Raw genomic sequence first — 72089 nt, 5'->3', positions numbered from 1 at the left:
GACTGGCTTTTAACTTGCCTGATGGCATGCTAAGAATAAAAATTAAGCTCTTTAAAATGCAATTGTCGACATGGCCCTTTGACAAGTCCCCTTTAGGGGGAAGGGCCATATCGACATGCCACTAGACATATGTGGCATGTCTATATAGCCCTTTCCCCTAAAGGGGACCCCTCAAGGGCCATATCGACATGAAAGGGGACCTCTCAAGGGCAAATGATGTGAAATATATGAACAAAAAACTCTATCACTGTGGGACTCCAGTCTCCAACACATGACCCAGCCAATTAACGTTTAGGTGCTTGCACAAGGAAATACATTTTCCTTGGTGTAGGAGTAACTAAAACCAACACTAAAATAATTCCATAGAACCAACATGGTGGTCATTTCAATCCAACGCCATCACTTTGTCACCACCATGGTCGTGAATCTAGATCTTCATGGATTTGAGAGTTTCTAGATCTGCATGGTGCTATTTTGAGAGTCTAGACCAGTGTGGAAAAGATGATAGATGGTGACATGCAGGTAGATCACAGGTGGCACACTACGAGTAGATGAAAATACAGGCTATGATTAGTTTGATGCACAAATCTGCATCATAGAGACTGCACGAGGGCAAAATCGCTCACCTAGTGATGTGTGCTATTAACTAGAAAAGAAATCAAGGCATGAGGCTTGACGATAGGCATGGTGATGCTCGAGGGCCATAGAGGAAAAGGGAACGTGATGAGAGAAGCATTAACATGGATGGGGAAAAGGGATTAAGAGGGGTGGGAAGGAAGAGGGGGACTATGGCACAAGGGAGAAGGGAGAAGGGGAAGAGGAGCATGTACATGATGGGAGGTGGAATGTAGAGATGGAGGCATCAAGGGAAGAGAGTCATGCTTTATTTGAAAGGAAGGATGGGGAGGGAAATCAAAGTACTAGCTAGGTGGCTTTACAAGAATGAGCGTGTCCCATCAAGGAATAGCCCCCTCATTTTATAGCCAAGAGAGAGGGTCTCTCCCAATAAATGCATCCTCCCACATTCTCCCACATGCATGGTGTGTGTGGAGGAATCTCCCATGTGGGCTAGGTGGGTATGCACTCTCGATTGTGCGCGACAACCCTTTGCCTCATTTTTCCACATAAATCAAACCCCATATCCCAAGTCTAAGATACTCCCTTCATCTCTCCCCAATTTTATAATACATTCAAACATCTAGGAGGACAAGTGGAGGGTTGGCACAAGGAGTCTTGCCACCTCATCCTACTTTCCCCATTATTTAACTTGCACTCTTGGACTATCTACAACCCCCCCACATGGGCCTATCCTACATGGAGGGAATAATCCAATATAATATCCATCTCCACCTATTTTATATTACTTCTCCCATGGTCCTTGGGCCATGCCTCACTAAATGCAGGCATGGGACCGCCTAAGTGGAGGGGTAGCACATGGAGGAACCATGCCACCTTAACATTTTATAATATTACTACCATGGATTATGTACAACACACCTTATGGATCCTCTTACGTGGAAGGGTGGCACATGGTCATGCCCTGCCACCTCAACCCTAGGCCCTATGCACATCATATTTTGTTATACTATTGCCACACATACAAGCACACACACATATTTATGCCTTTTACCTCGGTCAAATTTATCCATAACAGTTCCCCCCCCCAGGCAGGGAATGCACATCATTTCCATGCCTGCGACCATCACAAACAAAGAAGGACTTGAGAAGCCATATGGCTCATGTAGCTCCTGTACTTGTACAGACCCATTGCTACATTCCTTGATAACTTTGTATGGACCAGTCCACAATGGAAGGAACTTTTTATCCATTTGATGATCCAATCTATTATCAAAGCATAGCACAACATCCCCCTCAGCAAAGTGTCTTTCCCATTCCTTGCAAATCTTAGCATCCAAGCGGGCCTTTTGTCAATCCTTTTGGATCTCTGTTTGATGTAGTGCAAGGCATCGGGTTTCATCTAACTTCTCAAGTTGTACCAATCTGGCCTCTACATGTTCATCTTCTATCATCCTCTATTCTTGTGCCAACAATCTCAAGGCCAGAATCTCTATCTCTAGTGGTAAAATTGCCTCAGTACCGTACACCAACTCAAAAGGAGTGTGACTTATAGATGTATTATGGGTGATGTTGTAAGCCCACACGGCTTCAGTGACCTTCTGATCCTAGTGGCTCCTGTTCCCTGTGGCCATTTTTCCCATGGATTTACAAAGGAGGCCATTGGTTCGCTCCGTTTATCCCATGGATGCTGCATAATAGATGCTAGAAGTGCGATGATAAATACCCATGCAATCCATGAGCAACTCCACTGTTTCATTTAAGAATGGACTCCCATGGTCAGATACTATTTCCATGGGTGTCCCAAACCTTGTGCAGATACATTCAAATATGAAATTTGAAACTGCCTTACCATTTGTAGCGGGGAGGGCAATAGCTTCAGCCCAATTAGTGACATACTGCGTGGCTACCAAAAGATACTTCTTTTTGCAGGCAATCATGGGCAAGGGCCCAACAAAATCTATTCCCCACTTTTGAAATGGATGGATGGACATCACTGTATGATGTTGCCCAGGATGCAAATCCTTCCTACCAAATAATTCGCATGGTTCACAAGTTTTGCAATACATAGTGACATCCTTAAACAAGGTTGGCCAATAGTACCCAGCATGTAAAATCTTCTTAGCTGTATATATAGTCATCAGCATAGTGGCCTCCCTAAAATCCATCATGATAATGCTTCAATACCTTAGGCACTTCATCTACATCAATGGCCCATCTTAATACCCCATCCATGCCTTGACAGTACAACACCCCATCAAAGAGAGTTTAGCGCCTACTATCTCGACATATCTTCTTTCTCTCATAGCTAGTCCTTTCTGGAGGAAAGGAGAAAGTGGTCAAAAATCTATAGATACCACCATACCATGGATCCCCAACTTCTATGGCCGCTACAAGGGTTACATCGAGGCACTCCTCTAAATCAATCAAAGCATTCTTCAATTGGAACACCCCCTTTTACAATTTTGAAAGAAAAATCATATTCTTATAAAACTGCCAACCATTTGCCCAACTGGCCCATGGGATTTAGTGATTGAAGAACCTGCTTTGCAAGACCATTGCTAGAGATTATAATGAAGGACTTTCCAGCCACATAATGCTTAAATTTCTCAATGTAGAACACCAAAGACAAGGCATGCTTGTCAGCCTCAGAGTAGCGTCGTTCAGTTTTGAGCAATTGTCGAGAAGCAAATCGAATGGGATACATGAACCGATCCTCCCCTTGCTAGAGAAGAATACTTGCCAGAGTGTGCTCACCAAACCCAGGATTGATATAGAAAGTCTTTGACCAATCAAGATTGCATAGAATGGGTTGTGAAGCCGGAGCACTCTTGATTTGTACAAACCCATGATCACAATCCTCATCCCAAGAGAAATCAACCCCATCTTTTAATAGCATAGTCATGGGTCATGTCAAAGCAGCATATTGATCAATGAAGTAGTGATAGTATCCTACTAACATAACATTTGGTTGTTGGTAGGGGGAGCTTGAGGATAGCTTCTACCTTCTCGGGGTCAGGCTTTGATGGCCTCGAATGAGACAATATGTCCCAATAACCTCCCTTGAGTGGCTCCAATGGTGCATTTATTAGGGTTGAGACTGCCATTTGCATCATTGACCCTTTCAAAGGCCAACCTAACCTTCATGACATGCTCCTTACATGCCAAGAATATACAGAAATCATCTAAAAACACCTCCAAGAAAACCCCCAAATAAGGAGCAAACACCATCTGGATAAATCTTTGAAAGGTAACAGGAGCATTGCTAAGGCCAAATGGCATTACTTTGAATGCAAACATCCCCCAGGGTGTGGCAAATGTGGTTTTAAGCACATCTTCTTCAGAAATTCTGATTTGATAAAACCCGAAGTAACCATCACAAAAAGTATACATCTCATGATCACTTACCTTCTCAAGAATGAGGTCTTGAAAGGGCAGAGGATGATGGTCCCTCTTGGTGGCTGCATTGAGTTTCTTATAATCAATGCAGACCCGCCACTTGTTGTTTTTCTTTGGGGTGACTATCACTAGTGAAACCCATTCAGTATTGTGAATCGGAACAATAAACCTAGCCTACAAGCTTCTGCAACTCTGAGCGCAAAGCATCGGTCTGTAGGGGCCCTAATCTCTGATACTTCTGAGCCACTGGCTTTGCATCAGGCTTCAGTTCTATCTTGTGTTCTATGGCAATCACATGGAGAAGGTGGTGGTAGCTAGTTGCGAAGAGGTCAGGGAAATCTTTGAACATTTCTAGGAATGCGTCTTTCTCACTCAGAGTGAGGTCTGGGGAAAGCATAGATTCAAGCTATTGATGACTAGCTATTACCTTTTCCATGGGTGGCGGGGTCGGAGACACCCTCATCATTGTACCTTCTTCTTCTGAGAACTCCTCCCCCCGTCTGAATCTTCCATTGATTCAGACACCGAGGATGAGAGAGTATCACTATCTTGCTCCTCTTCTTCTTCTGGTTCCATGGCACCTGGTTGCATCGGGATCTTCTCCTTAGAAGCACCAAAATACATGTGTCTTGTCTTCCAATAGTTGACTACATCACTCTTTCTCAACCACGGTCTCCCCAGTATGGCTGGGTAACTCTTGCCCATATCTTCAATGTCCACTACATAGAAATTGACGGTGGTCAACCCATTGACAGTGATGGGCAAATCCTTAATGACTCCTAGGGTGGCGAGTCATCGACCATCTGCTACCTTGATTTGAGTGGAGGAACGCCTTGTGCATTTCAAATTCAACTTCTTTATGATACGGGGCACCATGATATTACATGCAACTCCCCCATCAACACACACACTTTTGATACGGCAATTATCTATGATGACATCTACTGTGTGCAGGTGTCGATCAATTTCTTTAGAGATAGAAGAAATCTCTCGTACCTTTCCCTTTTTCTTGCTCCTCCTAGTTGAGAGCCCCTACTATAGCTCATGTCTCACCTTAGGGCTTAATGCTATTAGTTGAGGAAGCGTGATGCTCAAAGACCGATGAGCAAGGTCCTGAACGACCGAATAGTCTTCTTGCCCTGAGCCGATAGGGAAATCCGAGGGTGACCACTTACTCCTGCAAGATCTTTTAGTCTTCTCTGTTGATGGGTCTGCCATCTCAGAATCTGAGGGCTCTGAGAAGGACACCTTCTTCCTGGGGTAGCCCAATCCATGATTTGGAGAGGGGTTTGAAGTGGTATGACTTCCCTTCCTGAGGTTAAGGACCTCTATGTCAGAATCCTTGGTGCCTGATTCACTAAGAAGATTCACCCTTGGAATATTGGGACATTCGGTGTGATAATGACCCTTCTAGTGGCACTTGTAGCACACAACATTGGCACGTTCTCTTGGAGGGCGATTGGTTTGATTTCTGATGCCCACCATCTCAAGTCGAAGATCATTCAGGGCCTTGGCTAGGTCATTGACTCCAGGTCCTTTAGCAGGAGGGGCCGGGGGAGTAGGAAGGAGGGGGGCTCGTGGGTGAGGCTAGGGAAATCTTCGAGGCGAGGGGTGAGAATATACACCTTGTTGAGGTAAGCATCTAAGGGAGGACCATACATTTCAGGTGGAGGCGGTGGATACATCCCTGATGGGGGGTGAAGGCATGCCCTTGAGTTGGACCCCCAGGTTGTTGTTGCAAGAATTGAGGGAGTTGCAGAGGGACAACCGTCTTCTTTGAAGTGGGGTCAGGAAGCAGGGTTAGGCTGAACTTTATTAAACTTTTGAGCAATCTCATGTGCTAGTACCATGGTTTCTAGATTCTCCCATTTAAGCTTGAGGTGGAATTCATCACTTGCTCCTACTACAAGGTAGCCAGGACATGCTGAGTCATTCCAGCTCGAAATCCAGCATTGTCCTCCTGTGTGGCAATTGAATGGTCCAAGAGTACGACCGCTCGATCCACATATCGACACGCCATCTCACCTTTTGACTGCTTTAGGTTTGCCACCTGCAAGTACACATTCTCCGGCTCCTCTTCTTTGCTAAAATACTTGATCATAGCTGCTGTCAACCTTGGCCAACTTTGGCGAATGTCTTCGGCCTGCTTCTTGTACCACACTTGAGCCAAAACCTCTAGAAATGTGGGAAGAACCAACAACCATCTATCTTCAATAAGAAAGTTGAGAGAAACACAAGTGGTTTGAAGGCCACAAGATATTCATTTGGATTTTCTTCAACCTGACCACAGAACACGAGAATGTCAACCATGCTTGGAAAATGGAAAAGAGAGGTGAAATGAGGCTTATTTATTGGCAAACAATGGAAAGAGGTAGCTTGAATTGAAAATCTAGTGAAGATACATCCACAGAGCACACATAGGCAGGGTAGGGTGTGATTGGTATATTGTGAAATGCTATACAGAAAGAATCTTCAGCATCGAATAGCTCATAGGCAATCTGAGAGTGCTCTCAATGGAAGTAAGAACGAAAGAGGGAGAGAGAGAAACAGAGAACCACACACATTTTGGTGGGTGCAGAACCACCCTAATCTTCTTTTTCATTCATTTATATATGTGTTTGAGTATTGTACATAACCGGGGTAAAGGCATAGTGACCTTTAACCCCCACAACCTCCCACTTAAAGGACAATGTGCCTTTAAGGGAGAACAACCAATGAGCATACTATCCAATGCCCATCAATACACGACAATACTCAAACCGCTGACTTGGTAGACTCTTCGTCAGCATATCTTGCAGGGTTATCATCTGTATGAACCTTGACAAGCTCTATGCGCTTGTCCTCAAGTACCTCCCTGATGAAATGGTACCTGACCTCAATGTGTTTGGTTTTTGCATGAAAGACCGGATTCCGTGCTAGCTGAATAGCACTCATGGAATCACTATGCAATGTCGGTACACCTGTATGAATCCCCAAATCTCCCACTAGCCAATCAGGCCATATAGCCTCCTTGCAACCCTCTGTGGCTGCAACATACTCAGCCTCTGTGGTAGACAAAGCAACGCACTTTTGTGTGCGAGACATCCACGACACTGCACCACCTGCAAAGCTGAACACATAACCAAAAGTGGATCTCCTACTATCCACATGCCCTACATAGTTTGAATCTATGTACCCAAGTACACGCATGTCTCCTTTACCAAAGCAGATGCACATCTCCTTGGTACCCTTCATGTACCTCATGATGCACTTAACTGCCTCCCAATGCCTCTTTCCTGGATTAGCCATATACCAGCTAACAACTCCCACTGCAAATGCAATGTCTGGTCTAGTAGCTATCATAGCATACATAAGACTCCCAACCGCTGATGCATAAGGAACCTTGGCCATCATGGCCCTCTCCTCTTCTGATTTGGGACTATCTGTATGACTCAGTTTCACATATGGAGGCAATGGAGTACTCACTGCCTTTCCCTCCTCCATATTGAAATGCTACGATACTTTTGTAACATACTCCTTTTGTGAAAGCCAAAGGAGTTTCCTACTCCGATCACGCGTGATGCGCATACCAAGAATATGACCTGCAAGTCCCAAATCCTTCATATCAAAGGCCTCATGCAACTTGGCCTTTAATGCATCTAGCTCATAAGTATTCTTGCTAGCCAATAGCATATCATCCACATATAGTGCCAAGATTATCAGGCTATTATCCTTAGCCCTTTTAGTGTAGAGGTAGTGATCAATTTCACTCCTTCTAAAACCCTGGGACCGAATGAAAGCATCAAACTTCTGATACCATTCTCTAGGCGCTTGCTTAAGACCATAGAGACTCTTCTTTAGCTTGCAAACTAAATGCACTTTGTCCTTTTCTTCAAAGCCTTCTGGTTGTACCATGTAAATTTCCTCATGCAAATCCCCATGCAAGAAAGCTGTCTTGACATCCATCTGCATAAGCTCCATATCCTTTGATGCCACTAGTCCAAGCATGCATCTAAGTGTGGTCATCTTCACAACTGGAGAGAATATCTCATCAAAGTCCACACCCTTCTCTTGCTTGAACCCTTTAGCAACCAAACGGGCCTTGTACCTAGGCATATCATCACCTGTGACCTTCATTTTGTAGACCCATTTACATGGCAATGCTTTCTTTCCATGTGGCAAAGAAACCAAGTCCCAAGTCTTATTCTTCATAAGTGAACTCATCTCTGATTGTATATAGCATACTCCCACTTGCATTGATCCTCACGCATCATAGCCTCTCTATAGCAAGAAGGCTCCCCGCAATCAGTAAGCATCACATAGTCTACCCCTGGAACAAACCTATCAGGTGGTCTAGACACTCTAGATAATCTTCTCAAGGGCATTTCAGCTTGCTGTCCCACTTCCATATCAACCACATTTGGCTCATCATTTCCACCAATAGATGATCCATCATCTACCCTTGATTGTATACCTATGGGAGTACTTGGTGGTACCATTTCTTGCACATTTGGTGCATGGACAGCTTGCTGTCTATCAACATATGTGGGTGGATTCACATCCTGGAAAGTGATTCTCCTCATTTCCACATCCCTTATGGGTGCCTTATGCATCTTCTTCTCATTGAAGACCACATCATGGCTGTGTATGATCTTCTTTGCTTCTGGATCCCAGAGACAATAGCCCATCTCTCCACTTTCACCATAACCCAGAAAGATGCATTTCCTAGACTTAGGATCTAGCTTCTTTCGAAGCTCTTTTGGCACATGTGCATATGCCTCACACCCAAATATATGCAAATGAGAGTAAGAGGGCTTCTTGCCACTCCATGCCTCTTCAGGAATACCACCATTCAAACTCTTACTAGGTGATCTATTGATCACATGCACTGCAGTCTTCATTGCCTCATCCCATAAACCACCAGAAAGACTTGCATTGGAAAGCATGCATTGTAACCTTTCTTGAATGGTACGGTTCATCTTTTCTGCAACACTCGATTTTGCTCTGGAGTACGAGGGGATGTGATCTCCCTCTTAATCCCATGTGTATCATAGAAATGCTGAAAGTCAAGAGAGAGATACTCTCCACCATTGTCAGTCCATAGGCATTTAAGCATTCTACCTGACTGATTCTCAACCAAGGCCAGCCATTTCTAAAATACCTGGAACACATCACTCTTCCGAGCTATAGCATAAGCCCACACTTTCCTAGTTGCATCATCAATGAATGTCACATAGTATTCAGCTCCGCCTAATGACCGTGTAGGCATGGGACCACATACATCTGAATGCACCAAATCAAGCTTTTCAAACTCTTTCTTTCCCTTTCTTTTATGGGCTGATTTAGCCTGCTTCCCATAGAGACAGTGCTCACAAAATTCAAAATCAGAGAAACTCAAATGCGGTACATAACCTAAACGGCATAAGAGTTTCATTCCATTCTGGCTCATGTGCCCCAACCTGCAATGCCACAAAGAAGTGCTTGGCTGCTCGGTTATTGCAACAACATGATCAAATACCCCTGATACATGTAAGGGATATAAAGTCCCACACTTGGCACCCCTGGCCAAAAGCATAGAGCCCTTCTGAATTTTCCAACTCTGAAAGCCAAAAGTGGTGTGAAAACCAGCATCATCTAGCTGACCCACTGAAATAAGACTCTTGGTCAGCTTAGGCACATGTCTCACACGTTTCAAAACAAATGCAGACCCATTTGTAAAAGAAAACTTTATGTCACCTGCTCCCACTATGTCACATGCATAGTCATTTCCAAGATGCACGCAACCTATCTTTCCACTATCATAAGTGGAGAACCATTCCCTATAGGGAGTAACATGGAATGAAGCACCAGAATCCAAAATCCAATCCTGGGAATATGCATCATCTGAAGTGGTAAGCAACTCTTAGATAAACTAGACATGAAGAGAACGTCATTGTCACTATCATGTGTGACTGCATTGATCTCCTCGATCTTCACTTTTCCTTTGTCCTCCCTTGGACTCTCTTCCTTTTGATTTGCACCCCAATTTGCATTCTTTTTCTTATCCTTTTGCTCTCTTTTCAGCTTGTAGCAATCCTTTTTCATATGGCCCTTCTTGCCACAATGGTAACACTCAATGTTCCATGCCCTGGATTTGCTACGATACTTCCCTCTTTCTTGGGACTTCCCCCTGAACTGTGATCTGCCCCTTTGCACATTTAAGGCTGCATCCTACTTGTTGCCATCCATAGACTTCCGTCTAATCTCCTCGGCCAACAAGCTACCCACAACATCATCGAATTTTAGTACTCCACCAGGTGCAGAGTTACTTACAGCTGTACGGAAGGTATCCCATGAGGATGGCAATGAACATAAGAGAAATATTGCCTTAGTCTCTGCATCAAAATTCATTTTCTGAGCCTAAAGCTGGCTGAAAATAATATTGAATTCATTTAAGTGAGAAGCAATGGAGACCCCTTCATTTGTAGCTTAAACAACCTCTTCATGAGGTAAACTTTATTAGAGGCAGTTTCCTTTTCATAAGTGGCACATAGTTTCTTCCACAAATCTTCCATAGTCTACTCATTTACTACTGTGAAATAAACTGACTCTGCAAGATGAAGTCTAATAGTAGACTTTGCTAATGCATCCAACTCATTCCAATCATCCTCAGACATATTTGCAGGCTTAGCTTCAATCCCTGCCAAGGGTTTAATCTGCTTCTTTTGAATAAGCACATCCCTTATCTGTTCTTTCCACAAAGAAAAGTTTGTCCCATCAAACTTTTTAATGTTGAAAAACTCATGGAAGAGGACGCCATAATGCAAATAAAACAAAATCCCAAATGCTAGTGCATACAAGAGAGAATCACACCAAATACCAGGTGCACCCAAATGTGTATGCCACAATAGAGTGAAATATCACCGAAACTCATGTCTCAAAGCATCTGACTCATGTGCATATACTATGCATCCATATGAGCAAATCTGGCCCAAAAGAAAATGCCAACTGCAATGGCAATCCAAAATGCCAATAAGTGCCAAATGACTCAAGCATAAACACCGTCCACTGGCATATGTATTAATAATATCTCATCCAAGAGAGCATAGCACTATCAGTGCATCACCTGCAATGTGTCAAAGCTGTCCCTCAGCATAAAATAGCATCCATGTGCAAAGCGTCCATAAAAATAGCATCCCACAAGGTAATTTGGGCCTATCAGTGCATCCAATAAGGACCGCAATGCATCCAAATGGCCTATAAATCATCCACTGCAACCAAATGCACACCATGAATGAGTGCACACTGCTCAAACTAACCAGAGTGATCTGCATAAGGTATGCTCAAAAAATCATGGTCCCACGGTAATGACCGCTACTGAAAATAGAACCTGAGATGCCTCAAAACATGGGCGCCATTGCATAATCGGACTCAGCAAGAAAATTTGCAAATATCTCTCTTCTGCCAAAACTCCAAAATCCCAATCGATGAGTGAGAAATGGGAGTCAACACTTATCCACTGCCATGTGGCATAAATCTAGGGTTTCAAAACCTTAGAATGAAAAATGCATAACAGAGAGACGAAATCGAATACACAGAGATCTATAACTCTGAAAATACTCCACCGAATCATGCAAGAACTGACAGGTAGGGGTTTTTGGGCGTCCGGAACGCAATGGGACAGACAATTTTGGAAACCATGGTCTCAATCACTGGGTCCAACACACGGACTGAAAAACGTTTTTGGAAACAGAGTTGTTTGTAAACTCCACCGGAGTGCGAATGATGAGCAACATAGAAGTTTTAAGACCTCCTGAGTCCACTGGAACTAACAGATCTGCAAATGGTTGCTCCAAACTTGAGTTCCAACACCCGGGCAAAAAATGCAAAAACTGACACAGTGGGACAGAAATCCAATGGAATGATCTCAGATTCAAGAATGAAGGTGTTTCCAAGCTCCTGATGTGAAGTGGATACCAAAAGCAAGCAATAGTTGCCTCTACAAGTCAATAGGGAGTCTCTGTCATCGAATCGAACAGGGAAAAGCTCAAAAAACGACTTTTTCTTTGAAAACTCTTAACAGGCTCTCAAAACCACTTCGCAAAGCCAAAGTGACTTTTCCAAAGGTTCCTCCAAGGTCTCTGCACACTCGGATGCAAGTAAAGTCACCCACAAAGCTTCCCACAGAGCTTCTCCTTCCTCCCACAGAGCTGCTGAGCTTCCAAGCATTCACGCACGCTCAACTAGATCACCCGGGCTTAGATACCAGTTGAGAGTGCTCTCAACAGAAGCAAGAACGAAAGAGGGAGAGAGAGAAATAGAGAGCCACACACATTTTAGTGGGTGCAGAACCACCCTAATCTTCTTTTTCATTCATTTATATATGTGTTTGAGTATTGTACATAACCGAGGTAAAGGCATAGTGACCTTTAACCCCCACACAATCTTAAAAGAACCAATCCTTATTGGTCGAGGCATGATATTGCATCCATCTTTATAGGCAAGAGTTAGAGACATGGCGTTGCATGAGGTTGTTCATCAAGGCAAACAAGAACGCCATGACAAATGTCAACAGTTGGAGAGCTTGCACATCACCTTCAGCTTCTTCCAGTTCTTGTAGTCGCCATGCTATTTCTTCAAGGGGTGTGCGATTTGGCATCCTTCTTTTAAGCAATGTCCTTAAGGACCTTTCTGATGATGTTCCGAATTCAGTAAACTTGTATCAAATATGCACAACACTTAGTTTCATGATGACCATGAACTTTGCATTCTTTACAAATAATCACCCTCATTTGTGGCTTGCGGCTTTGTTGGGGCGGTGCTTCCCCTCATTTCATGCGTGATTGAAGTACAAGCTTCACGTGCTAAGAAATCAGCAACTAAATTTTGAGCTCGAGGGATATGCTGAATTTTTACCTCTTCAAATTGTTTGCAAAGTTCCAATGCTTGTTGATGTCATGGAACCAAGCCTTCGCTCCACACCTTCCACCTTTCACTAACTTGTTCACACATGAGTTGGGAATCTCCTCGCACCTCAAGTTGCTTGATGTGATGTTCTTGCCCCTTTTGTAGCCCAAAAATGAGTGCCGAGTACTCAGCTTGGTTGCAAGTACTTGCATGTGCAGATTTGCTATAACAATACACCTCACCCCCTAGTGAAGTGAGCTTCACACCCACACCAACAGCCTTGGTCGAAGGTTTGTATGCTCTGTCAAATTGAAGGATCCAAGATGTCATTACACCAAAACTAAAATCCAGACATCCCAGGTTTCTCGATAGTCCAAGATAGGTAGAAGGAGAGGGTGGGGAGATTTCAATACTTGAGCAAGACGTTCAGCACCAAACAAACTCACTATCCTTTGTTGTTAGTTTATCTTTTGACCAAAAAGAATTACAACATGAAGCTCAAAATGTGGCACAAAGGGTTGATTAGGTACAAATGGATTCCTCGATTAAAACATCACCAACCTTTGTAGTGAGGTCGAGAAGAAATCATTCAAGACGAGCTTATCCACAGGAATTAACAAGTAGATGCGCCAAATCTCATCCCAAGGTGGATCATCCCACCCTTGGAAAAATGTCGGAGCCCTAGAAACCTTTGTAGTGAGGTCGAGAAGAAATCATTCAAGACGAGCTTATATCCACAGGAATTAACAAGTAGATGCGCCAAATCTCATCCCAAGGTGGATCATCCCACCCTTGGAAGAATGTCACCCTTTTGATTACCTCTGATGTTGCAAGTAGCTCAATCACCGCACAATGAGTAGAGTTGGAATAAAAGCCCTCCCAGTGTATCACCAGTTCTTCACCTTGAACCATCCACGATGTATCATCCCACCCGTCGTCTCCTCAAACAATGCATTGTACAATCAGTTGTTGAAGATCGACATGAAGATCAAGAAAGAGATCTTGCCAATCGGTAGCCAAAATGAGCAGAGGACCAAGCACCAAATCCTTGAACCCGTCGAGAAGTGACATCCTTGAACCTGTCCAGAAGTGACATAAATATCCACTCTCCTCCTGTGGTGTGCGTACTTGAAAAAATTTAGAATCTACAATCTAGTATGAGATATGAATAGAGCACATGAAGTACTTTTGCTTTTTACAGCAAGAGGAAACTCCCCATGGTTAGAGAGTTACAATTCTTGAGATTTCAACATACAAGAATTTCAACATATAAGCAATATCATTACATTTTCATCACTTCCTATTTGTTGGCCCATTGGTAAGTCTTCCTTTTATGAATGGGGAGGTCTTGGGTTCAATTCCCACTCCTTAATAAAAGGAGAGGAGAGGAGAAGAGAAGAGAAAGAGAAGAAGAAGACAAAGAGTATAGGTGGCCACGAGGTTTGTTACATAATTTTTTTGAAAACATGCAGATCGCCAAGACGCGCGGCATGCATAGGAATCTAGAAGATGCACCCATGACCAGAAGATGCGCTGGAACCCAGAAGAGAGGAACTGCAAGCAGAAGACACACAGACTAGAGGTGCAAAAATAGAGAAGTTTTGCAATAGCGGGGACGGAGAACCACGAGCAGATGTCACAGATTAGAAGCGTATAAACAGAGAATCACAGGCAGAAGATGCCACAGAACCACACACAGCTGTAGGGGTAACAGCTATCGATGGACGGGTTGTATACCACTAGCCATGGAGACTTTGAATCCCAACAGCCACACCAATTCTATTAACTAGAAAAGAAATCAAGGCATGAGGCTTGACGCTAGGCATGGCGACACTCGAGGGCCATAGAGGAAAAGGGAATGTGAGGGGAGAAGCATTGACATGGGTGGGGAAAAGGGATTAAGAGGGGTGGGAAGGAAGAGGGGAACTATGGCACAAGGGAGAAGGGAGAAGGGGAAGAGGAGCATGTACATGATGGGAGGTGGAATGTAGAGATGGAGACATCAAGGGAAGAAAGTCATGCTTTATTTGAAAGGAAGGATGGGGGGGGAAATTAAAGTACTAGCTAGGTGGCTTTACAAGAATCAGCATGTCCCATCAAGGAATAGCCCCCTCATTTTATAGCCAAGAGAGGGGGTCTCTCCCAATAAATGCATCCTCCCACATGCATGGTGTGTGTGGAGGAATCTCCCATGTGGGCTAGGTGGGTATGCACTCTCAATTGTGCGTGACAACCCTTTGCCTCATTTTTCCACATAAATCAAACCCCTATCCCAAGTCTAAGATACTCCCTTCGTCTCTCACCAATTTTATAATACATTCAAACATCTAGGAGGACAAGTGGAGGGTTGGCACAAGGAGTCTTGCCACCTCATCCTACTTTCCCCATTATTTAACTTGCACTCTTGGACTATCTACACCCCCCCCCCACATGGGCCTATCCTACATGGAGGGAATAATCCAATATAATATTCATCTCCACCTATTTTATATTACTTCTCCCATGGTCCTTGGGCCATGTCTTACTAAATGCAAGCATGGGACTGCCTAGGTGGAGGGGTGGCACATGGAGGAACCATGCCACCTTAACATTTTATAATATTACTACCATGGATTATGTACAACACACCTTATGGGTCCTCTTACGTGGAAGGGTGGCACATGGTCATGCCCTACCACCTCAACCCTGGGCACTATGCACACCATATTTTGTTATACTTTTGTCACACATACAAGCACACACACATATTTATGCCTTTTACCTTGGTCAAATTTATCTATAACAGTGCCAAGCTCTTGGTGTTTAAAATAGCAAGTTTTGACATATTTCATCTCATTATTATGCTAATGCAACAATCATTACGCTAAGAAAAATTTCAATGAGGGTGCAAATCTGCCCCAAATTCAAAATCTTACCCACCAATGCATTGCGTCACAGCCCCAAAATTGCCCTTGAAATAGTTTTGCCATTGGCTACACCCAATCATGCATTGACCCTAAAATTTTGTAAATTAGATATAATATTTGCATATACAAAATCCATATATTAGTGCAACTTATGGTATACAACATATAGTGCATGATATAGAATGCATGCAACAAAAAAATGATAAAAACCACTTCCCACTTCGAGAAAATCCATTGGACTTGACTTCAAAACTAATCCCATTGCCTTGTGGGCACATGGACTAGGAACCATTCCCTTGGAAAAGCCCTAGGTGGGGCTTAGGAGAAGAGAGGAAACTTACATCTCAAGTCGAAAGCAATGAAAAAAGATCTAGTGGGGTCCTTACGTAGACACAACAACAACCACTACTAGTAATTGCGACTATATTGTTGGAAGTAAAGGTACCATTATCGCCAATAAAGGTACCATTATCACTAGTAAAGGTAATGATACCACTAGTAGTATATTTACCCACCACTTTTAAACATTAGCAAGACGATCTTTATTGGTGTAATAACTAGTCTACTAGTTGGTAAAGCATTATTTTCCCACCATGTGTAAATTTACCACTTATTGGTAGTATTAGCAAAACTACTAATGGTAAATTGTCAGTTTCTCATATTTTTAACCGGTGGAAAGGTTTTCCATGATTGGATGTGTGATTTCATGAAAAATATGTTCACAGATGTAAATCACAAAAATGTGCTCATGATTATGTAAATATGTAACCCCTAGGTTTCATCTATGAGATAGAGCCCCAATGTCATTGTGCCTAAATGCAACAACAAGAAGCTACCAATATGTGTTAATATAAAGAATGTGAATGCTATGTATATATATTATTGCATCATACAGCTTCTTCGATGGATTTATTAGATACAACCAAATGCAAATTGCCCCTAAAGATCAATAAATATTGGTATTTTCCATAGAGTGGTGAATCTTTGCCTATAGAGTCATGCAATTTGGACTATGCAATGCCCTTGTCACATTCTAAGGAATCATGTTCACTGCTTTCAAGTCATTGCTAACTAAGTTCAACAAATTTTTATAGGTTTTCTTGGATTACTTGTGCATCCATTCCAACAAGCACGACCACCTACAATGCCTAAAAATAGATCTATGCAAATATAGGAGTTTGGCCCAAGCATGGCATCTCCCTGAATTCAACAAAATGTCATCTCCTGGTCACCCACAAAGTTTGTTCAAGACACATTGTCTCTCAACATGGAATTGTAACTTACATGACAAAGTCAAAATCATCATGGAATTGCCATCTCTACTAAATGGCAAAGGCATGAAAATCTTTATGGGAGATGCCAACTACTATAGAAGATTCATCATTATACCATGATTGCCCACCCTCTTTACAAGTGGTGGAATTGTTATGGGTAGAAGACTGTGACCAAGCCTTTGAGCTTCTAAAGTGGAACAACCCAGTCATAGCATGCATTGTAATAGCTCCCAATTGGGATATTGAGTTTCATGTCCATACTAATGCCTCAAGTATGCAATTGGGAGAGTACTTTACCAACCTGGTCAACACAAGAACTACACAGCCTACTTTCCCAGTTGATAACTCAGTGATCCAGAAGTCAACTATACCACCATGGAAAGGCAAAACCTTAATATGTTTATAATGCTAATGGTAAAAAATTTAACACTTTTTATTGGCAATTGATTTTCTCTTCTATACTGACCATCTTATGAACCATCCATATATGATAGAAAGAAAAATTAGATGGCTCCTCTTGCTTCAAGAATTGAACTTCAAAATAGTGATCTGCCAAGGTTCTTGACACTACATCACCAATAACTTGTCCCATGTTAGGATTAGAGAAGAACACAGTAGAGTCCATGATGAATTGCTTAATGCCACATTGTTCCAAATAGAGGTTGTACCAAATTATTGTATTGAAATCATTGGATATTTAATGAAAAGAAGACCTCCACCAAGTTGTGACCAATGGATGCCAAAAAACTCATAATAAAAGCTAGCTAGAGAAAAGATCCTATGCAAATGTGTCATACCACATGAAATTCCATTTAGCATCTATGCAACACTTTTTCGAAGAAGCCACTACTGTAAAAAATACTTTAGCTAGCTATTGGTGGACAACATTATGGAAAACCGCTTATGAATTTATCAAACAATGTGATGTATGCCAATGAATTGCCCAACACAAAGACTTCAAGCCCCTAACAACACTAATGGAACCCCATCCTTTGAAAAATGGGGAGTTAACTTTATGGGCCCCACACACCCTATTGCTAAAGGAACACAAGCCCAGTACATACTTGTAGTCACGAATTATTCATCAAATTATTCACCGAATGGGCCAAGACAAAAGTAGTATGCAAAGCCAACGCCCAAAGTACTACCAAACTTGTAGTCCTCAATCATTCACCAAATGGGTAAAGGCTGAATTATTCACCAAATGGGTAGAGGCAAAGGTAGTATGCAAAGACAATGCCCAAAGTACTGCCAAGTTCTTTTATGAAAATGTGATCATAAGGTATGGATTCCCCGTGGAGATAGTCTCAAACAGAGCATGTATCTCATCAATGTAGTGGTCTAATAATGTCTCTTATGATTCATGGTCCTACATAAAAAGTATTGCCTTGGTTTTTGCATACAGTTAACTAGATGTTAATCGTTAAGTGCAGAAAACCATAATGTGTAGTTTGTATTATGAATTGATGTGTTTCGGGGTTCAGCATAAGATATCATAACAAATGACAATGCATTTGTTTACTCACCAAAATTCTAAAACAACATTATAATGATTTTCAACAAAATATAATGAAACCAATCCATGTGTATCCCTTGCAAAATCTATTTGCAAGATACTAGTTTCCTTGCTTTTGTGAGACTCTTCCTTACTATGCTTTTAATTGTACTATTTGGTGATGAAACCTAGCACAAATAATTCAAAATATCCACATGTAGATGTGTTCATATGAACAACCCTATTCTTTAGATAAAATGTAGTATATTTTTATGTGCACTCATATAGGTGAAAAAGTTCCTCGTGTACCATAGGCTAGCAATTCATTCTATCAATGTGCCATTTGTAGTATGCTATGCATGCCCATTCCCATGGTTATCATTAAGGTAACAAAGGCTTTTTGAATTTCTTCATGGGAACCCACTATGGTTTATGGTACTTGGTCTAGCCTTTCTTTGATGGGTTATCAACTTCCTTGGATTTTTGAATCCTTAACAGTACTACATTTAGCACATGCCTAAGATTAGAGTTATCTTTGGTGTTTCAAATCTAGCTATATGAGTGAAGGTTGCTTCTCTTTCTCCATTTAATTATCTTTGAGTTGTTTGTGTGGATCTCTCGCTTGAGGCCTCGCCTTCCACTATTGTAGATAGGCCTATAGTTTACATGTGAAGTGTGGGTCCCCACATGGATTCTTAAAATCCTTTTCTTTAGCTATTGGTGGTCCAAAATTCATTCATTGGATGCTTTGGTTCTTTGGAAAGAACATAGCCTTCTTGTGAGACATGAAGGTATGATGCATAAGGTGCATTGCCACAAATATCTTTCCATGCGTTGATCCTTTGAAATAGGGAAGTTTACGTTCGGCTATATGGCTGACTACATCAAATGGTTGAGGTGTATCAAGAATAAACTTTTCCTCTGTGATGCAATAACCTCCCACAATAGATTTTCTAGAGGTGTACTTGAGATTAGAGGTTAAGAACAAAATAACCTCTCTCTTTAGTGGGCCTTAGATAGCCTTTACTTGTCATCTCGTGTTGTTGTGTATGTTGAGGCTCAATCTTCCATCCCACTCAAACAAGAATCTCTACCGTGTAAGAGTGTAGGAATGTGACCAAGATTGAATTCACCCTCGTTAGCTTCAATCATGGTGGTGATAAGAGCCATGTTTAATCTTATCCCTATCAAAGGAGATTTTTTTAAAAATCAATCTCATGCACTTGAAACAACTCAATCATGGTACCCTTTAGATGGTAAAGACACATGCTTTCAATATGGAAGACATGATGTGGTATGCGATATGCCCATAATGGTTAGAACTCTTTTGAGAGCCATCAAACTAAGCTTAAATTCCAAGAAAATTTGTCAAATAGTAGTGTAAGCAAAGAGATAGCAAACCAATCTGCATGCAAAGAGGAGATTTAAGTAGCAAGGGGAGCTCAACATGGTAGAAGTTGCACAGTAAGACACAAAGGGAGGATTTAGCTACTTTTATGCTATCAAGATCCACCTCAATCTCACATTGCAAAATTTTGGCATGAATACTCTTTAAACCTATGGTGAAAATTTTGTGCCTATGTTGGTGCTATGTTGGAGCCTTATTGGTGCCTCATTCGGAGTGCACTTCATAGTCCATTATAAAATCTCAAAATATTTGAATCATGGAGATGCCTCCTTATATTAATGATTTGCCGTTGATATAACTGCTTTCCTTTTAAGAGACATTATGGCTTGAAGCACTCATTGAGAAAATAATGTTGGGTCAAAGGATCAATAGTCATGACATGGATCTAATGAATCTATACTAAGTTCAGGGTACCACCATATAGGCATTATGTAATGATATGTCACAACTGTTGAGTTGATTCTATCAATACTATATCGTGTGATCTACGTGATATCAGCTGAATGACCATGACATTGACCTATAGAGAATGTGTCTTTGGATCTAGGTACCCTTTTAATAATATCAAACACCTCAACTAGTTTTGAAACCATTGGAATGGCATACATTCTACACCTATGTGAGGCCCTAGCTCAATGCACTCTATTTTTATTCTATGTTTTATTGTTTGCACATTTTTGGTATTTTTGTCATCTAATTATTGACATTGGCCATTTTTCAATGGTAAATATGTATGGGAAAACGATTCACTTTGGGAAAGTCTATATGAGAGAGTTGTAGGCTTTCTAGTAGGTCACAGTTTTGATATATTGTAATTTACATGTTCCATCATTTGGAATCAAGATTGACATCAAGATCAAGATCAAGGCCGAGGTTCCAAGTGTAGATTTTGAGTTTGTGGAGACTGTGATTGAGGCTCCAATTGTGTGGTTGTGATTGTGATTATGATTGAAGTACCGAAAGTAGAGCATGGGGGTGGCACGGCAGTACATCTCTCTTCCTAAGGGCTATTTTTCTAGGGTTTAAGAAAACAAAAACTTGCTAAATCAAGGTGATGGCTTTATTTTTGGAATGTAGGCTTGATTTGAGGAAAGCAAGATTCACACTTCAAAAAAGTAAATTTTCTGAGATTAATAGCTCACTCTCTACACAAAAATCTGAAGAAGCATCACATGAATGGATTTTAAGGTGAATTGAGAAAGACTAAAAAACAAGATTGAGATCAAGATCGAGACCGAGGTTCCAAGAGCATATTTTTGAGTTCATGATTGAGATTGAGATTGAGATTACGATTGAGATTGAGGTTCATTTTCTACCTCCAACTATGATTGAAATTGTGGTTGTGATTGAGATACCAAAAGCAGAGCATGGGGTGGCAAGGTAGTGCATCGCTCTTCCTACAGGAAGTATTTCCTTTGTAAAGGAGTCTTTTTTTAATTAAAAAGTATTCTTTTATGTGAAAACCGACTTCTATAACTGGGTGCCTCACAACCTAGAGCAAGAACAATGCATTAGAAATTCCCGCTATACTTTTCATGCAATTTATCCAACAAAGGGTGTATATTTTGCATAGCACACATGTGTGTGTCTTCCTTCTCCCCATCTGTGAGTGAGTGTGGTATTATAGAAGTATAGGGGGATTGAAATTTATACATTACAATACACGTTGTAGTATTTTATCATAACATTAGAACGGCATGAAAAATGACTAGGATTGGATTGCGCTCATTAATACATATTATGTCTTATTATACTTAATCACATATGATGCCAGGTAATCTATGGCATGGGTCCTTTTTGTGGATGAATAGGCCTTGCCACCATTAGTGGGTAGGTTGACAGGCTTCCAATGTTGCCTTGCCCTATAGTAATCTATGTTTGTTGAAGCCTTGCTTAAAATATAATAACAAGAGCAGAATTTCAAAGAGCGATAGAATTTCAAAGCTTTTGAGATTATCAAACCAAGATGATTGGGGAAAATCATAGGCATGATATTCATTTTCTATGCATCTAAAAGCACATGGGGGATACTTGAGTATTTGCTGGTGCTTTTTGGTTGGCATTGGGAAAAAGCAAGAAGGATAGTACTATTTTTGTATATTATTGGATTGGATGTAGGAAATGGGATCATGGGTGAGAAACTTTCTCTGAGATGAGGGTGATGAACTGGAAAGCAAGGTGCATGGGCATGAAAACATGATCTACAACAATTGCATAAATGACAATGCACATGCTCCACAACTACAAGCATGTTATAGCATAGTCTCGTAATAGATATGATATATAGCCTCTAGACTAGGATTATATATCATGAACTTGGGGTGTTGCTAATCAATGATTGCTTGCTTGAAGCTTGAAGAATGCAAAAAAGAAGATTTGTCCATAGTTTGTTGCTTGAATCAAGAAAGTGCTCTTTACAAAGGACAAAAGGAAGCCCTATAAAATTTCTATGCTAGTGGTTAGTATGTTCTTTAACATATAAACCATCAAAAGGGAGCTCCATAAAACTTCTATGCCAGTGGTTAGACGTATAAACTATCAAGTCATCTTGTTTCAAATCTTATGAACTATGTTAAGGTTATCTCGTTTGTGTAATGTTCAAAAACAAAGAAATCGTGTAAACTTCCATGTATGAAGTAGTTTATTATTAAACCATCTAGACTTCAAGGTATAATGCAACTTACTATTATAGCTCTGTAGACTTCAAGGTATAATGCGGCTTATCATAATAGCTTTGTTTATTATAAGTTGAGTGAAAAAATATGCAAAATAAAGAAACCATGTAGACTTCACGGTGTAACATAGCTTATTATAAGTGCTCCTTACAATATCTATCTAGGTCTTAATGCAGACAATCATTGTATTATAACTTCCTTGATATTTGGGCTTCCTCAAAGATTATATTGTTGGTAATCATTGTTCTATAGCTATAGCATTTGAAAACTTGTTTTTGGTTTATGTTATTGAACAATCTCGATTTTCACATAAGTTCAACTCTTTCCTACTAATAATATCATGCTATTAGTTTTGTAGGGTAGTTCAAACTTTGGAAATGCTTACCTTGCTTTGCAAAAGCATTAATTCCTAAGTGATGATTCCTCTCAATATCCATGCTATAAGGTTATGTACATTTCCTTATTAATAAAAGGTTGAGAAAACATGGTAGTTTATCCATATCTTACTTTTTTTGGGTTTGACAAAGGATAAGTTGTGCTTACTTTTGGGCTAGTAAGTGGTCAAAAGCAACACTTGTTGATTGGAAATTTCAACCAATGTAATCTTGATCTGAGTTGTTCTATTACTCATGTTGGTAATCAAAACTTGACTACATACAAAACTTATAGTCAAGTTTTGTATGTAGTCAAGTTTTGATTACCAACATGAGTAATAGAACAACTCAGATCAAGATTACATTGGTTGAAATTTCCAATCAACAAGTGTTGCTTTTGACCACTTACTAGCCCAAAAGTAAGCACAACTTATCCTTTGTCAAACATACAAACATATAATCTATTTAATTTCTCCATGTTTGTGAGTGTGTGTATGTTTGTGAGGTGCGTACATGTGTGCATGCGTGCACATACACACACAGAGACTTGTTGAGGCTTTGTCTTACAATTAAGTTTGCAACATCTATGGAGAAAAAATGCACAAATAGTGTTATAGACAAAGTTGATTGACTATTGTCCACCACCACCACCTTAGGAAACTACCAAATTGGGAAATGGGAGAATCTTGAAGTCATATGAGCCCACTTGGTGCTTATGATTTGGCTATGGGTGCAACTAGTGACTCCCCACCTCAATCAATGCAATCTCTATGGATGGGGAGGCCTCTTTTTGATGTAGCGATGCTTTTAAGATTCCATTTTGTTTTATTGGTGTGAATAATTTTGATGTCAAGGCTAGGTTAAAGCCTTCTCAAGTGGTCTTGCAATCCTAAAGGAGAAAGAGTTAGTACTATATGGAGCCAGTGGGTGCTCTAACTAGTGGATGTCATTGTAGGCATGCTCATATAGTATTGTAGCTACCACTTGGAGGCTCGTATGCCTTGAATTGACTCTCTAACAAATACTACTATGTAAAGGTTTAGCAAGACACCTAAGCATGAGTAAGAGTTGGATTGGATAGGAGAAAAATTATAGCTACCACTTGGAGGCTCGTATGCCTTGAATTGACTCTCTAACAAATACTACTATGTAAAGGCTTACCAAGACACCTAAGCATGAGTAAGAGTTGGATTGGATAGGAGAAAAATTATGAGTTGGAGTTAACTCACATCTAGAAGCAGATTGATGAGCTATTGGACTCCTGGTCTAATGGTGGCCACTTTGACTGCCTTGATGCCAATGTGAGAGTGAGCCTTTTGTCCATATAGGCATTGCACATTTTGGCTTTGCATCAACAAGGTCCGATAATCAAAGTCGCTAGATGTGCAAGTTCTTAGAGGCTATGATTCAATGTGAGTACATTGGTAATTAGTGTGCCTCATTTTCGAGGAAGAGCATTGCCACATACATGTGAGTGATCATTGATGAGTGGTTGTGCCAGTAGTTGGGAGTGCACCAACCTTGGGTAGCATGCCGTAAAGGGCCTCCCCTTGCAATGCTAACACCACGAACATAGGTCATTTGAACTCATTAGAAGGAAACCGCCCAACTAGTGGTAGCATAGGGCTGTCCTCTTAGAGCATCTCCCCATGTCGTTCCCATACAGCCATCAAAGTGAGTTGCTTGCTTGGTGGAGTAGAGACCATCCCATGCTCAAGAGCAAAGAATTAGGCAAGGGGTGCACTACCCTCCTAGAGGGCTTGGTTGAAGTTAAGCTAGTGGCTTCCAGCTAGGTTCTTTGCCCCCCCATAATTCAGCGGATGTTGTCGTTGGTTGCAACTTCTCCAGGTTGGTTGTTGGAGTACCAAAGCTCTCTCAAGATATAGAACAAAACCGGGGAAAAGATTGCCCCGAAGTACAATAGGTGATGTTGTGAAGCGTTTGCGGATGGACACACATGTGGATGCTCCATCCTTTAGTCTCACAAACAATGGAGGATGCGGGGATGCACATTGCCCCCCCCCCCCTACACACACACACACACACACACACACACACACACACTCGCACACATACATAGACGGGGCCAGCTGCCCGTGCATGGCCCCGTCTCGTTATGTTGCCGTGTGCAAACTGCCAAAGTCTCCAAATGGTTTGGCTCCTCCTAATCGATACGTGGGGGCAACCTTCCCTTCCGCCTGTGCCACACCAACGAACGCCCTGTATACACAAGTTCTGTACTAGAGCTTTGCACGGGCATGAGATGTGCGAGGGAATGTAGGCCACAAAGAGGAGGGCCTCAGAGCTTGGAAGGAAGATGGTGCCATTGCGCGCCACATGGCACCCTTCGCTATTAGAAATATAGAGATAGAGATAGAGAAGAGAAGAGAAGAGAAGAGAAGAGAGGAGGTAGAGAAGAGAAGAGATAGAGAAGTGCGACGGCCACGTGGACTGAAGGGACGGGTGCTGACGTGGAGAGGTGATGAATGAGTAGGAGGGAGGTGTTGACTTTATTGAAGGGAGGGAGGGAGGCGGGCAAATAGTGCTTCTTCTTCTTCTTCTTCTTCTTCGTCTTTTGGCTACTCTTGTTGTTGGTGCTGTCTGGTTTTGATTCATCTCATCCATCGCAAGCAGACAAGAAAGCTTCCAATCGAAGCTATGATCTCACCTCGGATCTGCTTCTTCTTCCTCCTCCTCGATCCCCTTCTCGACTTCATCGTCACAGAAAGCAAAATTTCTTGAGCAGATCTCCCCTCTCCCCATTCCCAGCTTCTCTCCACAGGACGCAATCGCATTGCCATCCGCTCCACCTTCATTGAATGTCCTGCGCTTCTCATCGGGCTTCCTTCTCTCACTTATGGCTTCTGGAGATCTGTCCTTCCAGCCGCCTCCTTTTGTTGCGCACTTCAACAAAGATTGCCTCGGCCACAATGCAAATGCAGGTCTTGTCGAGAACAGGGCCTCTGCAATGCCCCTTCCGCAGCTCGAAATTCACCCCCGACAATGGATTCCCGACGAGCGTGACGCCTTCATCTCTTGGCTCCGAGGCGAATTCGCAGCTGCCAACGCCATTATCGACGCAATGTGCCATCACCTGCGCGTGATTGGAGATCCGGGGGAGTACGATTTCGTCCTCACCTGCATTCAGCAGCGTCGTTACAATTGGACCCTTGTCCTGCATATGCAGCAGTTTTTCTCTGTGGCTGAGGTGGTCTATGCTCTTCAGCAAGTGGCCTGGCGCAAACAGCAGGCACGAACTGCGGATCCGCCTCGCGTTCAGCAAAGTCGTCGAATTGTAGAGGACTCCAAGGATCCTGCGGATTTGAAAAGTGAAGCTTCTTCCTCGTATCCTCAGTCACCGGATGACACAGTAACAAGCACGAATTTGCCTCGTGGTATCGGAAATGCTTCGTCCCGAACTGAAAAGATTCCAGGCGGCGAGGGAGTTCCTACAGCTGATGTTCGGTCTCCCGAAGGGATGCGATCGTCAAGATCTGACCGTGACTCCTATAATAAGGAAACTCCAGATCTGGTTTCTTCCAATTCAGTAGTGCAAAGCATTCCAGAGCTGCCGGCAGAACAGGACGATCCGACACAGCCCGAGAAGGAATGCTCTAATGCTATGCTAAATTCCTACGGTATCTTTCGAATGCCCGATGCAATAAATTATAAGATTCCGAGTACGCGAAAACGGATCTGCTTGATCGTTTATTGGGAACCGTAGGTAGGGAAACCCCGATTTGTTTATCGACAAACTATAGTATTACGCACATTGGAGAGCAGTGTCCTTTATTTTAGGCATCGAGCAATTCCAGAAGGGAACACATCGCTTCATTCTGCATGCGTATGGCACATTCCATAAGACTACCGCTATATCATCCCTTGGATGGAAATAATTTACTAAACTTTAACCGAATTTCGTTCAAATAAACTGAAAAGCTCGAATGCCAAGATCTGAACTTGCGAGTCTGATTAAATGTGATTCGAAAACGCAAACGAAGCTAGCCGATTACAAACCGAACATATCCAGTAGTTGTAGAACAGTTCTGGCAGATTGTGAATTTACATGGTGTTTTCGGCTTCCTGTATAAAAGCTGAAGCCACCACTACGGTTAATGTCTATGAAATTCAATGTTTATTATCCACTAAGGAGAATCTGCATAGCTTCTAATAGAAGTAACACAGAGGAGCCAAATCAGGGTTGGTTGCCAACTAGCTATCCCAGGTCTGGCTAAAAAAATCCAGCAGTGCTTCCAAATTAAGTAATTGTTTGTAAGAATGTGGGGGTGTGATAATCCCAAGCCCTTAAGGCTCAGCCTTGTTATTTAGAACATCCAGAAACCCAATGCAGGCACAAGAACGTTAGCCTGTATATGAGGACAGTGATGTTTTAAGGCAAAAATAGATTTTTGTGAACACGTCAGCAAGCATGAAAACTTCTTGTACTTATATTCATCTAGATGTCTTTTCATACCAGCAAAAGTAATATCTGAGAGCTTTAGGAAGAACTTTGACATCCTAGCGCTACTGAAGAATGAGTAACTGATTGAATTGCCAGGGACTCCAAGTGGAAAGAGCCAGCCTCATCAGTCTGTGGACGGTCATAAACTGATCTCTTGAAGCTCTATCAATTTTTATCGTCCAATGGTCTGTATCCCAAGTGACCATTGTCCGTCTTCTTAGCATCTCTATCTAAGCTGGCTTGCCCTTTTGCCAAGTACCAATCAACTAGTGCGGCAACTAACCCATCCGAACCAGAGTGTGGGACTGACCCTCATGATGAGTGTGGCTTTTGACCAACAGTTGATATTGCCAGGATATATAGGTCGACTCCCTGCTTGTATGCCCCCAAATGAGGAGAGCATGGGGGAGTGACCCGTAGAATGATAGGCGGAATGCTAAGGGAAAGAGAGGCTGGCATGTGGGCAGCACACAGGCTGCCACATGAGCAGTATACATAATCTTCTTAGGAAATTCTATCCTTCTTGAACTTGATTGGCTTCCCCGAGAAGGCTGAACTGTACAGGTGGGACAGCTATGGGGCTGCCCATGGGCCTGTAGGGAGACTGCAAAGCTCAGCAAACAGCCCTTCAAATGGGCATATGGGCTGGGTACAGCCCTATGTGGGCTTTTATAGGTCCCAAGAGAGGCTGGTACTGGTTGCCTACCACAGCCCGGCCTGTGGCCCAGTCAGCTCAAAGGGTTGGTCATAAGCACGGCCAGTCGGCACCATATCAGCCCTATATAAACCCCCAGTGTGCGTGTTGGGGGGGGGGGGGTTGCGAAGTATTCTGGTTGCAGACTGCAACCAGGCCCACAGAGTGCCTCTCCTAATATGAGGCACTGGTCCTCCAAGCCGCTGCTACTTAGGTGGCTCAGTCCTTTAGAGGGTGGTTGTGTAGTGTGCAAACCTATGTGCTTGATCACTACCATGTTCCTCTTTTGAAATCCATCACTAGCACCTTTAAAGTTCACCACTCTTGCAAAGCTTTAACGAAAAGTGAAGGCTTCTAGAGTCTCGGCATGGGTTTGACCTCTAATAAATAATGGGAATACTCTCACCTGGCTCATTTTGATTGTGAGATAGGTCTAGCAATATACGAGTCCATGTTGGGAAGAAGACTTGTGATTGTGTCCAGAGCATAACATGTGCTGACGACAAACTGGTGTAGAAGACTGGTGACGACAAACTGAGGTGGGAAGAAGACTTGTGATTGCCTCCAGAACATAACATGTGTTGACGACAAACTGGTTTAGAAAAATTCAAAGTCCAAGTTGTAGATTGTACAAGCCTTGAAACAGCATTTTGGAGCCGCCCAAATTTTGTTTTGCGTCTCCAATAGCTTGCCCTTGCGCTATATAATCCAATTTTGAAGTCTTGACTCATTATCTCAACTGTTGAGGGTATTATCCAAATTATCATGGTCCTACACTCAATATCAGCCTTTGTTTTTTGATGGCAATTCATTTTAATTGTCTCAAGGCTTCCCCAAGATTGTGTCCTCTTGACTTTCACAAATTTCACATAGAAATTGAAGGCAGAGAGACGTTAGAAAACAGAGACGGAGGCTGCTTGCTGTAGCCAACACTCCTGCAGCAGAAGAATGTATGCAAATGTAACCCAGAAAGCGCACAATGCTAAAATCAAATCTCGCTCCTTTCTGTTGTGCGACATATGAGAGAGAGATTGATTCAGACACAGATCTTGAACGATGCACAGTAAAGCAGACCAGCAAAGCAGAACAGAAAAAGCATGTATTGTAGATTGCTCCATATACAAAAGGTGTGTTCAGTGTGCCACCATCTAGCTGATAAGGTACTGCCTAGATGTTGACCCCTGGCACCTTCACAATAATTCTGCTGGTATTGCAATAATTCTTTTTATCTTAAATGGTGTGTTGCCCTATCAGCTAGATTTAGATTTAGATGCTCGTTTGGGAGAGACTAAAATGAAATTGTTTAGACTTCACAAGCAGTTGTAGCTTGAATGAAGAGATTTGGACTATTTTCTATTAGCCTTCTCCTTTAGTGCTAGCCTTTGTCATGGCTGAGTTTGCCCTTCACCTCCGGAGTGCCGACAGAAACTCAGTACGAAGACTTTGTATAAATGGATGCTCAAGTATGTGTGGGTGTGTGGATTTGTATGTGTGAGAGCATACTTTTATACTATGGTCTACACCCACTGTTGGGCACTGATGACGTCAGTGGGGATGTCATAGTAGCTAGTCCCTGCTATGCGTGATGGAGTTTATGGTTTTTAATCTTATGAGTGACTCTCGTGAGATTGAAACTGCACTATGTTGTGTTTTTAGAAGATGAGTTTGGGAATGTTCCTGTATTCATCTAGGTATATAGATCTGGACCCCTGGCCCCTTCAGAACTGCCTTCTACCTCCTCCTGGCACCTTTGAACGTCTGTTGGCCTGCATGGTCTTATGGAGCTTCAGTGGGCTGCTTGGATGCTGCGGAAATTAGCCTCCTTGCTGCTCTGCAAAGCAGCCAATTGTGAGTCAGTGTACACCTCCTTGACCTATGTCTGCTCTGGATGCGGCCAAGTGTTAGGCATGAGGTGAGCTTTATTCCTGGCCTCTCTGCTACTCTGGTATGCACCCAACTCTGAGCCTCTCTATGAATGAATTACTCTTCCCTTTCATGGGGCCTGTTTATAGGGCATATAGCCCTTTGACCTGGTCGATCTGCTGCAGACTAGCCGACCAATCTGTCAGCCAGAGTGGGCCCACCCAATCTGACCCTCCTATTTGAGGCATTGCTACAGGTGCCTCTTGCTGGGATCTGCCTCAGCCCATCTGCAAATGCAAGTACTGAAATTGGAATGTATGCACGAGGCATGCACTTTACCCAATGCAAGTACTGAAGTTTGTATATACGCACAAAAAATGTACATGCCGTTGGATCCACCCGTTTGATTGCTTGCATTGAAAAACCCACAACATCCAGATGTAACTCTATACTGCTATCTTCAGTGTCCATACACTCCTTTGACTTGATCCTGTAAACACACCTCCCTCATATAAAGTGGTGTTTGCCTTATTCTCAGGACAATCTGAGCAACCAATGCTGTCCTCCACCTTCCCAAAGGCTTCTTGTCCCGTTGGTTCATTAGACCATTCTCAATGTGAGACATTTGAACAGCTCCACATACCTGATCTCAGCAACACTCGGAGTCATCACCAAGAAAAGTTCTCCTCTTGTTAGCACACTTGCCACTCACTGGTTGTGAGTCCTTTGACTTGTGTTGGACTCCTTTTGATCAGTCTTCTCCTTCACTGCAGTCCCTTGCATAATGTCCAGGCCGGTCACAATAAAACATTTCTTGTTTTCTTGCTTCCTCCACTAGAAGAGTCCTACTCATCCGATTGTCTTCTTTCTTCTTGTTGGGCTTGCTGTTGCTAGGCTTGCCCTTCCCTGTGAAATGAAGGCTTTGTCTCTGCCACTATCCCCATCATGGATCCTTGCCCCAGCCTCCTCGTGTACCAACAAGCCCCCAGCTTCTCAAAAGTGAGCGGCCTTGAGAGTTCCAAAGGCGTAATGCTGGTTACAAAGGTTCTAAAGCTCTTTGGCAACATGTTGAGCATGAGTATTGACCACACAATGACCAATTGGTCTGAGTTGATCTCTCAATACCTTCACTTTTGTAAGGTAGTCACTTATGGTATGTCACTCCTCCATCCTCATGGTGAACAGTTGATTCTCGAAGTTGAGGATCCTTGAAGTATTGTTTGCTTCATATAGGTCCTTAAGATGTCCCTGGCTTTCTTCAAAGTGTCTACCAATTGAATGTGCAAAAGTACTTCCTCTCCTGGTCAACTTATTGTAATATATTAGTGTTGGAAATGAGGATAGAATCACTCACACCTCACACTCCCGATCTAGCTCAAACAACACTCAAAGAGACGGAGAGAGGGATAGCAAAAAACTCAGATATATTCCTCCACAATAGTGGGCAGACAAAAGCTCAAGAGATGACTGTACACAACAGCCAACAGATGCTGTCCAAGATCCTGAGTCTACTCCTCTCCCTGCGCGCTTGCCTGTGCAATCTGTGCAGGTGATAAGAAATGAGGGGTGGAGAGGGCCTTTTATAGGCCCATTGCTGGGCTGTAAAAACCGACCAGCAGGGGGTCGGCCCCCTGCTGCAGCACGGACCTTCTGGGCCCCACCACCTACCAGGCTCATCGGCCTTTTGGAGGCTGAACTGGACGGCTTGGGCCAGGCCTATATATAGGCCCATGTGCCTAGCACATGGGCTGCTGACGCAGTCCGCAAGCCCTGCCTATTGCTGCTCCAGGAGTCGCCTGGGATGCTGCACCATTCCCTCTTGTTGCACGGGTTCCAGCCAGGTAGGTGCTCTGCCCTCTTCTTCCCCTACCCGCCTATAGTGTCCTGCCCCCTTGTCCCCTCAAATCGGGGGCTCACAGGTGGGGCATTGACTTTTCTAACAATTAGACTACAATTACAAGGAGTCTGCTGGTTCTCTAGATTACAAGGAGTTTTCTATTGAGCCGGTCAAGTAATTGTAGTTCATCAGAGTAGACATGAATTATGTTGGACTTTGGGCTGCTCTCAAAGAAGGCCTTTGTGGTATCATTTTGAGGATTCCAATTTGTGACCACCATCCAATTATGTTAAAACTTGAGGTAGCACCATCTTGGCATTCATCAATGGTCCATGTTGTGGACTTCATGTTGCAGGATCCTAATTTCAAAGCATCTGATATACACTTTGGCACAGGATCTGTTGTTCGATGATCTGGCTACCTTGCCTAATGTATCAAGGTTGTGAGAAAGAGGCCACCTTAGCAGAAAATCAGGCAGAAAAAGCCTTGCTACAGCCCTGCCCACCAGCACAAAGGCTGGCTCGGGAGAGGAGAACAAGGGGCAGAAAGGCCGTAGCAGCCTGAACAGCAGCTACTTGGCCAAAAGAACCCCCATGTGCTGTTCGGAACCGACCCAGGGGGGGGGGGGCAGAAGGAGCCGAGGTTGCAGTAGAGAAAGGGGACTGAGGAGCAGAAAGTTTGGGGGAGGGGACATGAGAGAGAGGCACGACCGCATGTGGGAGAGGTGGTGCAAAAGAGGGGAGGTGGAGGGGGGGCTGGAGGCGCAGGAGGGAGAGGCAAGCGGGCTGGAGGAGATAGTGAAGGTGAAAGGGGGAGGTGACGGGAGGGAGGATCGAAGGGAGAGGTGGGGGGCTAGCGGGAGTAGCAGCAGGGAATGCTCTCCATGCTCATTGGTCTCTCCATGACTACTCTTGCTGATACTGTTAAAGAGAGGGACTAGGAGTGAGTTTGATTAGGGATTAGTGTCTCTTGGAGGGGCATCTGGATCCTTTTGTAGTTTGAGGACATATAGCATAGTTCAAAGATGAGCCAGATTTAGCATCAAATATGCAGACCCACAGAGTATGGCCTTATGGCTGAATTATAGATTGAGATTTCACTCCCTCGATTGTTTTCTCCTTTTTGATATCAGCTCCATTCCTTTATGGACATCTCGTCAACTATTCTCCTATGCATCCAAGATCCACACTGGCTCCCATTTCATGATCGTCATGTGACATGCATATTGCCCTTCTATAATTTATGCTGTCAGGCTTGTCATTTAGATATTGATCTTGCAGGACTACAGTAGATGTTACATACAATGTCATTCCAGTTGATCCTTCTTCTTGGTTTGCTTCTATTTTGTCAAGAGCATTTGCATCTTGATCAGGCTTTGTTTACAAGGGGGTTATACAATTTCTCTTTTACTGTAATTTTAGACTCTACAACATTATGAGTTTATGGAGCTAGATCCTCTGCAATGCGTACAGCATTATTGTTCTTGGATGCTTTGGTACGTTGTGGGTCATTGAATCATCCAGGGACCAGCTTGTGCAGATTTCTCTGCTGGCTTGGATTGGATGCTTTGGGTTGTGGGATTTCCCTTTCTTGGTTTTGTTCAGACTTGTTGTTAGAGTGGAGTTGGCCTTGTTAGTGGATGCTGTGGTAAGTTGTAGGCCATTGAATCATCTAAGGACCGCTTTTGCAGATTTCTCAGCTTGGCTCGGATTGGAGACTTGGACCTTAGGACTCCCCCTGTCTTGGTTTTGTTTGGACTTGTTGCTAGAGTGTAGTTGGCCTTCAGCAGATTTTAGTGAAAAATTGTAGTGTTGTTCCAATCGACCACCAAGACTGTTTACAACATACTTGAAGATTTGTTAAAAGCATCAATTTCGGAACATCCTCCCATCACTCAGGAGAGATGCTGTGTTAACTAAGGAAGATCCTCTTTTTTTTGGGGGCATATTTTGTATCGTTTGAAGCAATACATTGTTATAGTGGGCACGAAGACATTCAATGCATTACCACTACTATTCAAATCCTGAAAGCGCAAAGCATTGCTTCTGGGCTCGCCCTCAGCCCAGGCATATCTAGTTTATGATATGCCATTGATCTAGTTGGACCGATCATTGCTACTTGGGTTTGAGTTTAGGGATTTAGATAGCTGTTATTACTTTCTCATTGGTTGTTCCTTGATATCATTGAAGATTAGGACCCATGATTCTTGGCTGTCCAATGTATCAGTCTCTAATGATTGGATTGAGATCACCTCCCCCATGATGTGTGGTTTTGAGACAAGCCATTAAGGCTTGCTCATCCGTTTGTTTGTTTCCTTAGAGTTATATATTCTCAATTCTGAAGTAACAATGTGTTTGTGCATTCAATACTGCGTCCAAGGTATCAGCTGGAACGGAAGTGATTTTTATTTGCTGATTCTAGGATTGCTTTGGAAAACTGAAGTAGATTTGTCTTTGCATTGGGGAATGACCTGCTGGCCAGAAAGCAAGCAACTTTGTTGTCCTAACATATTTATTTTCCTTGTTTATGGTTTACAATGCTCTTGGATCTTCAGTTGGGAAAATTTCCAAGGTTGATTTCATTGTCCCTTCAAAGGAAGATGAGGAGGCTCGCCTGTCCATGATTAACGTATCAAAACAATTTCAATGCTGGGAACAAGCTGAAGGAAGCATGGTAAGAGGAGCATCAATTCATCTGAATCTGGAGCTTTTCGATTCTGTTGATTCCATTGCCTTGAGTGTATGCATGATTATTTTATCATCTATGAGAGACAGACATAATAAAGCAACAAGTGCCCAATTTGTTCTGAGCAAGTATTTTTGACAATTCTTTTGTTCAGATCAATGTGGTGGATGGCCTAGAACTATATGAAAATGTGCTAAATTATATCGAGACATCCCAATTGGCATACCTAATCACTGAAATTCAAGCTGCAGGAAGACGAGGAGAATTGGGTGGTATGATTTTCCTTCCCCCGCTTTATAGAGAGTCCTTTTGTCCCTTGATAAACAATGAATCTCAATTACATGAGTGAAGAAGCCGACATATCTCCTTCAAAGTATTTTAAATTATATAACATTGTAAGAACAAAAGATGCACATTAGATGTTGGATTTAGCTGCGAGTTTCCAACTGGGGGACAATGCAACTATATGTAGCCACCCAAGAATTCTGATGCCAGTACCACCAGAGGTTGCCAAGAAAAAAGTAAAGATATTAAGTCTAGAGCCAGTACTACACGTTTCGATGAGTCTCACAGCTCTATCTCAATATGCAGTTGAGAGATGTGAAAGAGACAGCTTTTGCATTTGTTGTGAGTTTATGGCTGGCCTCGACATTCCAGTTTTTTGGATTGTATATTTGGAAAAATAAATCCAACATCTTAATGTGGCACCATAAAATTTAAAAAGCCTTTTGGAGACGATAGATCCCTCTCAGGTGGAGGCATATGAAACTATACATATATGGCTGCGGCTGTAAGGACAAAATGTACCCTATGGAGCCATTGCCTTTGCATGTTGCTCTATCAAGCTAGTGTCGCACATGCTCATGCGTTTTTGAAGATTTAAACTGGTTGCTGAACATTTTAGTTTTGATATAGCCAGGCCCCTTTATCCCGGTGCTGCACAACTCTAGATCATCATGCAATTAGGTTTGGATGATTAATAGTGCATCAGTTTGGTAAGACACCCCTGCTAACAACATCAAGTCGTTAGATAACTTGAGGCCTGGCGTCTATGGTGACCTATGTAGTCAGAAGGGTTTACTTTTCTGTTAGCTTTTTGAGCTTCTGTCCTCTTTTTGCATGCTCATGTTCAAGTGAGTAAGAGGTAGCTTTAAGCTCCTGACCTCTTGTTGCATGCTCAGGAAGGTAGTATTAATTGCTCTTGTCTCTTCTACTCAGACATAGGTACATGATAGAAGAGGCCTATTCAACAGTGTTTCTGTCGAACTATCTCTATGCCCAATAATTTCGATAGCTTGGCAATATTCTGAGAAAAGTTTATTCTTTCAAAATGGTTCTTTGGGCTATTGCAAAAGAGCTGAGGTGAGTGTCAACCTTCTCATTGATTAGGCTGAGTTTTTTCTGCATTCAGGCCAAACCTTTGTTATTGACAAGGACGCAGTAGCAGGACGATTTAAGGAAACCATCCAGTTTGGTCACGAATTTGCTGGAATTGTAGACAGGAAGGAAAATCCAGGTATTCTTAACATCTCTTCTTTCAACCCAAAGGGTTACGCCATTGTTGTGTATATTTTCTTTGCTTAATTGAGATTGTCAAATCTGAGCAGATAATACATGGGGTGTGAGAATACATGTATTTAGCTATCATTACCAAATGGGTCTTGAAGTTGCACTGTGCCTCTGTATCAAGCAGTCTAAAAAAGGTCCTTGGTATGGCTGTTAAGATAATCGGTAAGGACTTCCGATAGCTCACATAAGAGGATCTGTTTTCTCTTCTAATATGTTGCGGTACAAATTCATGCACTGAAAAGTGTGGACATTATAATTTTTTGATCACAGTACGTTGAATAACTATGTGTTGCGTTACAATTAAGAATTTAAGATGAGACTTATAAATGGCAGGGTTCAAGCAAACCTATAACTGATGCTTTATTACTTGCAGGCGGATTGGTAGAACCTATGCCATCGATCTTCAACTCTCTCATTGATCGCCTTATTCGGTGGCATATACTTCCTGCAAACAGAAGGCCAGATTGTTGTAGCATCAACATTCTAGAGGAGGTAGTGTACCGATGTAATCCTCAATACATGCCAAATTCTGGAAGCTATATATTACATCTTTCATCTCCTCAGTTGTCTAGGATTCGGTTTTCATAATGAAAGTAGTTGCTCCCTCTGCCATTGATTTATATGTGTGACCTATGCTCTGAGGAAATGTGGATGGAACTAAAGGGATTTTATTTTCTCTGTTGTGCATAACACTCTTACTATCAGAGGTTTTTGGGGCAATTAATATCAGCAGAGTTATTATTGCTAATACAGCTTGAATTCAATTTTTTGGTTGACAAATTTACTGATTTTAATCAATTAAAAGACAAGAGTTTCAAAATACTTTTGTAATAGTGAATTGTTTATTTTCTATGACAGGGTGATCATTCTCCTCCTTATATATACCATCATGATTTAGAGAGATATTTCTGCTGTCTCTCTCTGATGGCTGAATGCACTCTTATTTTGAGCCATAATATACCCATGGAGCCCGATGGGAACTACAAAGGCCCTTTCAAAATTGTACTTCCTTCTGGGTATGCTTTCTATTGTGCTAATGATAGCTTGCTCCCTTTCTATTTCTGTAGGGGCCTTAAGCTAGATTGGAATTCACTCTTTGGTGCCCCCAGCCTCTCCTCTTCTCTCTCTACATCCACGCATGCATGCGTGCGCACGTACACTCTGCACGCGCACACACATGCGTGTGCGCGTGCATGTATGCACATGCACACGCAAGTACATACATGATTTTTAGCTGGCATGCACCATGATATGGACCTACACAAATAGATCTGAATCAAAAAGAAAAAGGACAAAATGTATAAATTGGGTACATGGGGGGATGGGGTGCATGCATGTGTGCATGTGTGAGCACTTATGCTGACTTCTAGCATTGTTGTTTCTAATATAGAACTTCTTGATGTCACAGACGAATGTGACTTGTCATTGATTTTGGTAAATCTGTGAATAACCCAAGATCAAGCTCATGAATACATGGGACCTTTCATCTGCAGATGCAAATGCAAATAGTAATTTGATTACGCAACATAATCGCGATTCTGTGTGCATCTTTCACTGTTCTATTTAATGAAAATAGCCTCGGTATATAGATATGTTTAAGCAATGGCTTGTGCCACTCTTAACTATACAAAGGTGGGTTTACTGATGTTGTCATGGAGCATGATGCATGATTCTGCTAGTAATACGTTATTCACAACATCTACAGAATATCATTTTTCAGATATTGAAACCTTGCTGCATTTTAGCTAAACAAATCAATCCAAAATGATAGTCAGACTCAAACGATCAATCAAATCAAGGATGATAAGCTTGGTGCACATATATACTAGATTACAAACATATCCACTATAGTTTTGCTTACAATGGCACTTTGTTACGGATTCATCTGTAATCTTTATTGTCAGTGAGAGGGCTCATGTTTCAATTAACTCTTATTTTCTGCTTAACCGAAGGAAATGCGACATCTTGATCGGAAAAAATATCTGGGGTGCTATAGAACCTGCTGAAGAATTCCTTGAAAAATCAGGAATTCAGCTCTTAGTAATCATTTATGAATGGCTGTGCATAGTGTTCCGTCGCTACTTTATGACTTTGATGTTTGACCCTGATTACTATGCAGTATTGGAGAGCATGTCTTCTTCTCCTCCTATTGGATAGCACTAGCATGTCTTCTATTGTATAGCACTAGCAAGTCTCCTTATATTGGATAGGAATTCCTGCCCTACACACTCACTAAGAAAAAGAAGGCGAAATTTATATTTTTAATATTATAAGAAGTAGTTCTCAAAGAGAGAACTTGCCATTACAAAACATCAAAAGATTTCAATATAAGACAAGTAGATAGAGGAATCTATCTAACGAGCACTGAGACAAACATAAAAAGATTTCCTAGTGACATCCGAAAATAGGAAAACCAGGAAAAAGTGGAGTCTTCAAAAACATAGAGTCCAGACGCCCCATGCGAAGAAAAGATGAAAGTCCGGCCTCAGTGGATAGATGCCAAATATCCAGAAGAGCTTGCTAAAGGAAGCAGTAGGGAATCTGGCTCGCAGCCACTGCTATAAAAGAAGCAGAAAGTCGCGAGTGACAGGGCAGTGCCAATTCCCTAGGAGCCAAACATCTGTAATAGACAATAGAAGCAATATGTTGTTGGGCTCCGCCACACACTCTTTTTTTTTAAATGAAACTTTTGATTGATTATTTTACAAGAGTAGCAACCTCAAAACGAGGCAGCCGAAAATACATCAAATGAAAATCTCAGTGTATGCTAGATATACATCATGATCTATGCAGTGCATCTACAAGCAATCAAAGAAGGATTGCTGCAGAGAACGCTTAAAAAAGCCAAACAAGGAAAATATGGGATCACCAAAGACACACAGACACACTTTTTTTAAAAAATGGTGAAAACTTTGATTGATTATATGACAAGAATAGTCACCTCAGAAAAGAGGCGCTAGAAAATACATCAATAGAAGATCTCAGTATAAGCCAAATATACATCCTGATCTATGTGGCGAGTCTGCAAGCAATCAAAGAAAGATTGTTGCAGAGAACGCTTAAAGTAAGCAAACAAAGAAAAATTGGGATCACTAAAGACTTTACAATTGCGGTTTGTCCATAAAGTCCAAAGTGCCCAATAGCGAGCCCTAACAAAGAAAAGATGAAACTCCGGTCGGTGTGGATGAAAGCCAAAGAGCCAAAAAAATTTCCCGAAGAGAAGAGTCGGGAATCTTGCTTGTAGCCGCTGTTGAAGAGAATCAAAAAATTATCGAGAAGACGGCAATGCTAGAATAAATGAGACACAGTCTCTTGAGAGGTCAGACACCTATGACATAAAGCAGGAGCAATGTGCCTACGGGCCAACAACTGTCTAGATGGAAAAATTCCCATAAGCACTCGCCATAAAAAACATGTTGCCGAAGTGGAAGCTTGTATGCCCAAAGTTCCCACAGTCTTTTCCTCCACCACTTAGCTGGCCGATTCAATCACCAAATAGAATTACCCTTTTCTGAAACCCAAGGTTGAGGCAAAAGGATTTTGTATAATGCAAGCACAATAATTTGAGATAGCCTTAAAAAACGAGAGGAGGACCCAAGGGAAGTCAGAGTCCAATCCTCTAATCTATCCTGGAGTTCCAAAGGGGGAATCGGGACCAAAGGTGAAAGCATACAAGTGATTTGCTGCCGCAAAGTACGATAATGAGAACCCAAACCATACTGTGTGGCTGCCAGAGAAAAGGGAAGCATAGAGCCATCATCATGAATAACATCAGTCACAGTATTGATCCCTTTAAAAGAAATAAAGTAAGAACGGCGAGGCTCCTGTAAAGCAAGCGGAGGCTGAAAAACTTTTGACCAGTGAATGCTTTCAGCCCGCAAAGAATTACCCATCAGAGACTGTCGACCATGCCATTCCAGGTGAGGCAAAATATGTTTCTAGTCAAGAAGCAATTTGGAGACCATAGGGCAGCCATGCAAAGTGCCATCAATGCACCCAAATAAGAAATCCCACCGAGTGGGTTGCCAATGACCAAAAGCAGGAGTACTGATATGTGTGAGCAGTGATTGAATCATGAGAGCCCAGGGCTGATCACCTTTCAGAAATTGCAGCAACATTTTTTCCCTTTGAGCAAGGATGTGCACCTGGATATTAGTGATATTCAAACCGCCATGCATCTTAGGGGAACAAATTCGATGCACCGAAAGTAGTCTGAGAATTTTTTTGCCATGTTTAGAACACCAAAAGATCTCCATAATGACAGACATAAAGGAATCAAGATCTGCCTTGGTGAACATGATCAAAGGTAATAGAATTGAATATATGCAACAAGTATGGACTGCATGATTTGGAGGCAAACATGTAAAGGCCAAGTTGCCAATTTTTAGCATTCAAGCTTTTTTCGAAGCTTGATTAGAACCCAATCAATTTGCTGTCGACGAGTAAGTCCCCAGCCCAAAGGATAACCAAGGTGTCGAACCAACTGAGTGGGTGGGATGATCTCCCCTAGCCATAAGAGACTGTGCTAGTCTTGAAGATGCAATGGGAGCAGCTTAGACTTTTGAAAGTTAACATGAAGGCCAGCTGCCAAACCATAAACTGAAAGAGTATTCCTTGGAGTAAAGAAATAATCATCAGCATAAGCCTGAGCAACCATGCTGCGATTTTCATCCAGTTCCAAACCATGGAGAGAAGCTGTAGCCACTAGATGATCAATGTAGTGCAGCATAGGATGAGTAGCAATAGCATACAGTAAGGCACTAAGGGGACAGCCCTGACGAACTGAACTACGAAGAGCCCATTCTTTTGAGATGTCTCTAGAAAGAATACAAGCAGCATTGCTATCCTTGTAGAGCCAATAAATAACCTGCTGCATTTTTATTGCAAAGCCCAAGGATCACATTGTTTGCGAGATGAACTCCCATTGAACTGTGTCAAAAACTTTGGCAATGTCAATTGTGGAAGGGAGAGAAAGGGAGCACACCCACACACACAAGCAGGATAAGAAAAAAGAAGTGTGGTGATAAAAGGTATGCGTGTACCTCCCCTAGCACACAGTGAAGCTTTTATATGAAAGGATAAGGTTACAACACTAAGTACGGTGTACTTAGTGTACTTAACAAATAAAGTACTAAGTGTACTAACTGTACTTGGGTGGCCATAGAGCCTTTATCCCAACAACCTCCCACTTAAAGGCAATATGTCCTCAAGCAAAAATAAATGAGGCTCAACCTATACCCATCAACTGTCGGCAATGTGCAAACCGCTCTGCAGGCAAGCCTTTTGTCAACAGATCTGCTGGATTATCATCTGTGTGAATCTTGACAAGCTGAATCAGCTTATCATCTATCACCTCCCTGATGAAGTGATACTTCACATCAATGTGCTTTGTCTTTGCATGAAAGACAGGATTGTGTGCCAACTGAATAGCACTCTGACTGTCACAATGCAACAGTGGAATATCACTTGTAATGCCCAAATCTCCCACTAGCCGAGATAACCATAAGGCCTCCTTGCATGCCTCTGTGGCTGCAATATATTCAGCTTCCGTAGTAGACAAGGCTATGCACTGCTGCATCCTTGACATCCATGACACTGCACCTCCAGTGAATGTATAAACATAACCGGTAGTAGACTTCCGGTTATCGTGATGACCAGCAAAATCTGAATCCACATAACCATGCACCTTTGCATCTCGCTTGCCAAAACATATGCACAACTCCTGTGTGCCCTTCAGGTATCTTATGATACCTTTCACTGCATTCCAATGCTTTTTGCCTAGATTTGCCATATACCTGCTAACCACTCCCACTGCAAACGCAATATCAGGTCTGGTAGCAACCATGGCATACATGAGACTGCCACAAGCTGAAGCATACGGAATCTTGGCCATTTCAGTCCTATCAGCATCTGAGTGTGGGCTGTCCATTGCACTGAGTTTCACATACGGAGGCAATGGAGAACTAAGGGTTTTCCCCCCCTCCATATGAAATCTGTGCAATACTTTGCCAATATATTCGGTCTGAGACAAATACAACAAACGCTGTCCCCTGTCTCTTCGTATCCGCATTCCCAGTATGTGATTTGCATCACCAAGGTCCTTCATATCAAAGGCCTCATGCAATCTTTTCTTAAGGTCATCAAGCTCCTTACGAGCTGTACCAGCAATAAGCATGTCATCCACATATAAAATGAGAATGATTAAGCTGCCATTTGCAGCCCTTTTGGTATATAAGCAGTGATCGTCATCACTTCTCCTGAAACCTTGGGACTTCATGAAGGTATCAAATTTCTTATACCATTCCCTTGGTGCCAGTTTCAGCCCGTAAAGGCTCTTTTTAAGCTTGCATACAAGTGACTCCTTGCCCTTGACTGCAAATCCTTCTGGCTGCTGCATGTAGATCTCCTCATGAAGATCACCGTGAAGAAAGGCTGTCTTCACATCCATTTGGCATAATTCCAAATTCTCACATGCAACCAAAGCAAGTACAATCCTGAGTGTGGTCATCTTAACCACTGGAGAAAAGATCTCATCAAAATCAACACCATACTCCTGCTTAAAGCCCTTGGCAACCAACCTGGCTTTATACCTTGGCTTAGCTCCAAGTGTGACTTTCAATCTATACACCCACTTGCATGGCAGTACTTTCATGCCCTTAGGCAACTGCACCAATTCCCAAGTACCATTTTTATGGAGACTGTCCATTTCAGACTTCATGGCTAGTTCCCATAGTCTTTTATCATGCATTTGCACGGCTTCCTTGTAGCAGGAAGGTTCTCCACAATCTGTAAGCATAATAAAATCTGCTCCTGGAACAAATCTGTCTGGCGGTTTCATTTGTCTAGTGGACCTTCGGACCCATTGGTCTTGCTGTCCAACTTGCTGCTAGATCAGGCTGTAGAATTATGCCTGGGAGGTCTTCCAAAGGTGGCATGTCCCGTAGTACATCTTCCGCCACTGCGGGCTGTCCATTTGGACCTGCTGCAGCATCATGCATTGGCTGATTACGCTGCTGTTGTGGCTGATTTGTAGCCTGCCTGAATTGTATAGGATGTCCCGAGTCATCAATGTCAACCTCTGAAGCATCAGAAGGCTTATCTGCTGCCTTAAACATACATGACTCATCAAATAAAACATCATTGCTGCGTATTAGCTTCTTATTCACAGGATCCCATAGGCGGTAACCCATCTCACCACTGTCACCATATCCAAGAAAAATGCATTTAAGAGACTTAGGATCAAGCTTGCTGCGATTTTCTCTACGTATATGCACGTACGCAGTGCAGCCAAAGACCCTCAAGTGCTGAAAAACTTATGAAAGTGTTTGCATTTGTTACAGCTGTGGTGAATGTATCCCAACTTTCAGGAAGAGAAATCAAGAGTGCCATATCCTTGGTTTCCTCATCCACCACATATTTTTGATTTGCAAGTTGAGTGACAATTGAATTAAACTCATTGAGATGTGCATCCATGGAGGTCCCTTCCTTCATCTTCAGATTGAAGAACTTGCGCAGCCAATATATCTTTGTGGCTACACTCTGCTGCTCATATGTGTCCTGTAGCTTTTTCCACACACCCCAGGCTGTTTTTTCACCATCCACATTCCAAACAACACTCTCATGGAGTGACAATTCAATTATGGACTTTGCTGACAGATCAGCTAGTGCCCAAGCATCATCAGATGTGCCAGTGGGCTTCACACCTTTGTGTATAATAGGAGCATGAAACTGCCTGAGAATTAGCACATTCAGGATCATCTTTTTCCACATTGGGTAGTTAGCAGCACCCTGCAACTTTTTAATATTGAGAAGAGAAGATTCCGAGGATGAAGCCATTACAATCAGCAAGAAATATAACCCACACTTGGGTGCCTGACTCCCTGCAAACTAAGTGCACAGATGCACTTGTAGTTGTGCTCAAAAGTTAATTCCTGCAATTTTCTCCCACTTAACAGTAAATACTGTCTGTTTCCTGCCGGCTGCAGATCCAGAAAAGCAATACTTAATGCATTAATTGATGCTCTGTAGTACAGTACAGCAGTATCTTGATTTGACACAATGTATGTCCCTGCTGTAACAGTGAAAACAGCATTGTTTTATGCACTTTAAACTTCAGTAAAGTGACTGTTTACAGTCCAAAAAATTGACTCCGGACAGTACCCGACTGTACTTTCTAGTACAGCAACAGAAATTGACTGTATAACTGTCCAAAACTGTCAGAATTAGACTTTCTCTTGCCTCTATAACTGTGTTACACAGTTTAGAACTTGAGTGAGGCAAAAGCCCCTTGACTAGAAGCCAATTTTGAAGATTTTAGTGCATACACAGCTTTCGCAAAGCTCCACTGATCACATAAAGCATCTAGGTGTTTCCCCCAACACTGATATGCATAACAATGTCAAAAGCCCCAATTCATATGCATCTGCCACTGTCCCGTAAGTCATAAAATGCATCAAATCCTTGCACAAATCAACTCCAATCAGGAGGATATACGCAAATAAGTGTGTGTATAAGCCAATGCTTGGTTGTGGCTACAAAAGCCCTTTGATTCCACAATTCAGAAATGAGAATTTCTCTCACATAGGAGGCATAGATCTGCAGATCTACCTCACTGACAACAGAAGGAACCAAAAAAACGGGTGAAGCGGGCTGCTATATGATCGTGAACATCTCCGAGCTCTCCGGCGATGGCGATGGCAAGGACCTGCACCTGTGACCACTTGTGGCGCTTATGGCGAATTTGCTGGCGCCGCCTGGGGCGCTGGTAGCGCCGTTGCTGGCGCCTATGGCACTGGTGGCGACGCTGGCGTCGCTGGTGGCCGCTGGCCGCTGGTTGGCGTTGGTGGCTGCTGGTGGCGCCGACGGCGTCGCTGGTGGCCGCTGGCCGTTGGCTGGCGTCGGTGGCTGGTGGCCTTGGCCCTGGCTGGCGCCGCGTGGCCGGTGGCCTTGGCCCTGGCTGGTGCCGCGTGGCCTGTGGCCTTGGCCCTGGCTAGTGCCGCGGCCTTGAAGGCTGCTAGCGCTAGCAGCTTAACACAATGGCGAGGAGAGCAGGAGCAGCTGTCGAGGCTGGTACGGGCGAGGAGAGCAGGAGCAGCTATCGACGAGGAAGCAGCTATCGAGGCTGGTACGGGCGCTTTCTTGCAGGCTGTTGCTGTTGTCGCCGCTGCCTAGTGATGGCTGGCCGCTGCCTAGCGATGGCTGTTGGTGCTGCCTAGCGATGGCTGTTGGTGCTCCTTGGCTGCTGGTAAGACCCACGTTTGGGCACACCCACGAATAGGCTCTGATACCAGTTGTGGAAGGGAGAGAAAGGGAGCACACCCACACACACAAGCAGGATAAGAAACAAGAAGTGTGGGGATAAAAGGTATGTGTGTACCTCCCCTAGCACACAGTGAAGCTTTTATATGAAAGGATAAGGTTACAACACTAAGTACGGTGTACTTAGTGTACTTAACAAATAAAGTACTAAGTGTACTAACTGTACTTGGGTGGCCATAGAGCCTTTACCCCAACATCAATCTGTAAGAGTAAAACATCCTATTGTGTGTGTACTTGACATATTCAATCCCAACATAAGCATTGGCAATATTGTCCATGATGTGCCTACGAGGAACGAAGCTATATTGAGAAGGATGGAGCCCATCATGCAGATAGCCTTTGATACGGTCAACGTGCATTTTAGCTATGACCTTGTAAATGATTGGCATAAGCGTGATTGGTCTCCAATCAGTGATAAAATCAGAAACCTGCTTCTTAGGAAGGAGCTTTACCAATCCCTTTTTCCATGATAAGGGCATTTGCTGATTTTCCCAAGTTGAATCAGCCATTTGCAGGAGAGGGGATTTGAGGCTATCCCAAAAAGCAAGAAAGAAATCAACAGTGAGGCCATCCCATCTTGGATATTTCCATCTACCACATGATTTAACTGCATATGACAATTCCCGTTCAGTGAAGGGAAGTTCCAGCTCCAAGGCTTGAGCTTGAGAAAGAATTGGATGGACATGCTGTAAAAGAAGGTGACGTGCAGACAAAATCTCAGGAGAAGGAAAGTCCACATGCCCAAAATGGGAAGGGGAGTGCTGCACACAAAAATCAGCAAGTTTAGAGCGAGATGATGACCAAGAACCATGAGGCATCCAGACCCGACAAATATTTGCAGCCTGTCGTTTGTAATGCAAACTTTTGAAAAATTGCGTCGAAGAGCAGCCTTTATTCAAAAAAGCCCTTTGTCGAGATCGGGTTTCCCATTTAGCAAGCTTTCTTCTATCATTTGATTGGAGGCAGAATTTGGTCTGACATAAGTGCATGCTTTCATTAGAAGACAAAGGCCGAAGATGACTAAGCTTAGTCAGACTCTCGCAAGTGAGTTTAGCATGCACAATAGTCTCCCGTGTGGCTCGCATAAATGATTTACCGTAATCCCGAATCACAGCTTGCATTTGAGCAACAAAAGCATGCCATGCATAATCCAGATCAAAAAGCATATGAGAAAAGAGAGTCTGAATGGCATTAGAAACCATAGCTTTAAAATCGGCATGTTACAGATAACTGTTATTCACCAACAAAAGCCTTCTGCAAGGCAATCTAGCATCAGGAAAGTCATGCATGGAGAGCCTCAACCAAAGAGGTGCATGATCAGAATACATGAAGGCATGATCAACCCAAAGTTGACAAGTAAAGGCATCACAATGCTATGGATCAATCTGATACCATCTGTCCAGGCGTGCTTGATAGGAAGATTGAGCATTGTGTTGAAAGGTATAGCCTGGGAGTGTGGGCTGTAATTCCTTCCAGAGATCCACCAAACGCAGCTGAACCAAAAAGTCAGACCATTCCTGGTGTTCAGAAGCCAACATATGAGTGTGACGCGAAGTATTATCTCACGGTTGCGGAGCATTGTTGAAATCACCACATATGAATGCATAGTGTCTCCACGGATAATTATGCATGGCATCCCAAATCAACGCTCGACCTTTGGAAGATTAAGGGGCATAAACCGATGCAAATTCAAAAATTTCTCCTTGAATCAGGCATTGCATAATAATCCATCTACCATGGCAATCATTGAGAGCCACAATGGGCTGAAGATCATGCCTCACCAAAAAAGCTACTCCAGAGAAAGAGTGCTCTCCAGCATAGAAAATATCATAACCAGCAAAATGTCTTGTGTGACCAGCATACATGTGCTGGTTATGTTCCTGCAAAGCCATTATGTCTGGCTGCAATTGTTTGATATACATCCACACAAGTTTTCACTTTCTACGATCACACAGACCCTGTACATTGAGTGTAACACGTTTGATGTGGTCAAGCATATTTACAGATATAAGACAAGTATGTACAGCAAACAAACAAGCTGACTATGTTTGCATCTCCACCTCAAGGTCAGGGCCTCTGCCTGAGAAGAAGAATCACCTTGAGGAGAAGACAAAAGAGCAGCAACTTCAGGAAAGAGGGTACGATTTACAGTGACTGCTGCCCAAGTCAAACCAATTCCAGAATTTTCAGCAGGGGTTTTGCCTTGTGAGGATGCACTATTCCAAGTCTTGGATGGCAAAGGTCTCCTAGGAGAGAACTTTTTGAGGAGTTTGCCATGCTTCATCCAAATTTTTGCCCTTCACTTGAGGCTGAGATGCCAACGGCATAGAAAGAGGAACAGGAGCATTTGAGGTAGCCGGGGCTTTGCCTTTATCCTGGACAGCAAAAAACTGTTTGACCCCTTTGTTTTTCATCACAAAAGAGGCATTCAAATTCTTACTTCGAGAAAGGACTTTGTCCACTTGCACTGGTAGTTTGGGAGCTCGAGAAGGGCACTGTGAAGCCATATGCCCAGACTGCTTGCATTCAAAGCAAGCTCCTGCATTTTTCGCGTGGAGGAGATTTGTGGCCTTCTTTTGGCAGGTCACTTGTTTTCCGGTTGGAGGAGGTCTGTTCTAGTGACAATATCTGCTCTCAACATCATGGAGCAGCAGTAGAGAGCCAGTAAGGCTCTCAACATCAGAGTACGCGGATCCCACGCACTGAGGCTACACCGATGGCAGATGCGACTGCATTCGTGGCGGCTACCGTGGGTGTGACTGAGCACATGATAGAGAGGGCATGGCGGGTGGGGAGAGATCCCAACCGAGAGCAACCCTTGATCATACGGTTCCATGACACTCAGGCACGACTTTCAGCTCTACGACGTAGGTCAGTTCTTCGAGATCAGCCAGCGATCTCTATGGATGAGGACCTCACACCTCTACAGGTTGAGGGGAGGCACTCCTTGCTGCAGTAGCGGGATCAGGCCCGAAAGGAGGGGAAGTGGACAGTGGTACCAAAGGGGAATTTCTTACAGGCCCCCGTAGGGCACTTGTCCCCTCCCCTACATAGGGAAGCGGGGTCTATGAGACTCAGATATCCAAGACCCTGTCTTGCACCATTTGGAACTGTAATGGTACCTTATGGCAAGAACCAAGGAAGTTCTTGAAATCCTATACAGGTCACGACATACTATTTTATACAGAGACACATCAGAGTCCAGAGCGCCCTCTTTGAGTAGTCAACGGATATACATGGGAGTTTGCCTACAGAGATGAGACGAGGGGTACAGGAGGAGTTCAAGGTTTAGGTGGAGTTGCAATCCTTTTCAGATCCACACTTCTGGGGACCATTTCAGTAGAGCAGAAAGATACATATTCCAGATTTCTTTGGATCCGGATTCGGCACATAGACAGCCAAGATCTGTTTGTCGCAGTTTGCTACTTTCCCCCTGAGACCTCCCACTTTGCTAGAGATATCTGAGGTGATGATGAGACATCCCCATTTGCTACTCTTTATCAATCCATCGTTGACTTCTCTAGCCGCGGAGAAGTGCTCCTAGTGGGGGACTTCAACGCGAGGACAAGGGCCCGTTAGGTACCACTTCTTGACTTCAAAGATGATTCTACTCTATTGCCAAATATTAACCTTGAGGAGGCAGGTATGCTACGGGTTTGGGCTGACAGACGAGGTCCATTCTCATCTTATGGGTAGGCCCTATTAGATCTCGTCAGGATATATGATCTCATTATCTATAATGGTCTTGACAGATGGCTTGCCTCAGGTGGTTTCACATGCTTTCCACATGGGGGGGGCTCTAGCGTTGTTGATTACATCTCGCATCACTGACTTCACTGTAGCAACTCTCCCCCCGGGAGCTGATCATACATACCTTTTCTTTAGCATCTCCACCCCTCTTTGCAAAGCACCTTCCACCTTCTTACTCCACCTACCACGATATATGCTTTGATCATGATCATTCACCTTCTTACTCTGGCCATCTGTGGATACTTCTCGCTCATATTGTCTTCATACCCCTTTTAGAGGTGCCCTTGTCACCCGATCACTACACGAGGTTGGCATTCACGCTTTCCCCCACACCACCCGCTCCACCCGTCCACCACCCCCTGGGACCGTACCCTGTAATAGTTGGTACGATGATGAGTGTAAGGCTTTACGCCATCAACTCAGATTTGAAAGAAAAAATAGTCTTCCGAGCGCACCAAATATGCTACGCGAGTATCGTAGATTGGTACGGAGGAAGAAACTAGACTTTGTTCGTTGGAACGAGGAGGAGCTACTGAACATTTTGTTTAGTAACAACTCTAAGGACTTGCGGAGATTTCTAGAAGGACGGTCCCCTCCGCTACTCGTTGACACTCAGATCTGGTTTGATTATGCACGCACACTTTATGGCATCCCAAATCAGCCAGTCCCTAATCTCTCACACATGCCTCGTCCCACATCCTGCACTCTTCACTAGAGAAGGAGTAAAGGATGCCGTAATGAAACTTCATAATGGCCAAGCGAAGGATCATGAGGGGTTATGCACTAGCCCCGATCTTAGCAAAGCTTTTTAATGAAGCTGTTTGTTTGGGGTTTCCACACACTTGGACCATTAACACTATCTTACCCATCCACAAGGCAAGGGATCCCATGAGCCTGGAGAAATACAGGGCCATTATGATTGGACATGTCATGTCCAAGATTTATGCATCAGTACTTGACTCCGAGGTTAGCAGATTTGCAGAGTGTGGAGGACTTAGAGCTGCAGGACAGGCCGGATTTTGGCGTGATCATGGAACCATGGATCACATTCTCACGCTCAGATGTATCATCGAGGAGGCGAGGGCACAGAAGCAGAGGGTTTATTGTTGCTTTGTGGATTTCTGCAAGGCATTTGACATGGTTCCGAGAGCCCGCCTCATACGGCATCTACTGAAGTTGGGTTATGACGAGGGGATCATTTGGGCCGTCATGGCACTTTACAAGAGAGTTTTAGGCAGAGTTTGTGTAAGATTTGGATGGACAAACGAGATCATGAGCACCATCGGGGTCAAATAAGGTTGTCCTTTGTCGCCTACCTTGTTTGGCCTCTACATTGACGAGCTTAAGACAGTGATGCAGACACAGGGGGGGTAGGTTGCTCTCTTGCGGGCATGTTGATCCAGATATTGCTCTATGCAGATGACGTGGTTCTCTTGTCTTCCTCGGCAGAGTGGCTCCAGAGACACCTAGACGCACTACAGTCCTTTTGTGAGTCTCATGATTTGAAGGTCAACTTGGGTAAAACCAAGGTCATGATCTTTAATAGATCTCGAGCCGTCATGTGTGAGGAGCAGTTCACATTTGAGGGGTCACCTGTTGAGATACTTTCATCATACACTTATCTTGGGGTTATCTTTTCCGGACCTAGCTTCACTATGAGACCCGCGATGCAGGCACACTTGAGCAGAGGGTATGCTTCATTGGCTAGACTAGAGAGGCAGTGCTTCCGCTCGCACTTTCAGGATCCACGCACCAAGGGTTTGCTTTTTGACTCCTTGGTTCGCCCAGCAGGGATGTACGGCAGCGCTTGTTGGGGGCTCGACTTATCGGATATAGAGTGGGCCCGTGTGGAGCGGTTACAGGTTCTCATGTTATCACGGATGATTCGTGGTAAGCCATGCGTTCCTCATGAAATCATTCAAGCTAATTTTGGGTCACCCCCTTTACAGCTAGATGCCGCATTTCAGGTCATCACGTACTTGTACCGAGTTAGGGAATATGGGGATTACACCTCGAGACGTAGCAGGCTACCATGGATAGCTCTATCCTCTTCTATGGCACTTGCAGCACGAGGGGACCAGAGGTGCTGGTATGCATGTATAGAGAGATGGTTTGAGCAACTAGTGCTTCACATGGATAGACTATCTCCCTTCCAATACAGCATGGATGCTCCGTTCTCTCCCCTCTATCACACGAGGTCAACCAGGTTATCCGTGAGGATCAACTATAGCTACACACATTTCGGACCTGGTTGGGACCGAGTGAACTCCCAGTGAAGCTTAGCTTCTACAGAGATCACTTCTTACAAATCACAACGGAGGGTTTCATTGACCCACCAGGATACACGCAAATTTTTCTACCCCACTCGCTGAGGGTCTCTTTTAGGCAGTTCTGGGTCTCTTCACATAGACTTCGCATTGAGAGCGGCAGAGCAGAGCGACTACCCAGGGAGAGGCGCATATGCACACTGTGTAACATGGTTGAGACAGAGGGGCATTTCATCTTCAGGTGTCCTGTTTACTATGAGATCCGAGGGCATTTCCACTGCCTCTTCAGGGATAGCTATGGGATTTTGGCCCGTTTCCTCTCCTACCCGGATCAGTTGTGTTTGGTAGGTTTCATTCATGAGGCACTCAGACACCGTGAGAGGATACTCCGAGCACGGAGACAGGAGCAGACTTCTTCCTCGGTTGATCCCTCTCAGAGCTCTATCACGGAGTTCTTTAAGCTAGATCACATGGACCTCCACGAGACGAGGCCTCGACATGATTGTGACCCGGAGCCTATGACCCGACAGCTCAGACAGAGGGTCGACACACAGATCACACTTGGGGACATCCCCTCCTTGTTTCGAGTCGGAGCCTGACCGACGAAGTCACAGTAGCCCTGGTCAGATGCAGAGCTACAACCAGGAGACGTGCCAGGACCGCACCTCTGAGTGGCTGACATCACTCTATTGCCGACTTCATGCCTCCACTGCCTCATCCATCCTGATATCTTGCTGCCGCTGATGATGATGATGCTGAGATTGATATATAGTCGACCATGGACATGACTATGTTGTACTTAGGACTTGGTACTGCCATTTTGCATTTTTGCATTTTGCATTGGTATGGATGCTCGTTTAGTAGCTCCACTACCATAGCTTGTTGTATCAGGATTTTCACAGTCTCATAGACCCATCGGTCTTCTGAAGACTTTAATAAACTTTCTTTCTTTCTTTCTTTCTTACAGCCGTATCCTCAAGGCCGATTGAGAAGATCCATTACTGAGCTAGCTCTCCTTGTGTTTCTCTCTCTCTCTCTCTCTCTCTCTCTATCTATCTATCCATCTCTCTCTCTCTCTCTCTCTCTCTCTCTCTCTCTCTCTCTCTCTCCACACCATATAGAGTGTACAAGCTCCCATTTCAGCTTGTAAAAAGCACTCCCCATGGAAACATTATTGACAGGAGCCGAATAAGAAGCCGGGGTGGGATTATCCGTGTTGCACAAAATGCAAAAGCGATTCGAATTGCCATTTGGTCTCGGTGGACAAACCACCTTGCCAAGAGAAGCTGCAATTTTTGGCAATAGAGACGCCATGCACTGAGGAAAATCTACCTCTACCCATATAAGGCAGCGGTGTCGAATCAATGCCTGATAATCCCTGGTAGGAGACCAGGGCAAGACATGGACCATCTGTTGGCCATAGAAGAGTGGAGAGTGCTCCAGCAAAACCTGTCTGTGCTCTTCATCAGCCATGATGATCTTAAAAAAACCTCTCGCTGCATAGTGGACTGTTTTGACATAACACCCACCCAGGGTTCTAGTCAACCAATTGCCCACATCCGCAGTAGCAAGCATACGTCCAGGAAAGAAAATAATAATGGCATGCTTGGCGTATTCCTTGACAGGATCAAAGATGTCATCTACCTCAACCATGATACTTATAGTGGGAAGTGGATCTTTCCAACCCTTGCGGGTATCCTCAAAACCTTCATGCATCACTTTGTAGACAAGCTGAGCCTTTGTAGAGGCATAAAACGGGTCATCTTGACCCATCAACTGCTTCTGTTTTTTGTTGGAAACTGACTTGTCTTTTTGAAAAGTCTTCTCATAAGGACAGTCCGCCATTTGATCCAGGGAAAAGGAAAGGCAATGAAACTAAGAGGAAAATGCGAGGGCAGAGAAAATAGGAAAAGGAGAAAAGTCTGTACGGAAGGAAGGCTGACAGCTAAAGAACAGCAAGGAGAAAAAGACAGCAGAGAGGGGAGGAGAAGGGGCAGCAGAAAGCCTATACGGACAGCAAGGGAAACAGTACGGATGATAGGGGAACCTGTACAGACAAACTGAGAGGGACTGCAGGAGGAGCTGTACGGATGGCAAGGGAACCTGTACGAACAGCAGGACATAGCCGTACAGTATGTACAGACGTGTCAGAATTGTATGGATGGCGAGGCAAAATGGGTTGTACGGAAGTCCAGGCCAAAGCGTACGGACGTCAAGGGCCTGCACGGATGGGGGCTGCCGGATCTGAACGGACAGTGAACTCTGTACGGATGGGGGCTAAACGGACGTTCAGAGCTGTACGGAGGCTGGCACGAAACCCGACGGGCTGCAGGGCAAAAAAATCACACGATGGCGGTCCACACGCACGCACGCACGCACGCCCGCCCGCTTGCCTGCCCCGATCCACCCACTTTTACTTATGCTAGGAGATCAGGAACACATGGGACGGTGCACGCTTCCACTACTAGGCTAGAGAAGCAGTTCGGGTTTCTTCCTCTCGCCAAGGAGGATTGTTAGCTGGAACAGTCAAGATCTTGGCGGAAATCCGTGTTGGAATGACCTCCCCACTTGTGAGACCGTATATGAGGAGGACATGGGGGAGGATGACATATAATGCTAGATGAGACAAAGAGGTTGAGATTAGGGCTGCCATGTGTGCAGCAGACTGCCTGCCACATGGGCAGCACATAGACCTTCTGTGTAGCCAAGGTTGTGAAGGCACTTGGGCTGGTATAGCAGCAGGTACAGCAGATATGAATGGTACTGCAGGAGGTACAGCAAGAACTGGATAGGTGTGAAGGCACTTGGGCTGGTACAGCAGCAGGTACAGCAGATGAATGGTACTGCAGGAGGTACATCAGTAGCAGGAGGTACAGCAAGAACTGGATAGGTGTTGACAAGACAAGGCACCTGCAGCAGCAGGACAGCACGACTGATTGCAGAGGCTACTGAAGGCTGGCTGTGGGGCTGGAAAGAGCTCATTTATGAGCCCAAATGGAGGGCCAGAGATGTGCATGAGGTAGGCACAGGTGGGGGCCTTTATTGGCCCCCGCGTTGCAGCCTGGTTGGCCAAACATACTGCTGCCGGACTGATCCGCAGCAGACTGGTCGGCGAAATCTGGCTAGAAGTTGGGTGGAACAATAGGGCATTGGGCCCTATAAAAGGGCCTGAATGCAGGGTCATTTGCCAATTCTGGACAGGGCTGCATCTACAGCAGCAAAAGAGGACGTACGAGTCTACTCGGCCTGCAAATCTATTCACCTAAATGAAGAGCAGCGAGAGTACCACATCAATGGAATGGTTTTGCAGGAGCACGAGTCCCTGACATACACCAGACCAAGGTGCACACCTACACGCGTGGGAGAGCATAAGGAGTGCATGAAGGGGAGCTTTGTTTGCAGTACACATCAGAGCATATTTTGCAGGAGTGCTCAACCTAGAGCAGCCACTGAAGTCTGACAGGAGCTACACAATGATCTAGGAAGAGACTACAGCAGAGGGATCAGCAAACAGAGCCTCTTCGTGGTGGCTTACCTCAGCATGTGTTTGCTGATGGTGTTCTCACAGTTTTGCCTATATTTTGTACTTGGACATCACCTCTATTTAAGAGTTTTTTTTGGCTACATATCTGTGTGTATTCTCCCCATATCTGAAGTGCTTCCTCTTATGCATACGTGCATCTCCATTATCTCTTGTATCTGGTTTGATCAGAGACAGGAGTAGTTCCTAACTCTCGTTCTTCTATTGCCTCCTGAGCCTCACATTCTTTGTCCTCTTTTGCTTTTTTTTTATTTTATTACTGCATTTGCATCATGGCTTGCATCATTGCTATCATGGCAGATGGAATCATATGCGCCTTTGGTGCCGTTTGCTACTGGCAGAGGTGCTGCTGGTGAGGCTCTACATACTTTTCACGTCGTCTCACCCTTCGTGCCAGTGTTCTTCGCTGATGGTTGATTTTCCAGAGCACGTGTCTACCATAAACTAGTACATGCTCCCTAAAGTGCTCCTTACTATCTTAGGAAAGCAAAAGCTGAAGCTCTAATACCAATGTAACAGACAAGGTAGTTTTGTTTCTCTCTCTCTCTAGCGTGTTACCAAAGGGGTTGCATACCAGAGAGGGTGTGAGGGAATGCTCCCCCTCTAGCATGTTACCAGAGGGGGTGCATACCAGAGAGGGTGTGAGGGAATGCTCCCCCTCTGTAGAGAGTCTTTACTGTTATTACTGTTTGCCAATAGGCTGAGAATAAAACTGTTTCCAATGGCTGAGAATACGAGCTTTAAGTGAAGGACTGTCCCTCCTATAGGATGGAGATGAAGAGAGGTATTATCAATGAAAGTGACAAAATAGTAAAATATACCAACTGCATGGGACCACACACATCACTGTGAATCAAATAGAAATTGCGAGATGCACCAACTCTCCCATCCCTAGGAAAAAATCAAGGTTAGTTTGAGGATCTGCTGCCTCCTCATCTTTGCTTGAGTGTTCTTCCCTTGCCTCCTTTAACTAAGCTTTGAGCTTTTCATTTTCTGCCATAATCACTTTTACTGTGTAGGCAGCTGAGGCAAAAGCCTCATATGGCCTTTGAGCCACTACCGTCAATCTGGTCTTCACATTGGTTCACATTTCTTGTGATGTTTCTATCAGCTGAGTCTTCAGTTCACCAATTTCTGCGCCTGTCATAAACACTCCATCCACTTCATGTGACATAGCTTTGAGTTGGATCTCTACACCCTCCAATGCTTCTTTCTTTAGCAATCACTGTATCAACCTGTAACTCTACATAATCTTTAGATAGTCTTTGCAACTGAGTAAAAAATGCATCTAAGCCACTTTTGCACTAGTGGTAAACACTCCTACATTGTCAACTGTTTAGTTAGCTGCTGAATCTCCTCTTCTTTCTGAATTTTATACTTTTCAAACTCCTTTTTCTGACTCAACAACTGTTCCTTTAACTCCTTGATCTGGTTTCCTTCCTGCTGGTTGACATCAATCTTTCTGTGTAATTCCTGCTTATCCTTCTGTCGGACTGAATAATTTGTTTGTATTTCATTTTACTGCTCATGGAAATGTTTCAACACCCTCATGGCATAATCCACCTCTTTCGTAGAAACTTTCCTCGACAACTCTGCTTCAGAGCCTGATGTTTGTGCCGTGCTTTGTTGTATCCCCGGTTCAGACAGCACAGGTAAATTGCTATCAAATTGCTCCTTGAGATTGGTTGCCAGTGCCTTTTTGACATTAAGCTTAATCTTCCTTTCTTTATGGGTCTCCTGCATATTCTTCAAAAGCTCACTACCTCCAATTGGTACATCCCACAGACTCTGCGCCAAGCTTTTTCCAAAAACCATCCTGTGCGCTTCCTCAATGGTATACTTGGCCTCTTTTAAATCTTCACTTACTTTCCACTTCTCCTCATATGTGGATGCCTTTTGCATATGCGGATCTCTTCTTGCTTTGGTTCTGGTTTCTTCATTAGTACTTGGCATCTCCTTTATAATCACCAAATCATGCTGTAATAAATGGACCAACTTTGGAATGATTTTTGGTACGTGTTAAAGTTTTCTTACCAACCTCGGTCATCAGCCTGTTGTAAATTATGTTGGCCCAGGAAATGTTGTAGCCCTTCTCATAGAATCTTGAACGTTATACATCAGAAAATAATTTGTAGTTGCTGCTGGCTAACTAAACTCCCGAAGCATGTTTGATTCGACATCTTTATCATAAGATATCTCCTCTTGAATCAATGGTATCCGAAATACGTGAGATATAATTCCTAGGTTTGCCACCATACCTAGAGCTATGAGTCCTCCCGTACTCTAAAATTCCTCATATTGAGATATTGCCTCAGGCTGCGCCTTCCAGATATTCCAAGGTAGACTGGCGTACTCCATCAGGCCGACCTCCCCCAGCCAGGGTTCTGATATTCCTCCATGTTGACAAACAAGTGAGTCGGACTGCAGTCGGATTTGAGAAACCTGCCAGAACTGTATGATCTGCATCACCCCCAATTGTAGTCTCATCTTCATCATTCTTGTATTTTCCACTTGACAAATGCAAATCATTACTGCCCCCATGCTTGTGTTTTCACATACTCTAGCTCCAACCACCTTCTGCTTTGAGTCGGATCATTACCAAAATATGGTTTAAGCCTAAAACCATTGGCTGGCTTAGGGAAAGTATTGCCATGCAAATCGACTTACTAGAAATGTTTCCTAATTGAGCACTTCCACAATTCTATAAGGTCCATTATATCTCAATCTTAATTTCCTGGATGAGGTCCAAGCTTGGAATTGTACATCAACACCAAATCACCTCTTTTGAACAGTTTGAATTTTATATTCCTATTAATCCAAGCTTGTCTTCTTCTCTGAATGATCTCGGAAATACCTGAACTGATAATCCGATCCTCATCCAACTTCAGCAATTGTTGAATTCTGAAGTTTATGGATTCTTCAGGAGATAACTTATGTCCTGCAGGCGATTCTCAAGCTCCCCACAATAAACTCCATTGGGACAACTGCCTCTGTGCCATACACCAATTTGAAAGGAGTCATTCCTGTGGTTACCTCCAAGCCCCATTTGTGAAAAGGTTCAAGTGGAAGAATAGGTTGATGAGGCATCCTCTCTTTTGGTGAAGGTTTCCCATCTCTCTGACATGAACCAGATGATTAAAATCATTTGCTCCAGTGGTCACAGCCTACTACTGGAGTCCGCAACTCCTTGTTGAGACCTTTACAAAAATAGTCTTCCAACTGTTCTTTAGAAGGTCTTTGCGGTGCTGCTAGCCTTCGATACATGTTTCTAAATTTTTGTGCATAATCCTCCACTAATAAGTCTTTCTGCTTCATGTTGCGAAGCCTTTTAAGCACTGCCTCCGATGTTTTTAACTTTCGAAATCTTCCCAAGAAAGATACCTTCAGCTCATCATATGTAGCAAACTGTGGTAGCCTAATTGCATGAACTAGCTCATTGCTCTCCCTTCCATTGTGGGTGCAAACTGGTCCTTCTTTACTACAACTGCTAATCCTTGGAAACTGCTTGCAATCCATCGGGTCTCGAACTGCCCTACATGATTGTCAAGGTCTTGTCCTTTTTTCCCTTCGAACTTTGCGGCTTTTATTAGTGGATTTGGGTTTGCCATGATGATAGGTGGTGGACTAGGTTGTCTCCTTCTTGGATGAGGTGGCAGTGGATTGAACAAGTTTTTTCAGGCTGCAACACAAACTCTTGCTGCTACATAAGATCCATAGGTAGTTCTAATGAAAACTTCTGATGGTGGCGCTAGGGTTAGGCTTGGATTTGCTTCCTCCACTTTTAAATACTCCGAACTCCGAGTAGAATCCGTAGAAGATCCTTTCTACTTGGCACATAGTTGACATCCTCACTGCTTTCTCTATCTTGTTGTTGTTGGAGGTCGGTTTGACTTGAGGCGTCGAACCTGACTCTTGCCCTTGGTAAAATAGGTGTGGCCTCTTTGGGTAGGAGTCTCTTGTTCTCCTGTGTCTGACATTCTCTACCCAATCCGAATTCAATCGGAGCTTGTGTGATCTTCTTTTGCTGTACTATCTTTCATATTAATTGCTTGCAGATCTCCTGTCTTTCATCAATTCCCTTCCAAGATGGAAGCGACCTCTTCATTGTTGATTCGCACCCAGCCGTCTTACCTTCATTGTCGTTCTCCTTTGCCAATTTCATCAAGATCTTCATCAATACTTAATTTGCTCTTTTCGCTTGCCCATTCCCTTGTGGGTTGCAAGCCTGCATCCGCTTCGTCTTGCTCTCTTTCTTCCCCGCCTTGCCGTTGCTTTCGCATATCTTGCTAGCACTTTCCGACACATGGCATCAACCTTCCTTGATCCTTTCCATCTCGAAGGCTTTTTTGATCTCGAACCAACTGCAGGATCGCCAAATGTGTTCAGGGTGGTTATACCCAGAGCACTTCTACATCAGACTTCAAACAAATACTTCCCATTGAGAGTTTAGACACATAGTCGGAATCCAATTAGACAGAAATCAGAACAGATAACAACTCAATAGCGCATTGAGAATAGTAGATACAAATCAGAAAGTGTTCTCCATGCATTCATCATTATCAGATTACAATAAAAGGTCAGAATAGAACTGATAACCATAGCATCATTGCAATGCGATTCATCTCTGAATCCTGTCCGACTACTAAGACTCATTAGCACGAGTCCAGTAGTTACATGCATATATAACTGAATAACTGTTTTAGTACGCTAACTATGACAACTAACCCCTAAGGATACTACTTAGGACTAGAGCTAGTTATAGGTGCCTAGCTAATCCCTAACAATACCTGTAGTGGAAGAGGAAGCTGCACTTGAAGTAGCATTAGACCCATCACCAGATGAGCCTGAGGTAGTACCAGATGTACCAGAAGCAGGAGGTCTAGTGGGTTTGACCTTAGTACCTGTAGCAATATTCCAAAGATTCTTGGCAACCAAAACATGCCTCATCATATAAGACCACATGGGGTAATTTGTGCCATCAAGTTTGTCCTCAGACCCAAGCATCCCAAACAAGTCATCCTTATTGCCAGCCATAGTGCAAAAATGCAAGGCAAAGGAACCAAGTGACAATGCAAATGTGAGGAGTGCAATCTCCCAAATCCAAAGGCAAACTACTGCACAAGCTTCAAAGCTTTTTCACTGCAAATGTGTTGCTGTCACAAAGTGTATCTGCTGCAAAAAGATTTCCAAAGGCAAGACGAGGCCTTCCAAGGCAACACGGAGCCTTTCCACAATTCCAAGGAACCAAAGAAAGGACTGTTTTTCTGGAAATAAAAGAATTCAATGCAGTAGGAGCTTACCAAGTGATGTAGACCCAATTACAGCAAGAAAAAGGCTCCAAACTCGAGCACAGGTAGTCACCCTTGTAGGATAGGTGAAATGGACAGCAAATGGCAACTGAGGGTGCCAAAAGAAGCTGGAAAATGAAATTACAGCAAGAGTAGATGCCCCACAACTGTCAAGAGCTTATGTGGAGGCTCCCACAAGCAAAGGCCAGCAGAAGAAGGCCTCAAAATGAATGCAGCAACAATCTGAGGTGACAAGCTCGCAGCCCGAGGTGTAAAAACAGCAAATGAGAGCAAGAGGCGTCAAGAGAGGTCTCCAAAATGCAGCAGGAGGTTCCAATTGACAAAGTCGGCTGAGGTAAGTGCTAAAAAAAGCAGCAGCAAGTTCCACGTGTGAAGGGCAGTTGATTTGAGGCTCCAAAATGCAGCCGTAGGTCCCGAAATGTTCAAGTCGGCTAGATAGAGTGCTCCGAAATGCTGTAGCAGCCCACACATGTGAAAGGCGGCTATTTGGAGCACTTGCAGGTGCTAGAACAGGCCAGCTGAAGCTTTAAATGCACCGAAATCCTGAATCAGGTCCTAAATGGAGCACTTGTGATAGTCAGCTATGCAGCAGCAGCACCAAAAGGGCGTCCGCTGGCATTGTCACCGCCGTCGCGGTTGATGTGGCTGGAGTAGTTATGATGGCTTGGGGTTCAGCTCCATCCCTGTCGCAATCCCCACGACTCCCTCAACACCAAGTGACTCTGAACCTTCATTTTCCACAACGGGTAGTTGGTCTCTTCGTGCTTGCATGTCTCACCAAAATTTGGGATTTGGTATCTATCGGCCATAATAATGAACTAAAGTAGGAAAAGGGTTTTAGAGTGTTGTACACCTGTCTGAACTTGAGCCTCCCACCTGGGTACAATCCTTTAGGTGTCTACTTGAACTAGAGTCTCCCCTCTGGGTACAATCCTTTAGACACCAAAGCTAATTCCTCCTAGTAATGAATCAAGGCTGTCCTTCAGCAAGGTCCTTGCCTTCAAGCTCCACTTCTGGCTTCATCCAGTATGTGTACCTCACAACATTACTGTGTATGTGCAGACTAGCAAATAGACTGTGCTCAGAAACAAATATATAAGCAACACTTTATTTTTCCGTCCGTCCACAAATTGGACAAAATACAATGCCAAAAAAGGTTCTCCTACTATATGCCTAGCACCTCTAGATCTCTGAGCCCGCATGCTCCACTGAGTGTATGTAGACTCTCCATCCAAAGGATCTCTCCACCTTGTTGTCTAGAACCTCAGCCTAGGTGGGCTGCCACTCAAGCTCAGTCTGCAACTCCTTCAGGGTCACCTTCATCGCCTGTGTATAGGCCCAAGGCTTCCCTTCTTGCTTCTGCTGTCTGCTCTTTGAGGCCTGCTCCAGATGATGGGACATGAGGCGAAATGCCTCCTTCTTTATAGGGCACAAGGCCCTCCAAATGGACCGACCAGGAGGGGGGAAATAGCTGACCCATGCAGCCCCCCCTAGCCGACTTTTGCATGTCTGTCAGTTGACCTGGTTTTAGCCCCAACCAGCCCAACCAGGCCCTATATAAGGGCAAGGGCCTGCCCCCTTCAGCCCTTTCTTTCTGGCCTCCTGTACCCTGCTGGTCCTGCCTCTATCCAGGGCATATGTCAGCCCCAAACACTGCTCCATCACCTGCTCCAGGGGTCCCACCATGTAGCCGTACAATTGCACCACCTCAGCATTATCCTGCAGACACTGGATCCGTCTTGCAACTTCCGTACTGCTTGCGTGGCAACTCCGTACACTCTCAGGCCTCCCTTCCCAGCCAGGTATGGTTCTAGATGTGCTGCCCCCATGACAGCCATGATGCTGTTCATGTGGCAGCCCCTTAACTCTTTCCCTTGTCGTCCGGATAGTTCCCACATGGCAACCGGAATGCTGCCCATGTGGCATTCCCTCAAACCCTAGGTTCACCTTCCCAATGCTCTCCTCATATGGGGGCTTTTAGACGGGGAGGTGACCTCTATATTTCCAACATGTAGTCTTCATATCTTGTCCAGCAGCAGGCCTACGGAGACACCTAGAGGCCGTAGAGGTGTTCTACAATGAGAGTCTTGACAATCAACCTTGGTAAAGGGGCATGGTTTTGGGCCACTTTCTCCGCAAATCCACTTTCTTGATCGGGTCTGCATCTGTCCCTATTTGATTGATATGTGGCACACAGAGAGACCCTATTGAGACAAATCAAACAACAAGATATGACAGTCCCATAGGAGACAGAGATATACGGGAAATATTGCATAGCTTGCTACACTTTCGAGTCAGCTCCCAGTTCACAATGGAGTGGAGGAGGAGCTAGAGGATATGAAAGTATTGTGGATTAGTGGGAAGAGATGATGTGGAGGTGTGGAGCCAGAGACACGGAGACCACGCATGGTGCAGAGGTTGACTAGAGCACTCACGATGGAGGTCTAGTCTATCTCGGCTCTACGTATAGGGGACCGTCAGAGTCAAGCTGTCACCCTCGATATGGCCCGTTGGATATAGAGATCACGGAGGCCCCCCCACACACAAAACCACCACCACAGCAAGAGTCGACCTGGTACAGAGATACGTGATATCTTCACATCAGTGTGACCAGAAAATACGTTTCGGGGGCTAGAAACATTCCCTCCCACACACAGTATAGAATGTTGGAAGAATAGGCTCACTAGGGTTTGGATCAAGAACATCCCTGAGAAAATGTGCTCTTTGAGATGGCTAATTTTGTACAAGGCTACTTGGGCAAATGCCAAGAGCTTCTCCATTGGCGAGGGGGTGGAAACTACAAGAGATGACCTGGTCACAAGGAGGACATCTTTCATTTGTTTTGTAGCTTGCCCAAATGCTAGGAGAGTTTGGAAGATAGTATAATTGCAGTTTGGGGACCTTATTAACTGGAATACCATTTTGTTAGGAGATGCCTCTAACGTTAAATAAGATCTATGGAGTCAAACTAGTTCTCATGCCCTTTGGTTCAATTGGGTGACTAGAAACAACCTCATGTCTGATTCGTGCTTTTTGACAGCAGAGATAGTCGTAGGTGGCACATAGAGCCCATTTTGTTCTCGGCGGGCAAATGGGTGTGAAAGCTTGTTCCGCTATGCAAGAATTCTGATTGGGTAGGACCGCGTTTGCTTGGAGCTCCACAAGCGGATGGGGTCCTACTTAATCAAGATTCTCGACAATGTGCGATCTGAATACAAGAATTTCTGGGGACAAGCAACGGTTTTGGCAAGGAAGGCTATGCCAAAAGGCAATTAGCAATTTTGGCAAGATTTAGAAAGGCAATCAGATGCCTGACGGATGCAAACGGCGAAACATCTGGGCACAAAACGCGATGCGACAGGATGTTTTTGCATGTTTTTTCGCGCTGAATCTGCTCGGTTTTGCTACTGCAGCTTCTTGTGTGCACTGTGTTTAAATTATATATATACATATATATATATTTTTATAGGCGTTTCGCCTATAAAATTCTAGAAACGTTTCTAGAAACATTTCTTGCAACATTGCTTCACATCCCACCAGAGGGTTGCCATGGAACTAGAATAATAGATGATAATCGACCATACACTCAGCAAGGGCTCTGGCGAGCCCTTTGCCTCAGCCCATAGTGGCTTGTATGAGTTAACTTTTTGATTGCACCTTGTCTCATAGGCCGTGAGGCCTCCCAAAGAAGTTGATCTCTCTCTCTCTCTCTCTCTCTCTCTCTCTCTCTCTCTCTCATATGTGGAGAGATGAAAGTACAACTTCATGAAGGTGGGCAATTCTCATTTCTGGATGCCTTATTATTTGACATTTTTTCTCACATGAAACTCTCATTGGATGAAGTTTTCATAAGGTTAATATCATGCATAGCATCCTATTCAGCCCACCCAGGAAAAAGTTATCAGGGCCCTGAAATTATGGCGTTTTGAGGATACAGATGAAATACAAAGCCAAGTTCATGCAGAGAGTTTTATAGCGTGAAAGTATCACAATGTAGTCATCTGCAATTGCCACTGTGTTCTTCAAAGGAGATATAATAGTCGTTCATATGCATACTAACTTGACATGTGAGAAGAATTTTTAAAGACATGTTCTTCTCCATGCAGTCTGTATGATTTGTACATGTAATTGACAACTAAGCAATCCCTCTCTTAGTTCGCTAAATAATTTTGTTCTACATATATACAGCAACCTCATTCTCAAATCTGCAACATGTATTCTCAGACATCAGTCAAACTCTCTCAGATGCACATTAGACAGATCATCAAACAGGACTTTCTGGTTCAGAAGTAAGAGGGGCATTAGTGTCTGTTTCATTAGTTCTAAATCGTTAGCACACGGCTTTTCTATTATTGACACATAAGTCATTATTCAAAGCATTGTTCATCTGGAACATTGCAGACAAAACATCTGCCCTGCTATGGTGCAATTTTTAAAAAGCTGGTAGTATCTTAATCTATCCATGGAATTCAAAAAATCTGCAATGATTTTGTCATTAATTTATGAAAGGTTTACAGTAGCACAGAAATCCCATCGTAAAAGCCATCATCACAAAGTTTTATGAAAGATGACCTTTTCCAAAAAAAACTGCAACCACCCGGAAACATAAAAAAGGCCTTTCTTCTTAGTTCCTCAAGTACATTAGAGACACCAAGCAACAATGTAGTTTGGCTTGTAAAAGTCACATTTTTTAAAAAGATGCCTTAGCAACAAGAAAAGTAAGGAATACTTGAAATCCGGCTTATCAGTTGATGTTATTGCCTGTACACTAGGTATAGTGTCGTAATGACACAGCTACCATATAAAAGTGAAAACATACATGGCACGTCTTGCAATCTGAGGTGAGAGACTTGAAAGTTTAAAGTGCACTGTAATGTTGCTAGGGATACTTATACAAAGCATTGCATCTCCTGCTGGAATATATCTAGCAGGGCAGCTCCTGCTGGAATATATCTAGCAGGGCAGATGTTTTGTCTTCAATCTTCCAGATTAACAATGCATCATCAAGGTCCCTGTCGCTTCTGAACGAAAAAATGCTGTTCGATGATTTGAGAGAGAGCTGGGTCAGTGACTAAAGAATGTTTGGTTAATTCTTGTTTGTATTGATGAACCAGATCTGCACTGTTACTACAAGGAAATAGTGCCTCTGTTGCAAGTCAAGCAATACTTGCATCGCCAGGAAAACGGATTCTCCTAACTTTTGCAAAGGTGCTGGCCAACAAGGTGTCAAATGTGAGCCCTTTGGGTGGCATGCCTTCTTTTACTGGGCCCAACACTGTTTCCACAGCTACAGCTACAGCCACAGCCACAGCCACAGCCACCACCACTGCCATGGCTTGGTTGCCAGTTGGTCGACAACAAGGGTTTGGAAATACTTCTGGTGGACAAGGATTAGTGCCTACAGTGGGCAAGCATTATAGCATACCAGCAGCTTCAGGAGTGCTGCCTATACCTGCAGTGCGATCACCTTCACTTGTGACTCAACAGATTCCTCAACATTTAATTACAGGAAATGCTCAGCCTTTATTTGCAAATCCCGCAAGTCCAGCAGTGCCTTTCCCAGCTGTAGGTGTCATGAGTCAGGGATGGTCTGGTGTTCCCCGAGCAGCAAGGCTTCCTGTTACTGGCACAGGTGTCTTCTTTCCCTCCAGTGCTTCTTCTAGTGGTCCAGGTCGCCCACTTGGTGCACCTCAATCGCAGACTGGAGTAATAATGCTGCCACCTCTTTCCCAAAGATCCAACTCTATGGTAGGTTTTACATCATCTATTGCGGAAGCGTCCAGCCTTGCATACCCTTCGAGTAGGGTGTTGAGGCCTTCCACATCAGCTGACCAGCTTGATCAATTCGCTGAAAGAGCGGCACCTTTCTCATCTTCTAATTCTCTGGGTTCCCATGAACATATGATACCTAGAAGAGCACTGCACAAAGAACCTGTCAATACAAGCCCTAAATCAGAGGCCAATGGCAGTAGAAACCCAAAAGACGAGCATCAGCAAAAAGTTTTTCACCGCTTGAAAACAGGTACTGGAGGAAAAGTTTAATCACTACTGTGGGCAATATTTCATCAGTAAGGTGATTCGAATGCCTTCCCAGCAGGCTGCAGTTTCTGTTGCCCTTGTGGTATTTAATGAATTCTTTGAAGATCTTTCCACAGGCTGAGATCCAATTGTTGTTTTGGGCTAGTTTTCAAGTTCAAAAACAGATTTTTTTTGAGCGGGAAATTTTCTAATGTAAGAGACTATGTACTCAGAGGAGAAAGAGCCTGCATTTTTTCTGTGCAATGCCATTCTTTAATGCACTCAGCAATAGTTCAAGCTCCAGCTGAGATCGCAAGACAATAAAATGTCCAGCATGGTTGTCCTTGGCATGCTTGATGGTATTTAAAAAAATACATGCATCATAGTCAAGCAGCATCCTTTGGTAGAATTAGAGGACGCAATGATTTATCATCCAGATTATTGTGTGTCCATTTCTGGGAGATTTGGCCAGTAAACTACTTGGCATTGGCATCGATATTTAAATTAAAGGTAATTTTTCCCTCGCATAATCTCATCTATCCACAAAAAACTTCTCAAATTGCTTTTTATAATCATGTTCTCAATCTGTATTTTCAAATAAGTACTTGTTGAAAATGCAACTCAAACAACAGTTGTACCGTATTGCTTTATGATGGTGTACTAATGGAAGACACCTTAGAGTGCTCCATGTAGTGTAGTGCTGGTTTTATGATGTAGTTTGCAAATAAAAACCAAAGTGATAAGTATAAAAACCATATGTAATGTGGACACGATGAGCTGATTTGTGTTATCAGCGACAGCAGGGTCAATAGTGTGCACTTTCGATATATCCAGCATCGGCCCGCATATTTTGTTCTTATTGCTTCTGCATTCTATAACCAGCATTGTCTTAAGTATATATCTGCTGTCCTGCTTTGAAAATTCGCATGAACATGAAATATCATGATGTGGATACATTGATTTGAATATTGTTTATTTTCTCGTAAGTCTTATATTACAATTCTATTATTTCTTTAATAATTTTAACGAGTGCACATGTTTCTTTTTCAAGCTTGTCTCCATCAAGAATGGGTAATTGCTTTATGTACTGTAGTTGATAGAGGTGAGCTTGGAGTTGAACCACAACCATGGTACTAGAGCCAAATCCAAACTTGTTTCATAAGTACTGTAACTGATCAAAATGAAAGGGATTGGAAAATTTGCCATAGCCCATGAACTGGATCTGGCACAAAAAATTGTGTACATTTCTTAGGAGACCCTACTAAGAAGATACAAAGTAAAAAGTCGAGTGGAGGAAGTCATAGAAGGTCTAATAGGCATATAATATTAGAAGAGCCCACTAAGAAAATCATAAAGTATTATGGGTAAGGTGTGGTGTAGTCATAGAAAGTCTAATAGGCATATTTTACTATATCAAGAATCTCATGCAAGGTAGAAATGTGCTTAGCCAATTTTAAGAAGAAATGCATGATCACACCACAAATTGGTTCAACCACTAATGCTACACCAAGTAGCAAGGGTCTGACTATTGAATGGTTCACTGCCATGCATGCCGAATGTAGCAATGTGTTCCGTTTACATGCAAAATCCAACCAACAAATATAGAAAAGTATTTAGAATCAAGTATGAGCCGATTGAAGGGAAACATTTCTGTGAAGCATGTAGAATTTTTTGCAGAGGAATGGTGAAAGGAAAACTTGCCAATTGATGAATAATTAGAGAAGTTTTCAAGGTCATCACTTTTATATGACTATTTCAAGATGACTCCAAGTGCAGTTTAAAATATGAAAAATTAAATTACTTGCCATATAAGTTGAAGAAAAAGTCAAGTCGTTTAGAAGCTCTCATAAAGCAAGGGAGTTGTGGGCTAGGTCACAGGTGTGTTAAGCCACTAGCAACAAAGGACATGAGACCTATATATGAATTTTTGTCAAGGTAGGGTAGATTCTTAAAGGGTGTAGTGAATGATGTCCACCACGCCCCTAGGATTTGAAGATTGCCATTGTGAGATACAAGGATTATACTTGCATTGTGTTTTGCAAGGAATGTACTTGCATTGTGTTTTGCAAGGATTATACTTGCATTGTGTTTTGCATGGAATCTATTCGAGGCACCAAAGCATATGGGAGGTCAGAGGCAAGTAATCATAAGGAGGATGTATGTTGTTGGGTGGACACCATTAAGATTTATTTCAGATAAAATTACATAAAGATATTCTGCAAGATCTCAGATGATGAATGCTTCTTTGGAAAGAAGAGCAAGCATAGCCGCATTGAAGAAATGGTCAACCAACTAAATTCGTTTAATCAACATTACTATTTGTTGACTTTAGATGGGAGTAAGTGATAGAACATGTGATGTGGATAAGGAAAAAGCACGTGCCCTTGGTCAAACAGTTGTTAAGTCTTGGCCTATTAGATGGATGAAATCATGGGAAACTAATGCTACACCAAAAACTATGTAAGAGCTAGGGCGCCAAAGGTTGTGGAGACACAATACATAGAGATAAATAAGAAAGCCATTAAGAGCACCATGAACGATGCAACTAGCACCACCTTTAGCTTCTCCTATGATATTTTGTTGTCAAAGGATGCTACAAAATTGGTAACTGTTAAGGCATTGATGTATAGCACGTCATGGTATTTAATTGTCAAAGGATGCCACAAAATCAATACTTGTTAATGGCATTCATGCAGAGCACTTCATGATGATGAGCACTGATGATTGGGAGAAGCCATATGTGTTCTTCTTTGACAATGGGCCATGATAATTGGGAGAAGCCATGTGTTTTCTTCTTTGATGAATTATAGCCTAGAGGACCTCAAATTCAAGGATTGTTGATGCATGATTTGTCATACAAGGTCTTTAGGCATAGCGACAAAGATCACATTCATCCTTTTCATCATAGAACAAAAGGTTCCATTGTATGCCACTCTAACATCTCCACTTGGGTATCTAGTTGCATAAGTGTTTTCATGGTATGTTTTACGTAATGATCTAAACTATCAAGTAGGCATCGGCATTGAGGTCTTACAACCTTTAATGGTTTCTTGCATAGGGAAAGTGGTGCTCCATTCAAAATTCCAAAGAAGGTTCTTGAGATTTGACTCCAAGAGAAAAAAAATGCTAAATTAAATGCAACATGTGTGGACTATTGAAAGCCAAAGCATCACTCCCTATTAGAAGATATGTTAAATGTATAGTAGGTGTGTAAGGGCCTAATAGTAGCATTATATCAAATGGGTTTCATTGCTAAAACCTTGCTATAGAGGGCGTTGGTGTGAACATCATAGATACTAAATATCAAGTGGAATTCTTTGGTACCTACTTCATTGTTGCACAAAGTATTTTAAAGGTGAAATTTTAGAGGAAATTTAGAGAAATGTTCAAGAGAAGGTACAAAAGCTTATCAGTGGAAGAAGAGATGCAGGAGAGGATGAAGATGCTAAGATGGAAGATAGCAAACCAAAATTTTTTGAATTTGGCTCAAGTGATGAGGATGCCTCTACATCTGATGGATCTAGTAAGGAGCAATAGACAGAAATGCGCATGAAGAGGTGGGGAGATTCCACTCCTCATATGGAAAGGCTAGAGTCAAGAGATGATCCATGTTGTTCCCGTTGAGAAGGATGCACTGGTTGGAAGAGAGAAATAAAAACCTAGAAGGGCATCCAAAGTCCCTTGCCATTGATTGCATTTTCTTCAATTTAAGCTGATTAATATGTAGACTGATTATGAAAATATCTTACATGGACATGTGAAATAGGTGGATATCTCAAAAAGAGATCTCCATATCGAGCATCGAGAAGGATAGGGTGGAATCCATTGAAGCCATATGCTTGCTTGAGAAGCACTTTCCCTCGAGAATTATGACAACTCAAGTCCACTTGCTTGTGCACATAGTTGATGAGGTGGCTATTGTAGGTACCGTTCATAGTCGATGGATGTTTTTTCTCGAACGGTTTATGAAAACTTTGAAGGGATTTGTAAGACAAAGAGCAAGACCAGAATCAAGCATGGCAGAGGGATGGCTTGTGCAATAGTCATTAGTATATATCACGGAGTTTCTTGTATCCACGGACCCTGATATGCAAGCTTGGCATAACAAGGATGATGATTGCATCGTTGGCAAGGTTCCCCAAGGAAAAGGGATTGAAAGAAAGATGAGCGAAGAGCAAATGAAGAAATTCAATAAGTTTTGTATCCTCAATAGCTCTGAGATGCAAAAGTGGATTGAGAGATATGAAGTGGCCAAAGCGGAAAGAATAAATGCAAGGACGAGATTCAAAGTAATGTACAGGCGATCATAACCATATCCATGGGATCTGGCTCTTCTCCCCACTCACATGTCACTTGATTGGCTACAACTAGCTCTACGTAAAGCCAAACGCGATAAAGAGACAATAAACGAGAGCGAGTGAGAGTTATCATCTGGATGTACGATGCATGTAAGTTTCTTACCTCTTGACGTAATTAAGTAATTATTTTGGCAATATATGCTATAAAATAGATGCATCTTCATTGTTTTAATGATGCTCTTTTACAGTATAAAAAGTACAGTGCATTATGGTCGTATGGATGACATTTTCATGTGGAACGCATTGATTCAAAGAGAGTCACATATGATTCTGGAGTCATGGCTAAATTCACACAAGATAGCCGAGCAAGTGCTTCAGATACCAATCTTCTCTCCTCACAGTTGGATTATTGTGTGGAACCATACACGAAATCTATGAAGTTGATTTCAAAAAATTTAGTATTTTCATTCTTGATGTAAAATGGTTTACAACTATTTACAATGGTCCCCATGCAACTATGAGAAAAGATAGTAGCGGTTTCTTTGCAATAGACTCCACCAAACATTGGACCGATGAAAGTGATACTTTTGTTCTTCCCTAGCACTGTGAGCAGGTGCATACTAATGATTTAATTAATCGAAGCTTTTGTCTTTCAATATTGATTGATACGTGTACTTGAGCATAATTTCATATATATAATTGACGACATTTGGCACCCATCTTCAATATAGGTGGTTTTTCATCCAGATCGTTATGATCCAAGATGGTGGTATGTGATCCAAGTTGCACCACGAAGTAAGCAAATTTTTGAAGATAGAGATGTGGATATGGAGATGCCACTACCAATGCCAGATCCAATTGATCCCGATGAATCTAGCGAAGAAGATGAAGATCATAATATGAGCCAAGAGGAAGATGCGCATAATGACATCGCATGGGAGGAAGATGGAGATCACGATATTGAGGAAGAAGACAACGAACATCAAGAATCACCACACTTTATTGAAGAAGATGATCAAGTACTTTTAGGTGAATGTATGATGCTAGAGTACGATGATGATATAGGAGCTCAACTTAGTATAGAGTTGGAGATAGACTTGTTTGGCACCTTAGACTTGGCTCAAAATGAAACAGTTGATGTAAATGCTCTTCATTGATTTTTTTCATCTCAAACTTGGACATGAATATATGAGCTTCAAAGGCTTGATGTACATGCTCTCATATTTTTATTCTCTCAAAAGATCAAACATGTATGAAAATTAAAAAAATTTTGTCATGGAAAAAACTAACTTTTAAGGCCTATATGAGTTAAAAAACCTCTCTAGAAAACATCGTTATAAAATAGTATCTCATTGTCACTATATAGCGACTTTTGTAATAGTCCGACTATATAGCGACGTTTGCCTAAAGTCACTATATAGTGACACTTTATGGGATATGCTTTTCATACCGACGATTAGCACCCCGCGCGTGCTAAACATCGGTACTTAAACGTCGCAATAGGAT

The 72089-nt window shown here is 43.1% G+C and overlaps 1 protein-coding gene across 1 annotated transcript; it reads left to right on the top strand.

Moving 5' to 3' along the window:
• Positions 1–25532: 25532 nt before the first annotated feature.
• On the top strand, positions 25533–66789 carry LOC147890550 (RNA demethylase ALKBH10B-like). The gene is made up of 7 exons (XM_087391026.1): positions 25533–26610; positions 34383–34501; positions 34668–34785; positions 35925–36029; positions 36456–36574; positions 36941–37098; positions 65382–66789. Exons 1-7 carry the CDS (start codon positions 25830–25832, stop codon positions 66307–66309), a joined length of 2328 nt encoding a protein of 775 aa, XP_087247152.1. The 5' UTR covers positions 25533–25829; the 3' UTR covers positions 66310–66789.
• Positions 66790–72089: the final 5300 nt, after the last annotated feature.

Source organism: Dipteris shenzhenensis, chromosome 19, assembly GCF_047967505.1.
Source record: "Dipteris shenzhenensis isolate YYH24624 ecotype China chromosome 19, Dip_SZ_1.0, whole genome shotgun sequence".
Lineage (NCBI taxonomy): Eukaryota > Viridiplantae > Streptophyta > Polypodiopsida > Gleicheniales > Dipteridaceae > Dipteris > Dipteris shenzhenensis.
This window is presented reverse-complemented; position numbering and strand designations above follow the sequence as displayed.

Excerpts from the sequence above, each read along its gene's own strand:
- LOC147890550 (XM_087391026.1), top strand. The coding sequence starts at position 25,830 with ATGGCTTCTGGAGATCTGTCCTTCCAGCCGCCTCCTTTTGTTGCGCAC. Across the intron at positions 34,786-35,924 it reads AAGACGAGGAGAATTGGGTG|GCCAAACCTTTGTTATTGAC; the intron begins GTATGATTTTCC and ends TTCTGCATTCAG. Across the intron at positions 37,099-65,381 it reads AAAATTGTACTTCCTTCTGG|ATCTGCACTGTTACTACAAG; the intron begins GTATGCTTTCTA and ends TTGATGAACCAG.